Source organism: Cygnus atratus, chromosome 1, assembly GCF_013377495.2.
Source record: "Cygnus atratus isolate AKBS03 ecotype Queensland, Australia chromosome 1, CAtr_DNAZoo_HiC_assembly, whole genome shotgun sequence".
Taxonomy (NCBI): Eukaryota; Metazoa; Chordata; class Aves; order Anseriformes; family Anatidae; genus Cygnus; species Cygnus atratus.
Genome location: NC_066362.1, coordinates 63,088,213 through 63,160,301, shown reverse-complemented (window position 1 = coordinate 63,160,301; position 72,089 = coordinate 63,088,213). Strand labels below are relative to the sequence as shown.

The 72,089-nt window shown below is 40.6% G+C and overlaps 1 protein-coding gene across 1 annotated transcript; it reads right to left on the bottom strand.

Moving 5' to 3' along the window:
• Nucleotides 1–24,661: 24,661 nt before the first annotated feature.
• PKP2 (plakophilin 2) lies at nt 24,662–69,405 on the bottom strand. Its single transcript, XM_035551033.2, has 13 exons — nt 69,070–69,405; nt 61,332–61,444; nt 58,029–58,723; nt 53,171–53,309; nt 49,953–50,160; nt 43,756–43,933; nt 34,570–34,687; nt 32,979–33,140; nt 31,978–32,151; nt 31,233–31,386; nt 28,979–29,168; nt 27,884–27,971; nt 24,662–25,575 (listed from the first exon to the last, which is right to left on the bottom strand). Exons 1-13 carry the CDS (start codon nt 69,281–69,283, stop codon nt 25,507–25,509), a joined length of 2,502 nt encoding a protein of 833 aa, XP_035406926.1. The 5' UTR covers nt 69,284–69,405; the 3' UTR covers nt 24,662–25,506.
• Nucleotides 69,406–72,089: the final 2,684 nt, after the last annotated feature.

Below are 72,089 nucleotides of genomic sequence, written 5' to 3'. Positions count from 1 at the left end.
CCAACCCAGCAGAGACTGACGAGCAGCCAGACATACCAGCTTCTCAGCGGTGAATCACTCCAAGTGATAACGCCTGCCATCAATACCAGGAGTAAACTACAGCAGATGCTGGCTGGGTCAGCCTATGCTCACTCTCGTTATCAGCTAAATATATGGCCTTTGTCCCCTGAGCTGCAGAGTAGTGGGGTTTGTCTGAATTTTCACCTTCCCTTTGCTGTTCCTTAACTATGCAGCTATTGCAAGCTGGGAGACATCCATGGAAATCAAAGCTGCTCCATCATGGTTTGGGTAATGGAGAATTAAAGATGTCCTTAACCTGCTGAAACACACAGGCAACAGGCAGTCCTCCTCATTTGTCTGGGACTACAGTGACATTAACAACGAGGCAGACAATGTCCCTGTATCTCCCCATCTGCTATTACTTAGTTTTCCTTGCAAGTGAGGAGAGAGACTGTTCCTCAGTACAATGTGTATCCTACCAGTATGACTTACTGTAGGGTGCTGTTAGCTGTTATTGCTTAACTTTAATGTCAAACAAGACAAACTGTTTTAGAGTCCAGGATAACTCCTGGCTGCCAAATAGTAGGGAAGAAGTCCAGGTGCAGCTGGGTAAGCACTTTGATTTTTGTGTGAACCTCAAATAACCCCGAGGAATTCATTATTCGGTCTTTACTATGAGCACACAAACAAACATACTTTCTATAAATAGCAGTTTCATTAACAGCGGTAGCTAGAGGAGCCTCTTGCACGTGTGGCTTTGATATTGTGGTTACACACAAGAAGCAGATCCTTTTTAACACCCATTAGTAATAACCATGATTACTATACAACCTTTTAGGTTATATCTGTACATATACTTATGAAAGTGTTTTTACAAAAATATGTATATAAAAATAAGCGGATTCATATACACATATATACATACATAGGTATACAGAACTACAGCCTTCTAGCCCTTTTAAAATACACTGAAGCTCATGTGAGGAGGTAAGAGCGAAGCCTGGGGAGATTAACCCCACTGTTGGAGACTTTCCCAGCTAGCTAACGCCAATGCAGCTGGCTCTTCGCTATCTGTGTTCCAGAGACTTGGACTGTGGCCTATGGCCTGCTGACATTTCTTAGGTCCAACACACTTGAGTAAAGAGGAAGAGCACAAGTAACTTCAGGAGCCAACTTTTAAAAAACCAAAGCAACAAACTCAGGAGGATGCTGCCTGCACATGGCACAGTCAGATTTGGCAGCTGTTAGGACAGTCCCTCAAGCACTATTAAAACCATGGTAATCCAGAGCATCTCTTTGTTGCTTCCAAAACATGCTGAGATGTTTGCTAGGGAGTGACAAATGTTTTAAGCCCACCTTCTCTCTTTCTGTGGTTTGCTGCTTTTGGTTCCTTGACACTCTGCATCCCAGGCCTCTGGTCACAACAGCCTCAGAAAAGCCCTCTGCTCCTACCCTCTCCCAGCTATAAGAAGTGGAGATCTTCAGAGCCACGTGCCCTCAGTAAAGTATTGTTTCAGCTCAAACCAAGGGAAAGTACTGGGTTCAAAAAGGTCAAAGCTGGGGGATGGGAAGAATGTGAAAAAATCAAGTGAGGTGGGAGGAAAATGACAGCTGAGGAAAAGATACTTAAGATAAACTTTCTTTACCTGAGACATTAAGGAAAGGTGGTCTTTGTCCCACTAGGATATCTTCAGCCTTTTGTCACAATTGTTTTTACTTTGTGTGGCTACTGTTCCATGGTAAAAACACTGAAAAAGTGGGAGACCTTTCTTCCTCTGAAGTCCTTGGCTGGCCATCTAGGTATGGTAAAATTTGTGCCTCATACTAAATAGAGATGAGTCTCTGCTTTGTTCCTGGAGCCAAATTTCAGTGGTGTTGTGAATGACAGGTAGCCAAGCAGAAGTGAAGGATACATTGATAAATGATCAGGATAAAAGGGTTTAAAACCAGCCATTCAAAGATAAATAGTAAATCATAAATAGTAAATCCATTAAATGTAATAAGAATTATTAGACTGTAAATCAGTTGCAAAAACTTTAGTGAAACACTAGCTTAAGATATTATGAGGCAATATATGTACTCAGAAATTTTGGCAGTCATTAGCCCAGAATCATTCTTATTTGCCATGTACACTATGCAGAAGTTTTATCATAGTGATATTCCTGTTTTTTCACTTATTTTATTTTATTTGAAGGAGATAAACCCCCATATTTCCCAGACAGCATTTTTCCTCCTCAGACTGCACTTTAACTGTTGAAAGCCTTTCTGCTTTTTGCTCATTTGTATTTGACTTACTCTTCCCAGATGGTTTCCTTGTCAGTACCTTCCTTTCAGGTTATTTATTATTTTTGTTCACTGACCTATACATGCTGTATCTTTTTAATGCTTACCTAAAGGATCATGACAATTATGTGCAAATATAGAGGAAAAGAAGCTGACTTACTAGTCAGCAGTATTTTGGGGTGGAAAAAGACTTACGGTGTGTAGAGTTTTGCTGGTGAAATTAAGGGGTCTGGATAGCCATGATGTGGGAAGAGCAGCAGCAGCAGAGATCTGGGACTCCTGGGGAGACCCCACACTGTGTGTGGGCACTGAGGGAGTGATTGTACCCCAAGAAGGTGGTGCTGGCTCAGCTGAGGTGCTTCAGGGCTTGCTGGAGGCTCCTTCAGCCGGAGATGTGGCCACCCTGCTCCTCTCCCTGTCCTGGTGCTGCTCTTGGCCCTGCTAAGGAGGGTTGGTGGTGGGCTCCAGCCCTCCCTTGCTCCTGCTGTCCCGGGTGTGCATTGGGGGATAAAGGAGTGCTGCCCCAGGGCTTGGTGGCCACCTCTGGCCAAGCTTCAGCCCTTTGCCAGAGGGTGTCTCACTGCACTCAGCCAAGTCTCCCAACACCCAAAAACAACCGTTGCTGTACCAGCTGCTGGTGACAGCAGGCCCTGGAGGGCTTCCAGGGAGACAAGCTCTCTGCTCAGCGCTGATGTTGGACACTTGCATCCATGAGCAGACACGTGGCTGGTGGGCTTCCTCCCCACGCCTCCACCACTTCTCTCTGGTGGCCTTCCAGACCTGCCTTTGGGAACACCAAGCACTGCAGAAGCAGAGGCCTAAATGCATTTTTGATGGTTGTTTTTTCAATTTATTCTCCCTTTGCAGTGGAGTTAAACCAGGAATTAATTCTGCTTTTGCACATACAATTTCCACTGAGTTCATAATGGGTTTCCTTTGTGCTGAGCAGCTTGATTTTTGTTTGGTTATTTAATATTGCCTGATCTGTTGCACTGTGATAGATGATTAATCTTTACCAGTCGTGTTATTGAGTAGTTCCTACAAAGTAGGAATTAAAATGTCTGCACTTCCCATTCTGCCTGGGCACATGTTGCATTTCACTTCTAATTACACACGTTAGGATGAATTATGTGCTATTATTCAAACTAAATTGTTCTTTGATGTAAGTTCAGCATATGAATGGACGGTTATAATTATACCAAGTTGAAACAGAAATTAGTGCTATTGTTCCTAGTCCAGAATAATTCTGTGTGTTTTATAATAGAATCAAATCAGCAATTTTCTATTGTTTCTCAGTTCGACGTGGCCATTGTGAAAGCATTTTTTTTCCCTTTGTATGTTTAAGCTAAAAATGCAAGTGGTAGCTGAATGGCATTGACAGAGGCAGAGGAAAGCTGATCCCTTCTAGTTTGCTGTCTGGTTTCCATATCCCTTCAAAGGCAGCAGCCGCTGCACTGTTGCTTCAGTTCATCGTTCCCTTGGGAACATGCTGATGTCCCCCAAAATACTGTATGTCCTGGCATTTGTTTTAGGAAGACCCTGCTCCCATGCCTTAGCTGCTCTATGGAGTAACATAAAACCGAGTTGTGTACAATGTGGGAAAGAAAAGGAGGAGGACACAAACTCTATTTTCAGGGGTTTAAAGATCCTGTGTATGTTGCTCAGGCTGTTTTGATGATTTACAAAATGATTCCCTGCCATGCTGTGGAGAGTGTCCTCTGGAGCAAATCAAACAGCTGTTTTTAATGCAAACATAGGATTTTATTGTTATTATTATTATTATTAACAAGAGGACTAAACACGTTCTCAGTGTCAGGCCTTAACTTCAAGGCATTTGGTTGTTTTGGTTAATCTGTAGCTAGTACCCACAGTGTGCTGGGTGGAATCTGTTATCAGCCACAGATAGGTGCAGTGCCAAGGCCGCGCTGGGCCATGAGGTTCTTCAGAATTTGCAGTCCTGCTGTTGAGCTGCCTCTTTTACAAAAGCCTGTGTGCATACACATGTTCCACTTTGGCTTTAATTAGTGGTGGTAAATATACTTAAAGAGTGAAATGTGTTTTGTCAGGAGAACTCTGGAAGTGCTTTCTCAGGAGAAAAATAATTAGAAAGGTTAATGCAATCCACTCTGTAAAAGACTTTAAACTGATTTGCTTGGAGATGTGAAGCAGATGCTTTGTTCACAAAACTATATTAAATTAGCCTGGGGCTGGGGGGGAGGAGGACCATTACTGTTTCTCAAGTGTAGCAAAAATGGCAAGTTAAAAATAAATCAATTTTAAATATTGAACATAAAATATGCTTCCATATGCGTATGATACCCCATACAAATCACAGTCATTTTACTGTGTGCTTTGTTTCGCACACACCTTAGGAGAGTGAAAATCAGAATCACAACTTGTCTGTATTGAAATTGTAGATTTCCTTGGATAGGCCATGCAGGAATGTAATTTCAACAGGATGGCAGAACTGAAAAGCCTGACACCTGCAAGTCAGCTCCTGGCAACACACACAGTCCAGCTTTGGGAACAATTTCCTATTGAGGTAAACAGACTGAGTCGATGGGTGTCCCTGGCCAAGAAGGGCTTGCTCCTTTTTGCAGAGAGGCTTTCAGGACAAGGCTGTAAGCGCACACAGATTGTGAAGGGCCTCATCCTGCCCTTCTGGGGCTTCTGAACTACCTGTGCTGGCCCACAAGAAGCTGAGGTGTGCAGGGAGTCTGGCCCAGCAGTCATGGCTCTTGTTTGGCGTGGCAAGGACAGTACTCCAGCTTGTACCAAGTTTGCACAGCGATAGCAATGCTCACCTGATGCCAGCCACGTCCGTGACTCTCACTCAATGCCTGCTAGTGCCTAAGTGGCTAAAATTTGGCTGCGGTTCCAGCACGTGGACTTCCTTCTGGACGTTATAACCCAGATATTTCAACCAGAGTAGACAGAGCCTAGTCCTTAGAGAAAAAGCTAACCAAGAAAACACTTTTCTATTAAATATTTCAAAGCTGGATAAATCTGTGGTTGTGCTGCATATAAAACAGCCTTAATCTCCTGTCAGTGAGAAACATCGGTTGTGCAGATCTTATTTCCTCCTGTAATCCAGAGAGGAAAGAAATGTTAAAGCACAAATAAGCTTGTGCTGTGAGAGAGGTGTAAGCCTCAAATCTGTTGTAGGTGTTAATACAAGATGAATTGCTGGAGTGAGAGATGCACAAAAATGATTCAAATGTGAAATTTTGAGTTTTCTGAACTTCCTCCCTCTGAGGCTAGTAGTTCCATCTGTCATTTCAGTTACAATGGGTTTGTTACCTCTGCAAATAATTTTTCACTGCTGAAAGCATAGCCATCCCTTGGATGGCATTAAGGCAGAAATTTGCAATGAACAAAGGTAACTTAGGGGCTAAAATAAGAGAGACTGTTTCTCAAGAAAGCACTTGAGAGGAATTAATGCTGCTCAATGTGTTTCTTGATCGTTACTTGAGCCATGATCCCATATGTTTTCTAAGGCTGATGGGACAACAATATAAGTGTTCCGCATTTTATTCCCTTGTTCTGTACTCTCAGATTTATTACTTACCCTTTGTCCAGTTAAACCCGAAGATGTATGATATAAGAAAAGCTACTTGGCATAAATACAGAAATGCAGTTGAGTCCGAGGCACAGTGAGAACAACCGCAGAGGCAGATTTCTTAGTGGAAGGTGAATTTTTCATGTTATCACTTCACTTCTTCCCAGATCATCTGCCCAAGTGACCTCGATGAGTAATGTTCTTTAAGCACAATAAAAGCATTCCCTGTAGGTGTGCTGGTGCAGGTCTTAGCCCCATGTGCTCCTCTTACAACTGTGAAGCTCTAATAAGCTGACTACCCGGTAGCTTTCCATTGTTTCCTCTCTGTGTTTTTTTTTTTTTCTTTTTTTCCCCTAGCATTCCTCGCATCTGAAATGCGATTTATCTTTTTGTCTCTATTCAGCTGAAGAAATTATGTTTGTGCTGAGTAGCAATGCTCTTCTCACTAAAGCTCTGTTTGGTGACCCCTGCAGTGTTTGAGACCAAGAAAACTTACTGCAGCTTAGAAAAGAGGAAAACCTGTTCCCCTCACCCTCATCCCCCTCTCTCCCTACTCCCCCAAGCTCTTCCCCTTGGGAGATGGGAATCTTCTTCTATAAACTGGGCATGGGGTACCCAGCCATGGTCTGCCTTGTACCGGGGCTTTCTGCCCAAGTCCTGCTGGCAGTAGTTATTTCTTTACTTTGACTGGCATTTTACTCACCTGAAAATCAAAGGTTATGTAAAATTTAACCAAAACACTCCCAAACTCTGCATAACTAAAATGAAAGTTGGCCTGGGGCTTTCATTTATTTCCTTATTCCCCGAGAAGTCCTGGGGAAGGGACTGTTGCCCTAAAGACTTGCTATCTGCCTGGAGCTCATCAACATGTTTTAGAAGTCGGTTTCTTGCCTTCTGGGACACTGGGCCCCTGGCTTGCTACCAGCAGCCTAAGTCTACATTGCCAAGTGTGCTGAAGTTCAAGTGTGCTTGCAACTGCAACCTGCAGTTGCCATCTTCCTGGTCCTGGAATGTTCCTCATCATCCTGCTCTTATTTCTTGATCTGTCCTAACACCACCATCACCCTCCCCTTTCTACCCCATATTGGTTTACCCGGCCAATGTGGCTATTACAAAACAGTTACAAGGCACTAAAACCATGCTTTTGAAAAGCCTGGTTGCTGGTATGAGGGAGGCAGGTTTTAGTTAAATTATTTTGACTTCCTCAGCAGTAATGTTGCAAATTAAATAAAGTGCTAGGGTCAAAAGTGATTTTATTTTGGCATAATTCTCTTCTCTCCTCATTTGTAACTGTTTGTTTTGTAGGAAACAGGAAAATGTTCCAATAACAATATCAGCTCTGGCCCCACCATTTTTTTCTTGTTCCCCACAGCCTCTCAAATACTCAATGTTATCTGGAAGGACTGTCAAGTTGTCACAGAGGGTTTCTACCTATGAAAGGTGCTGTATAACAGGAAGAAGTAAGAGTATTCAGGTAAAAGTGTGCTTACCCCATTAGGCTGAATGCATTTTTTACTTTTTTCTATTTTTTTAATTAGTTTTCACAATTGGAATAGGGGTAGTTGCACATGAAACTGCAGACGATACTTCTTAACTTCCAGTCATTAAACAAAGAATTTATTATTCTAATTCCTCTTGTTTTACTTTGCCTTTTAATCAGAATCTGAGGCCCTGTGAGGTCCTAAGACAATACTCTTCCTTTGTTATGTGATAGGCTGAAAGTTTTTATTTCCTAAATATGTTTCAAGTTAAATACATACCCTAAATACCTTCAGTAGTTTGATGATGTTATATAAAGCCTACTAACTTAGATGTCAATAGGCTCTTGGGTTCAGATCATATTCACTGAAGTTGCCTTATGTGGCCATATACCCTCTTGCTAAATTCCTGGAAAAGTGATGAATATGTTGGCAACTAGGAATGGACACAAGTCCACTCTCCTGAAGAAAATGGGAACTAGTTCAAGGAAGGGTGGGGTTAGCGGTACTCTGTTAGCCAAAAGTTATCATAAGAAAACTGTTACCTCTGGAAATGTGTTATACTAATGCACATGCATTCTGATAATTGCTCCTGGCCGTATTAGGTTACACCTTCATGAGAAAGACTCTTTAGAAACAAGACCTGGGCTGCCTGTGTCCCTCCTGACAGCTCTTTGGAAGCATTTAGTCTTGTTTTGTTCTGTTACCTTGGGCCTAAATATTTGCAGCACCAATAGTGAAAGAGAGATTGACTTGTCCTGTCATGCTGCATAGTGGCGGGACATGCTGCAATGAGTTATCTGGGCTTGTAGGTCATACAGGCAGAAAAGGCTTAACCGTGGCTCTCCCACACCTGGGGTGTGTTAACTTTGAAATCACTGGGGATTTCTGCACATATCTGGTCCATTTTATTTTATTATTTTATTTTATTAATTTTATTTTGCTGCTCTGCTTCCTTTTGCTTTTGATAATACAAAAAAGAAAGAGCTAAACGTAGAAAAGTATTTTGCTCAGTTGAAAATGTAACACTTTTTTCACCCCCACATGAAAATGTTTTCCTTGTAAATCTTGATTGAAACCTTTTCTGAAATGGCGTTTTTTTTTTTTTTTTTTGTTTTTTGTTTTTTTTTTTTTTTTCACCTGATGTTACTGAGATTTGGGTTTAAAGAGAAATCACTGGATTTCCCTTCCAGGGTAAATGGATTAATATTATTGGGGATCTGTTCTGCAGCAGCAATGTGGACTACACGCCCGGCAAGCAGGGAAAATGAGACAAGGCTGAGGCGAGTGGGGCGCTGGGGCCCTGCCAAGGAGCCCTCCACCAGGCAGGGTGAGTCAGTGGCAACCCAGTGGCTGGCTGCCAGCAGGGCCAGCGGCCTGGCCTGCGGCACTCAAGGGGACTGGCAGGAGTAGGCCATGCTCCCCTGCTGCCACTGGGACCTCCTAGCACAGGGCCATGTGTGCAGGGGGTGCCTTGATTTCCCACCATGTGGCTGCAGAAAAGCCCAGTGAAGACCTTCAGAAAATGAACTGTGAAAGAAAAAACACTGAACACCAGGGTAATCCCATGTAAAGTGAAGCTGAGCATGGGTGCGGCTTTCCTGTCTAGAGTTCATTTGGCCAGCTGTAAATGAAATAGCTGCATCGGCCCTGTAGTCCTACGAGTAATCAGAGATTGCTCATCAAGGGCAGGAACACTGTGGATCACAGTATGACACCCCAGCTCTAGAAAATAACTCTGTGACGTGAAACCCTGAAAGGCACTTTCCCCCTCGGTGCTGGTGTGTAAATAATGGCTGCTCCCCTGTGCTCAGGCAGTCGTGGAGCAAGGAGAGTGCCTTCCTGAGCTGTGGCGCTTGAGTCCTGCACCAAACACGGGTCCTGCACCAAACACAGGCCCTGCACCAAACACAGTTCCCTGTTTCTCCACATAAATTATCCCAGTGAGCCCTGGCAGCAGCTAATGAGGTCCCTCCTTGACAAGGTGAGCTTTTGATTTGGACACCTCCACTTTGCTCAAGCCTTGTTTTAAACACAGAGTTACTCAACTAGCTCCTTCCCTAAATCCTATTGACTCTTGTGGGATGACTGCTCTGACTATGGACCACCGGTGCATGGCCTGCTAGTGGCTGTACCTTCTTGGGGGTCTGATGTGGCAACTTGCCACCACGCAAGTCCTCAGTTAGTCCAAAGGAGGAGCTTGCTTTGTCCAGCACTCCAGAACCAAGGCTTTGAGGTACCAGGTGATATTCAAACAGCTTACATCTGTTGGGCTGCACATAATATATATGGTGATGCAACTCTTCCAAGATAAATGAAATAATAGCCTATGATATGTATCTTTATGGCTTGTTTAGTGGTTGTGTTCCTGACTCAGTGGGCAATTTAAGAGGATGATTCCTGAAATTAATTACTTTTGGGGCAATTAACATCATCCATGATCATGAAACAATGCAAGCAACAAGTCTTCTGGTTTTTCTCATCTCCCTAGGGAGGAAGCACAGGTCTGGGACTTGAGTCAAATAACTTTAAGCAAGGAGAGACTTGAAATGTGTAAGATGACTCCTCTTGTCCTTTTAAGGGAGAGGGAAGGAGAAGCTCTTTCCACACTCCAACATACAAGGTTATGACCCACTTTTATGCTTTACCATGTAAATGGAGCATAATGGCCTGATATGAAATGCACCCATGCAAATATTAAGATAATTCCTTCCTGGAGTGCTTGTCTTCTGAATAGCTATCACTGTGTTTCATGGGACCAGGCTCAACCTGACATTACACAAAAGCCCTGACCTGCAGGTGTGGCACCACAAAACAGGCAGCATTGAGACTGGCTGGAGACCTGTGACAGGATTCAGAGACTTCACTGAAATGCACTGAAATATAATTTGACTGCATAAAACAGCAAGAAAATGATAGCTAGGAGACCCAGTTACTGTCACTGTGGTCTTGATTTCTCTCGAAGTCTGCAGCAAGAGTCTTCCTCTGATGAGTAAGGTGCCCTTCAGGTGGTGCAGGTCCAAGCCGTAGCTAAGGCTGTTGACATGCCAGGCTGAACTGTGCTGGGGTGTCTGTGGGCAAAGCCTCAGCCTACCCTGGCCATGCCTGCCCAATGCCACACTGCCCGGCACCCAGGCATGCTGTCTGCAGAGCTGCACTGGCTGGAAAGGACCACAGCAAAGACTGTGGAAAACAGGTGAAGAGGTGTCAAATAAACACCAGAATTGATGCAAGAGAAAGCAGAAGGAAAGTATAGTCATGAGGGAGGAAGCAGCAACCACTTAGGTTGGTCTGAACTATTGCAAAACTTAACTCTGAGCCAGTGATGACACCCAGATCAAAACACAGGATTTCCCTGTCCTATATGGTGCTATTGTGTCTACTTGCCTTTACATTGTCGTCCACAATAAATTGCCTTTGAAGCAAGCATAGGGCTTTTAAGTGCTCCATAAAACTGCTGAATCATGTTAAATAACCTCAGTCAGGAAGCATTGCAAATGCTTGCTCTTTGCAACTAGTTGAAAACTAGTCAGCAACCAGATCAGACTGAAGAAGTTTTCCTGTACGAAGAGTCAAAGTACAATTAACCGATGTTTTTTAATACCTTCAGGCAATCTTTCTTTGGTTTCATCCATTTGTATTTTTTCTTTCAGTTCAATTCAAAGTCAATTAAATCTCACCTTGAACCACAGGACACCTGTTTGCTTGATGTCAATCTTTTTTTCTTTGAGCTTTTGTGAAGAAACAAAGGTAATGGCAAATTGGGGATTTTATTCCCCTACAGTTTTGTTTCAGCTTAATTTCAATGAAAGAAGCATTTTTCAAATTTGAGTGACAGAATCCATTGTGATATCACCTAGGCAATTCTTATCAGGCAGTATATTGGGCACTCTCAGTCTCTTTCTGTATTCCTTGTCAGAACAGACCTTCATATATCTTGCCAGAGATCAAGATGGTTGTATTGCTCTATGAATTCCCAGCTCCCCTTTTACCCTTCATACAGATAATTGTTGTGTTTACCATTCTGCAGTCCTCTTGAACCTCACCACTTGTGATGGAGATAAGTTTTTATCTTCAGAGATCATTTCAGTTTAAGTATTCCAGGCATATGTTTTACTAGACCTGACAATGATAACATGTATTTTATTAGATCAGTGATTATGGTCTGTTCTGGTCCATGCTTCTGTCTCCTTATTTATCTTAGCAAGATATTGCATGAAGCTCTGTGGTCCTCTTAGAGTACTGCCTGATCTACTTAAAAAGTTGAAAATGAACTTAGGCATTTGACTTGGCCAACTTTAATACTGCACCTAAAGAGACTAAAAAGAAAGCAGTTAGACTACAGCTAACTTAATACAGGTCAAACTTTTTAGGTGGCCACAGAGCTGGACATTCTACAGCTCTTGCTGTAACACCTAAATAGTTTTTTTTTCACTTGCTTCTTTTTAGATGAGAAGAGGAAAGGAAAGGAAAGGAAAGGAAAGGAAAGGAAAGGAAAGGAAAGGAAAGGAAAGGAAAGGAAAGGAAAGGAAAGGAAAGGAAAGGAAAGGAAAGGAAAGGAAAGGAAAGGAAAGGAAAGGCAGGGCAGGGCAGGGCAGGGCAGGGCAGGGCAGGGAAGGTGTTATACAAGTATCAGGATTGATTTTTGTAGGAAAAAAAAACACCAACCAACCAACCAACCAACTAACCAAAAAATACTGTGAGCATTACTTTTGAAATGAAACTTATTTTCCTAGGAAGAAATCTGAGCAGATGTAAGCTTCTGCAAAGCATTTTCTGCAGAGCTAGAAAACTATAGAGCTGAAATACAAAATGTTATGTACTATCTGAAAATCAGGTTGTTTTAATTAAGCCACCTTCTGGCCATGGCAGAAGTATGATTTTCTCAAATGCTTAGAGCATGTTTTCAGTATTGCTGTTAGAGGAGCTAGACTAGCACAAATCCTTCTATGCTCAGAGCATGAACTGGGAGCTGTTTTTTGCTCAGGATCTCGATGGTTCTCAAAAACAGTTGGATCCTGTCTTCAATCCTGTCTTCCCTGGCACACAGGTGCTGCCTGGCTTTGTGCTCCCAGGGGACAGCACATAGCAGCAGCACAGATTGGCTCTTGCCTTGCGGGTAGTGCAGTTCAACACTGATGCTTCAGTGAGAGCCCCCAGCTGGGTTTCCTAGATGAATAATAACTTCTTCAACATTTCACAACATTAAAACAATCCATATTCCTATATTTGTGATTCTGGCAAAAATATGTTGTGGGAGGCTATGCTTTCATGTATGATGTGTATTATCTTTCTCAAAAGAGTATTCTAAAACGCAAAGGGTTTGCTTTTGACAAGGACTTCCTTGCCCAAACCAGGCTAGGAATAACAGCTCTTCTAGTTCACCTGAGCCGTTTGCCCTTCCAACTCTCACTTCCATTTTTCTTTGCACTGTCCAGAGTGAGAAACAGTCTTCTTGGTTTTCTGTGCTTGTATTTTTTTAAGGTGCTGGGTGAGTTTGCAGAAATGCTGGTTGGGTAAGTCACTGCTGCTCTTGTCTGTGCAGAGAAGATTTAGAAGTGATAACATAAATATGCTTCTTTTCTCACTTTTCTACAGTTAACTTTATGGTGGTAAATGCACTGGAGACATGTTGTAATGGCAGCAGTCAACATGTAGAAAAAGGCTGTATCTAAACCTGGCAGTGAATCGCCTCTTTCCAGGATTGTGGAGATGGCCTGCCAAAGTATGTTCTCTTAAGCATTTATCTATGCATCTGGCCTTCACTTGGCATGAGATGGGCCTGTGCAGTGCAAAACGAAGCTACCGCTTCAGCATAATGCTGAAACATAATAAATTAAAGCCTCTAGCCAAATGAAACTTGTAAATGGTATGTCACTTTCAAATGAGAGAACGGTTCAGGCAGGTTCAGAGTTCTGCCTGAATTGCTTAGCCAGCCACAATTATCATGTGTGTTTTTTAATATTGCTGAGCAAAATGAAGCACACTAATTTTTAGAACTGCAGCCTGCTGCTGACACGCAGCTGGCATCCAAGCATTTCAACCACATGAAGCGTCAGTGAGTAGTAAGCCAAGGTCAAATACTGCTATTGCCAATGGAGGTTGGGTTACTTGTCAAGTACTGTGAATTCTTGTGGACACGGACATTAGACTATCATTAAGAGTGTAATTGAATTACGGTTAAACTCTTCCTCTCTGTTCCCACGCAGAGCATATGCTGGAAACATGAGAGGACAGTCTAAAAAATGTAATGTTACTCTTGCTCCTTCCCAGCTTTCATTATTTGACTTTTTTTTTCCTTCAGTCCTGAGGACAGTCTTTTTATAACCAATGTGCAGAAATTTGTAGACACACACATGTGCATATATATGAGAGACACTGGAATTCAGTGCACCCAAATAGATTTCACACCTTGTAAAATCAGCCCAGGTGATATGAATGCTCTCCTGGCAAAAGGGTGCCCCTGAGCTAGCATATTGCATGAGGTAGCTCCTGCAGAGTGTGTGGGAGTTGTTAAACACATATAAGCTACAGTTGCCTGTCAGAAGTAATAAATCTCAACAACAACAACAAAGTAGTTGGTAGTTGTTGTGCCTTGAAGGTGGAGTAAAGCCAGGCAACGCCTGAACCTGCCGTGCTTGCAGCAGTCAGAGCGCTCACGAAGGCAGGTAGTGCTGCTTGCAGCATCAGTGCTCTTATGTAACATGTTTCTTTAACAGCAATTGAAAATGATTCCCCTGCCTGAATGAGGGGAAGAAAGCACTTCATTTGAAGTAAGTACTTTCAATTCATGTCAAAATATACAAAGTTTCTAATAAATAAAGTGTACTGTGTTTCTGCCCGCTGCCACCTTTGAAAGGTGGCACAACACTGCTAAGCTTCATCCTCCTGCAAATACCATCAAGTATTCAGTGGCCAAAGTTAGATCAGGGAGATGAGAGAAATCACTGTGTCCATCCAAACTGTAAGAAAGCAGTAGGTTAAGTGATAGTTTTATCTATATCCTTTCTGGTCTCTTGAAAGGTCTCTGGAAAGGGTTTCTTCAGAATTTTGATCATGTGGCTGAGATACAATTGTGTAACTTTTCTTAATCTTAGTCTGGGCTTGAATCTGGGCTGCAGAACTGTTTGCACCAAGCTGGTTTACATAGCTGAGCACAGGCTTGTTGAGCTGTGGCATGGACTGATGATCTGTACATTCTGAAAACCTATTATTAATTATTATTTTTTTTATAGTAAGCGCAAACTATTTATTTTAAAAATACTATCACAGTACATTTCTATTTTAGCTAATGCATGCTTGTTCTGTAACCATAAGATACACAGACCTTCCCTTTCTTATCTGTTTCAATAAGGATGGGAAGGGGACACATGGACTCACAGCCATATGTGTTTTATACTGAGGAGGGCTCCCCAGTGCACGTTGCTGCTACAGGACATCAGTAAAGAACAGTCCCCTTCCAAAGTGATATATCAACTGAAATCAGAGATGTCTGTTTAAAACAAACAAACAAAAAAATCAATCCAAACCCAGCAGGTTTTCAGGTTAGTATATAGCAATAAAACTGTGAACTTTTTAATGAAAGCCCTCCAGGTCCACAGGGGTAAGTAACCATTGCCAGGAGTGGAGATTGTTTTGCTTCTAAACTGTTATGCTGCTCTGGAACACTGAATTGCTACACGTACTCCCATTGCCTTAAATAACAGTTTTGATAGTATCTTTGACTTTTAAAAAAATTATTGGATTTTTGTCAAATACAGCCCTGTATGTTCATGGCACATGTGTGGGCTCCCAGTGGACACTGGGGAAATTCCACCTGGTGCCAAAATAGTCCTCTTAATAAGCCTTTTCAGAGTATTAAAAAAGCAACTGCAACAACAACAAAGTGTCACTTCAGTACTTTGCCGAGGAAGTGGTGTGGATTATCACCAGAGAGTAACCTGAGGTGAAAATTTTACGGTAGAATGGAGCTATGTTCCTGTGGTGTCTGAGATGGAAAAGGTGAGGTTAATTCAGCCACTGCTCTTCCAGACAATGCCAAAGCAGGGCACAAGGTTCATAACAGGCTTTACTGATTCCAAGAGCCTTTCATTGATCTGACAGGTGAGCAATAATAAATAGATTACCTTTGACTGTGGGAATCCAGCAAGGTCTTCCAGAACAGGTAAAACCTGTTGGTCTTTTCCTGCAGCACATTCTGAACCACAACATTTATACAGATAATGAGATTTGAGCACAGTGTTCTGGTTGTACTTTTGTGTGCTGAGGCTTAGATATGCAGTGCTACAGTGTAGTTCTGTCTCCACATAGCCTTACAGGATATTTTTCTTAAAGGGCCTATCTGCTTGAGGAATAAAATTCAGTTTTATACATGATTTGTGATGGCACCTAGGCTTCTTAGGGCCTCAAACATCTTGAAAGGAAGTCTCCAGCCTCCAGTCTTCCTGAATGGCAAGGTCTCTGGTGATTCCTAAAACACTTATCTCCCTTCACTCAATTGCCTTGTACTTGGACTCTGTGCTTGGGCTCTTCAGGCTTGCATGCCTCTCCGTTTTGTACTGACAGGACTAGCTCCTCTGTTAGTAATTAGTGCTAACTAGTTCATATATTTCCATCTAACTATATCTGAGGTTGATCAATATCAATACCGAGATTGAGCTTTTAGCAGATATTCATTTAGTTTTCCATCATCTAAGAAAGAAGCCTGGGAGTTACCTTGTGAACGTACAACCTCCAATGTCAGTGCTGTTAGAGTGGCAGATAACAGTGGTATTCTGCTTTGGAGACATAACAAATGAATTATTTCAGTATGAAATTCTTTCTTACAATTTCTTAAAACGTGTCTGTTCCCTCCTCAGCTGTGATATCTGTTTCTTCCTTTCACTTAGTTCATCATTTACTAAGTGACAGATGCAGTACAAACTTTGCCCATCTATTAAATGCCCCCCACAAGCCCAGTTCTTTTCCCATTGCCTTTACCTATGTAGGAAATCGGTTCTAAATATGTTTAAAAATGTGGGCTACAGCTCCATGGGCACCTCTTTAACCTATCAGTTTTTTATATCTAGGTTCCCAGGTGAACTAGCATTTCTAACAGATATTGGGTGGGAAAAAGGAGAATAAAACCGATCTGTAAGTTAGCGTTACAATTATAAAAAAGCTCCAAAATTTCAAATGAACCAAACTTCTATGGTCCATTTTTATTTTTTTGCCTTTTCCTCTGATTATAATGTTCTTTTTTTCTTTAAGAAACAACAAACAATAAACAGAATGATGGCCCAGAAACAAATATTAATCTATACATCCAAGTCTTAGTGCTTTACATAATGATAACCTCTAATATCTTTACCTATTGAACGTGGTAATTTGCCTCCACAGTAACTGTATTGAGAAAAATTAGTGCCACATCATACAAATATTTACACTGAGGGCCTAGGATCGTAGTCTGTCTGGAAGCCGTCTATTGACTATAGCTGGTGAAGACAGCTAATGAACAAGGTTAGGTTTCCTCCTTGTCTGAGACCTTTTTCACAATTGACTGCATTGCTCTTTCACCACCTAGGCGAGACTCTAAGTTCTTTAAGAGGTCAAACTGCTTCCTGATGTGGGGCTCGCATATAAGCTCTTGATTAGTGAGTTGATTAAAGGAATTTCCAAAGCTTGCCCAGTCTGACTGATGGTGGCTGTTACAGCTGTAATGTGAGAGTTTTACTGAAAGGAGAAGACAAAAAGATTAAAGTATGGCAAAGGAAGCTGCCAGTGTTGTGAAAAATCAAGGCTTGAGTGCAAGTACAGTAGACTCTGAAAATAGATATGGGGAAGCTCTTTTGTTGCCACGATTTTAAGACTTCAGGAAAGTCTGTAAATCATTTTTTTTTTTTTCTTTTTTCTTCTCAGCATGTACTTTTCCTTTCAAGTAAGAGTTATATGAAATCTAATGGAAGCAGAGCTGTTGGTTTGATTAGAACAACAGGAAACCAAGTTAACATTAACGTCAACTGGAACAAATGTTTCTCCGGTTGGTTCTTCCACCTAGGCAAGGCCACATGGAGCTTGACTCCCCAGCGAGCGGATGGGACTGCCTTCAACTGGAAAAGATTTCCTAGTTTTAAGCTACAGTTAGCACAAGCAATTTCTCTTTCTGTCCTCATGAACCTAAAGTGGTTTGTCAAGTTTTCACTTTATGCATAGAGGCTTTTAAAATATTGTAGAGATAATATGGTATGAGTGGAGAGCAAACACTAAGCACCATTGAAACATCACCTCCTGTCAGCAATTGCCATACACAGAATAGAAACAACTGTGTTGTCCATAGTACAAATTCAGATAAATTAATCTATGTCACACTGGAGCAGAAAGACTCCAACCATAAAGTTACAGAAATGCTGGTTGGAAGGAACTTTTGGTGGTCACTTAGTTTATCCTCCCCCTGAATTTGCCCTGTGGATAACTCACTTGTTTATGTTCTTAGTGTGGTGCAACTGGTGACATCTCCCCTGAGTGTGTGTGTGTGGCTGTCTTGCACTGCTGCTACCTTAATCTGCTCACCAAGGGAGAGCTTGTAGACCCGTGAGCAAATGATGTGTTAACACAGTTGCTGTTGAAACGAAGACAGACCTGAACAGCTGTATCTCACTTTGTTTTGGCAAGACAATCCTCCAGCCACACTTGAAACATTTTTTGTTTTGGGAGTTTCTCTTCCCTCCACCATGTCCTGACTTTCTGTGTCTGGGGACAGGTTTTGGCTTGTATGGGGATAAGCAATATGTTACCCTGACTTCACTGCAAAATTTACAGGGGATGGAACTGACATTCGCAAGGGAGAAGAGATGGGACTGCTGGATTATTTCTGGTCTCACTTTTGTCAGGTGTCAACTTTAGAGACTCTCTGCTAAGCCATAGCAAAAATGATTTGTGGTGGACAGCATGTGTGCAGTATACAGCTAGCCTGTACAAAGATGTGCCCCCAAAACATTAAGTGCTTTCTCTTGAAGGTCTGTGGGGGAAGAATCATGTTTTGTTTATTTTAGGAGGAAAGGCATTGTTATGGCACAAGAAAAGAGAAAAAATATCAGGATGATCTTCTCAGAAACCCCTTTTCTTCTCCTCCTCACCTTCCTCCTCTTACCAAAAAAAGGCTATCGTTAAATGGCACGAATGCAAAAATTAAACTGCTCCCTCTTCCCCCCCCAGTAATGTGATAGATGCCTTTATTTAATGGACAGCAGTGGAAAGGGGCAGCTATGGGCTATTTGTTGTCACTCCTGTGAAGATGGAAGGTCATGTTTTTGCTTTGCTTGCAGCCAGAGCTGGGAACCGACCATGGCTGAAGGAAAGGAGTAATCTTTCCAGTGATGCCCTCAGCACTCAGGAGAATGTCCTCTTGCCCAAACTGTGAGTAATGAGTGTTTAACACAAATTTTGTTGAGAGGTTTCTCTGGCTTGCAATGTTATACTGATTTTTAATTTTTTGGAGCTGCATGTCTATGGAGAAAAAATCCTAGCCAAGGCCATAAAACCAGGCTGCATGAATAGAAACGGAGATAGAGCAACACATGCATCTACTGCAATGGGGGCGGTGTAAGCACACGAGAGATCGGGAACCATTATCCAGGGCTGCACTGTATTTACCTTTGCTTTGTCTCCTGGCTGGGAATCAACCAGCTGCTATTTGCTGACTTTAATGGAGCATCTGAGAGTGGACATGCCTTTTCGAAGTGTTTTGCCAAGCACTGGTAAGACAATTGTTTTATCAGTGCTGCTAAGTGCATTTTCCCCGAGGAATGAGTGCCCACAGGAACAGCAGAAAGCGGCCTCTGTGCTGCTCAAACCTCTTCCAGGTTGCAATGCTGTGACTACCCCAAGCTTTGTTCAAGGAACCATGGAATCCATCCCATGGGCCATGTGTCTGCTTCATGAACCCCCCCACAGGTCTTGCTGCTGCCTAGCATCCTGCCCAGCACTGTTAGAGCAGACGCTGGTGGAGACCCAGCACGACACAAAAATTGCTAGTTGAGAGCATCGCTTCTGCTGCAGCAGTGGGGAAAAATAACGGGTACCTACCTGTGCCTGTGCGCAGGCAGGTAGAGCCTTGCAGGGAGTAAGGATGGGCTGGGGTGGCAGCCACGAGCTGGACTGCTCTCTGGCCCTATGGGGAAGGTGAGCATAAGGGGGAACAGAGTGGGCAGCATGAGTCTGATGTTTTGTGGTTGAAGTCCCCTGGCGGAACTGGCCTGCGGACCAGCTGGGTTTTTCTTTGCTTTCCAAGTCAGAACAGGAGGATGAGAAAGAATTTTTCCATTGTAAAATGCACAGAATGGCAACAGTGGGGAGCAGCTTTTAAACCTGCTTATAAACACCTTCTACCTATGTAGAAGGTGTTTATAACACCTACCGCATGTTCTTATGTTTTTTTCCTTTTCTTATGCCATTTTAACAAATTCACACTTGTACCCACTGCAGTAAACGTAAATAACGTGAGGTTGCCTGCAAACCACAGGTCGTTGTCTTTCAGGTGTACTAAATACCTCTTCTTTTACAGACTGAGCATATTGTAGATTACTGAATTAACTGTGCCGTCTTTACTGTCCACAATTACCCCCACAATAACTTAATTGCAGCCCTAAGCCCAGATAATGGTGAATCTATCTATACTTCCATGTAACAGCAGTAGATATCTGATCTAATGAGGAAAAACCTCCTTGGTGGAGTGGTAGCACACACTGCTTACTCAGCAGGCACAGCCCTGGCCAGGCTGCCAGCTTGCAGATGTGGCTGCGCATTACGCAAGTGTATGAAAACGCTGGTTTCCTCACATGTAGGACCTCACAAACCTGCAAAACAAAACTCTGAGCAACACCCAGTCCTTAAACCTTGGCAATACCAAACCCAGGTGTTCATTCACTCTACGCACAAGCTGGAGAGAGAGCTGCATGCAGCCTGACAGGGTTTGCAGCGAGGGTCTCCTGAGAGATGCCCTCTGTGCTGGAGGTGCAGGAAGCACCTCTGACCTTGATGGCCTTGCTTCCTGCTGAGTGAATTTCAGAGCTTCCAAACTTTCTCCTTTTCCACACCCACTGCTTAGCCCTTCTCACTTTCATGGGTTACCATCTCATTTTTATTTTTTTTTCCGGGGTAGCATTTGCTGCCCAGCCATGTCTGGTAACACTTCTCACTGGAGGTTTGGCACCCCTCCCCTCTTACCAGACAGGAGCCAGCTCCCCTCCCTCCTCCCCACGTTCTGGCTTTTCTGCCTCCTCCTTGATGAACCAACTGCTCTGGCACCCACACCTCTTGCAAGCACCCCTACTTCAGCTTTTTACAACAGGACACATCTTTTCTTCTGTCTGCTTGTGTCATTTATAGCATTTGTGCCAAAACTTCCACAACAACACTTGCAGGAACACTTCTGTTCTTGAAGCATCAGTTATTGACTTTCAGATTTTAAGTATTTTCAAGCAGAGTGGAACTGATTGCAAATATTTCTAGGTTTGCAAATCTAAAATCTTGCATATCTTTGTTGATTCTTCTTTTCATCAGCATATCTATCATCAGGCATAACGTTTCTCATCACAGCCTCCTTTTGTTTTAAAAAGGAATTATAATCATCTTCTGTATGCTTTTAAAACAACAAATATGATTCTATTAATAAGATATTATTTAAAGGCTATATGCATCTTATTAGAGCAGATTTTTTTTCCTAACATCATGAAAGGAGAAACATCTTCAGGATCCTTATTTTATTTAAACAAACAAACAAACAAAAAGACTAAAATTCCTAAAATCCCAGCTTTCTTTTCAGGCTGAAAGCAGGACCCAGGTAACACATTTAATCCGATGTGCTAGCAAAGAGAGTGAGCTGACAGCCCGCATGGCTACCCCGTCTCTCCTCAAGGACAGAAGTTGTCTTTGAAAGCCTCCATTGTTCTCCGTGCAGCATCCTGCATGTTACCTAGCTGTAAGTGCTATGCAAACACAAAGGTAACCACAGCACAAACACACCGTGCAACCCCTCCCTTCCATGCTGCCAAGCAACATTTTTATTACAAAGGAGAAGTTTTATGATGAAAAAAACTATCTCCTTTTCATTTCCTTACTTTTTCTTGTCAGATTTTTTCCACAGGCTTTGTTTTAATCTCAGTTACAGCTCATCTAAGGTTCTCCAGCCTTTAGAGGTTGTACGGGGTTTGAACTCTTCCTCAGTTTTTAATTGGACCATGCCAAGTGTCCAGTGTGGGTTAAGCTAAAGTCTGCCAATGTATCTTGAAGTACAGTGTGCTTTCCAGGCAGAGTTCAGCGCTGACTTTACATTACTGATTTATTTTGTTATTATTCCAAGCCGAACACAGCTATTCTAGCTGGGACCATTATCTTATGACCTTTGTGGGCTTCATTAAGTTTTTGAACTTTCCGAAAGATATTGCCCTCCTAACCATCAGGTGATGCCTTAAGGTCATGTTATCTTGCTCATGATCTGCATCTAGGGTTAGGTCAGGAATGAAAATGGAGGTCTTAATCAGTATCAATAAAAGTGAAAAAGAATGCAAGGACAGCTGCTGGAGTTGAAATAACTTAGGAAACATAAGTCTCATCACTTCGCACAGCTTTTGGGTGATTTGTGCCCTCTGTACTCATTACCTTATCTCATGAACCCCTCACAAAGAGAGCTGCAAAGTGGTACTGTTGGGTGTTTTGGTCCTGAACCTGAAAAGCAGGAAAATTTAAGGCCAGCTGGAGCCCAAGGGCTAAACATGGCAACACGCAAACTGGCAGCCTGAGACACAAGTCCTCAGCTTTAATGAGTTGCCTTTAGAGAACTTACTGCCAGGCTAAGCAGTGGTCAGTGAAGGGCCCGGGATTCTTTTATCATGGTTCATAGCAGTGCCAGTTCATCTCACCTGCGGTTTTGTATGGGCCCAGAAGGGACAGTTAACCTTTATTAATATATACGATGTTCCTATGCAAAATAAGAACCTCACAAACAAACGAAAAAATTAACCTAAACACTGTGCGCATGCACAGTGCAATATTTTATATAGCTTTATTCTATTTGGTAAGGGAAGGAGAAGACAAGGCAATAATATTTAGGAGCAACGATATCAAAAAAAGGTAAGAGGATGAAATGAAGGAAGCAATGACTAGTGTCTTGGCAATGAATTAATCTCGGTTTTCTTTGGTATCTAGTACGATATTATTATTTTATTTGGTTGTGGGTAAGACACTATCTCAACATAGGAGAACCTGGGGTCAGTTCCTGGTTCAGCCAAAGACCTTCTGGATGCCCGTCACTACATTTAAAGTCAAGGTCTCAGCTCTCCTCCCTGTAAGAGCAAGTGGGGAGGTTTTATTTCCAGAATCCAAGACTATGGCGAGGATGATTCAGTGGTGATATGGCCCATGGTAAAGTTTACTAGCAAAGGTTTAGCTCAATTAAAGAGGAACAAAGACAGAAGTTTCCTGGTGCTTTGACAGCTCAGCAATACTGGACAGAGTTGTAACAGACCGTGAAAGTATAAACAAATTATTTGCGAGAGCACTCTGATGCTTTCAGGAGCATTACACAGCTTGCCTTTAGTAACAGGCTCCAGTTGTAAGAGTCTCAGTCGCTGTACCTAGATTTAATTTAAAAATGAATTTGCCCTTTAAAAAGAAGGGGTAAGATTTGAAAATACATTTGCTGCATTCCAGCAAGTAGTTTCGCTAGTAATAACAAAGACCAAGGACAGATTTTTTTTTTTGTTAGAGAGAACACTTTATTATTTCTCTAACATTTGTTGCTTTCTTTGGAATCTTGCTGAAATGTTTTTGATTACACACAAGTAGGAGATCAGTTGTAATAAGGCGTGTCATTGTTTCTCATCCCTGTTTATAGCTTTCAGTTGTTGCCAGGCCTGACATTCCTCTCTGTGACTTTTGAACACCACTGTGATTTTAAAGAGACACTATATGTAGAAACAACTCTAAAAGTTTGCACCCTATTCTTAATTATCTCTTACTGGGAGTTAGACAGACTAACTAAAATGTCTAAAAATGCCTGGCATTGGTGTGTCTTCTTTCTGAGTGTGAGTTTCACAGAAGTAAACCAGTGCTTGACTATTTATAATAGCTCTCTCCCTGATCTTTAGACTGCAATTCTTCATTCCTGCGCTACTCTGTCTGTAGTTTGTTTTCTGTATGTTAACTTTCACTACCACTGTTTTTATGCAGGGAAAGTAAACTTGTTCAAGCTTCTTGCTGTTTATTCATTCATAGCATATGCAGCATTATTTAGGTTAACAAGTTAGAAGATAAAGTTAGGTTTTAATTGTCTGTTTTCTGTCATATTATAAAATATATAAAAATATTTTTCTCAACATGAGGTCCTATAAATTCCCTTCCCCTATGTTGTTTTTGGACCTGGAGTATTTTAAAATGACCTTTTAAAAAACAATAGTATTTTTCAAACCTCCTACTGGAATGCATTTCATTTGTGTTATTCAAAGCAAATGTGAGGGACCAACAGACCTATGAAAATGACCTGTGCTAGGAAAACAGGGTTGTTTGTTTAACTTCCAGGACACATTTTGTTCTGCATGCAGGTGTGTGACTTCCTGGGGACTCTAGGAGAACTATGCATCTACAAGCAGAATTTACCTCCCTGATACCCAGAAATATGTTTGGACACGGTGCAATGTCACAATCTGCTGGCTATAAATTTCCTCTGGGAGCTAAACCTTTGGCCAGAACTGCTGAAATGAACAGGGCTGATGCTCTCCTCTGTGAGGTCCCTGCTCAAAGGATTAGCCATCCTCTTCTGGGCAAGAAGAGCTGCGGTAGCTGCAGTGCCAGCAGTTCAGGGCGGGGGCACAGTACAGATTCCTTTCTTGCAGGAAGGGTTGTGAATGCATATGCCAAAGTCTTGGCTGCCGTAAACGTAGCTTAGCTCCTCTGATTAGCAGAGTAACGCCAGATCATGTCAACTCATAATCCAATACACAGAGCTTTACATATTTACATATTCATGTTCAATTGGCTTAATGGACAATTTAACTGCTGGTTTGTTGAGATAACTCTTGCTCACTAAAGGCATCAGATAGGGTTTTTAATGCTTCTTTTTCCTCTCCTAGGATCACATCATGGGAACAGCCTTCAGGTGTTTAGGAATTTGTCTCCTCCTGTTACCTATTTCCACATGTGCAGACATAGTCCGTCAGTTATCACACTGCAGGTATTTGCTGTAGGGAGGATGATGATTTCAACTAAGAGAATATGAAGCAGGATCAGATGAATTCCTCAAGCAGCAATTATCCTAATCTCATGTATATATATATCTTTTTCTTAAAAAATAAAGACATGACTCCACTCCCTTTACTATATTTAATCAACAGAATCAATTTGAAAATGTGATTTTCTTAAAATAATCATTGAATCACCAGCAACTAACTCTTGCAACAATTAGCAAAGAATGATGGATCTAAGTTCAGCCCAAAGTGTCTGACATATTGCTTCTAGAGAAAACCTCTTCTGGACACTGTTATCAATTCTGACAGCCACGTGAGCAAGGATGAGGAGAGCCAGAAATAAGGAGACATATGTACAATCAATTTTGTTTCTTTTGCTGATAATATCTCAAAGGAAAGAGGTTTAAGAACCAGTGAGCACATGAATACAAGTAATATAAAAATACTCATTTTAACTGCCTTGGTGCTTTTATAATGCAGGTAGTGAAACAGCTTCTTGTGCATACTCACAGTCTGGAAATTCTTATTTTCTAGCATATGTGAAGAAAAAACTGGGTGAAAAATTTCTATGTCCTGAGCAGTGCACTTGATGCTTAGCCACAGTAGAAAACTATTTGTATAAAACAATCTGAATATAATTTGCTGCCAATCAGCATTTCAAACCTCTCTGTATAAATGCCTGTTACACTAAAGGCAATCTGAAACTCTGAAAAATGTTAAACCTAGATGAAACTTCACCTCAGGTATCCTGAAGAATCCATCTTTGGTTATTTATACATTGATATACACAGTGACAATGTGATTAGGATTAAAAATACAAGTCAACTATCACAGGCCACTCAAGTCTACAATCAGCCTCTCTTTTCTGAGATACTTCCTGGTTCATGATGGCAACACCAATCACATGAAGATAGTTACACTAATTGATGTACAGTCTCATTTATCTTCAGTCGTGTTATGATCTGACTCAGTCTTTTAGTGAGTTATAGGCTTTTGTGGTCCGGGTATTGATGAAATCCGTCTTCTTAAAGTCCGCCTTTGGAATGAAAGAAAGAATAATTCATTACCTTCAGTGCCAATTCTGCAAGGGAAAGATGAGTTCACCTGCCTAAAAGCTAGGTATGGAGTCATGGCAGAGGTCTAGGCAGACAGAGACAGAATATGCATCTCCCCAAAGTGAATCAGTTTAGTCTAAGATAAGTGAGAAGGTCTTCGACAGCTTCCTCACGAGGGGAGTGGAGGGGCAGGCGCTGAGTTCTGCTCTCTGGGGACAGCGACAGGACCCAAAGGAACGGCATGGAGCTGGGACAGGGTAGGGTCAGGCTGGGTGTTAGGAAAAGGTTCTGCACCGAGAGGGTGGTCGGACACAAAGACAGGCTACCCAGGGCAGTGGTCACTGGTTTTTGGGTGGTCCTGTGTGGAGCCAGCAGGTGGACTCGATTCTTGTGGGTCCCTTCCAGCTCAGGATATTCTGTGGTTCTATGAATCATTGCTGGGAGTTGCTTAACTCTCCAATGACTGTATGGGGAGCCTATTCCTCTAGTTCAGCTCTACAGACTCATAACTCTTAGGTTGCTAATGTCATCTGAGATTAACTCTATCTGAACAAAGAGTTCAGGACAATGCCAAAATGCCTCAGGATTGTATCAATCTCATTTGATCACATGATTTCCATTGCTTATTATGCTGACTTTTCAAAAATATCCAGACAGGTCGCCTTAAGTTTTCAGTGCTGTACCTGATATCTCTAGGGGCCATGATTCGTACATGAACGGCAAGTAATCAGGATTTTTGAAAATAAGATTGGACATATGTGTCTTATATGTACATCCCAAATACCAAAGACTCCAGAAAATTTGTGCCTTCCAGGATATTGCGTTTTGGTTCCAGGACCCTTATTCTTGAATGCAGATTTCTGGTTTGTGAGGCAGCATACTGCTGAGTATGATGCAAGACTGTAAAAAGATACTGTGCTATGTAAATCTCCTTGAGCAAATTGAAATAAAAAATTTACAGTTCTTACTTTTTTTTTTTTTTTTTTTAAAGCTAGAAGCCTTCAGTTGCATTGTTACTTTGTTAAGAAGCAAACTGGCTAACATATGCTGAAGGCTGGGAAAACGGGATAATTTCAGGTTATTGGGAATTTTAGGTGACAAATTCTAAGCAGCAGGAAAATAGGGAATGAATACAGTTTGAAATGCAAGCTGGAGGTAGGCAGGTTGAAGTCAACCCAGCTGTGCATAGAAAAAGCACTTATAGAGCCTCAAAAGGAAAGAAACAAGTTGCTTTGTTGGCTGGCTGGTCATTTTTTGTTTGATTTTGACTGTGGCAGTAAATGTTTGCCAAACCTTTCCCTGGCTGTACCTTTTTGTTTGGATATAACTAGTACCTGGGCTTACAGAACACGCAGACAATAAGGAGAACAAAACTGCTCTGGGTTTAAAGCAAGAAGCTGCTTTGCCCTTCATTTTCTTTCGCTGGCAGCTCATGCCATCTGTGTCAGGTTGGTTCAGTCAGTGGTGGATGGACACCTACTAAGCATTTCTTCTCACTATCTGATCTGGCAGGCAGCAGCAACATTTTTCATAAACTTTTCTAGTGCATATAAAACCGCAGAGGGAGAGAATACGAACAAAGATGAGTGAAAATTAAGGGCATGCATTGCTTGTGCAAGATTTTCTGTAATCATCCCCTGCCATGGGCAGGGACACCTCCCCCCCAGACCAGGCTGCCCAAAGCCTCATCCAGCCTGGCCTTGAACACTTTCAGGGATGGGGCAGCCAAAGCTTCTCTGTGCAGCCTGTTCCAGTGCCTCTCCACCCTCTGAGTGAAGAATTTCCTCCTAATATCTAATCTAAAGCTCCCCTCTATTAGTTTTTAGCCATTATCCCTTGTCCTGTCACTACACTCCCTGACCAAGAGTCTCTCCCCAGCTTTCCTGCAGGCCCCCTTTAGGCCACTGTAAGGTGCTCCCGGAGCCTTCTTTTCTGCAGGCCGAACCACCCCAACTCCCTCAGCCTGTCTCCATAGAAGAGATGCTCCAGCCCTCTGATCAGCCTCGTGGCCTCTGGACGTGCTCCAACAGGCCCATGTCCTTGTGCTGGGGGCCCAGAACTGAATGCAACACACCAGGTGGGGTCTCATGAGAGCAGAGCAGAGGGGCAAAATCCCCTCCCTTGAGCTGCTGGTCATGTTATACATGAGTAAGAAACACCAAATTCAGAGACCCCTTGAAATCCTATCAAGTAACAGTGCAGAAGTGCTAAGAGCCACAGAGGTCAAACAAGACCTGAAATAGATCTGAAAGGACAGATTAAATGTTTTTGCTACAAGCCAGGTCTTACCTTTTTGTAAGCATTGTGGAGATCAGTATGTGACCACAAGGAGCAGAGGAGGACCGAAGCAGCCTTACTAGCTTTGCTGAACATGTTACTGCAATTTTGTAAAAAGAATGATAAAACACTTTTAAATTCCTACTTCATAATCGCAGTGCATATGCAGACTTCAGAATATGTAACCTTGTAGCATTTGTTCTGTCTCTTTCCTCTTAAATGCTGCTTTCTTGCTCTTTAGGCATTCTAGCACATCTCATGCTGTCCTGACTACTGAAGCAAATGAAACATACCTTCCTGCTTAACTTATTCTTCAAAATTATAAATAAATTAAGTACTCTATAGACTTAATCTTTGAGAAGCTATCATATTAATTCAAATTCAGTTGAGGAAAATACACCTCAGAATAAAAAAGTATTTTAGAGTATCTTCCCAGCAGGTAAAATATCTGGTTAATTAGAGAGGATTAATACTATTCAGGGCCTCATGAGGTCTCCTTTACTGAGATGAATTTTCTCTTTCTTTTTTTAAAAAGAGAGGAAGGCAAACAGAATAATTGTTCACATTCATAAAGCATGAATTATTCTTTTTTGTTTAAATATTGGTTACATGTGATTAAATATTAAAGAATGATTGAAGAACATTCACAATCTATTATCCAAAATAAACTTTATAAATAATTCTTAAGTATGGTTCCATCATTTCTATAAAATGCATTCCTGTGCTAACAATTAAAGATTATTAGGGCTGTGTTACAAAGAACAGGAAATACAGAAACTTTCTGGGGACAGATAAAATCTAATTGTCTCCAACTAAACATATTAGAATATTAGTTAGTATTAGAATATTAGTTAGTATTGTGTCGTCATCTTTGGAGGTGCTATTTAAAATGCTGGAGCACGGCAAATTTACCTGTGGATGAAACAATTGTTACAAGAGATTTCTCTGCATTTTCTAATATGTGTAATCTTACTCACATTGCAGTCATTTTTAAGCTGTCTTGTACCTTAAGAAGCAGTGTTTTCCTCCCAAGCGGCAGAGGTTGTAGTTCTTTTTTTCCCCGGGGGAAAAGAGGAAGGGGACGGGAAGGCTTCTCAACCATCTTACCTGTCATTCATGCTAATGGTAATGATCTTCGGTAGGCCATCAGCATTCAGGAGAAGCCGTGCATTGTGAGAACTGTTCTGTGTCAAATTGTACAAGGTGTAGCAGACGGAAGCTGTGGTTTCACAGGTAATATCAGACCCTGGGACAGACTCAGGAAGTATCGAGACCAAATCAGGCAAAACTTCTCTAGCTAGAAGTTGGAAAACAGACAGACAACTCCATTACTAATGGGTACAGATTTATCTAGGAGTCCTACAAGACCTCAGTCCTCCCATTATCACCTATCATGGTGCTGTATAATCCCCCCAAAAGGTCATGGTTTCATAGCTGCATTATACCCCACAGTTTAGGTTAATGCCTCCACACGAAATTGTACAGGCTGCCACTTCCTGAAGAACCATGTGCATCCTCTAGTTTATCATCGGGTTACAGGTATACAGCAAACTGAGGGAGGATGATTATAGCACGAGTTTTACTGCTGGGGCAATGTGAAGGCCTGTGCCATATGGACTGGTCCATGTCCAGAGCTGGTGGAGAAAATTACAGCGGTCAGCAATTGGTTGTAGCCAGTTGCTCCCCGTGTAAAAAGCAGCACCAGCCAACAGCTGGGGGCATTTTGGAAAAGAAGGTGCTCTTTGTACTCAGCTTGAGGCCATACTGGATATTCTGCCCTCACTATCCAGTGTGCCGCTCGGACTGAGAGCATTTTGTTCACTCTGATTTCTGCTCATTCCTTCAGGTGGATATGTGACAAGGTTTGTTTATATTGAGATAAAATCACATACGATTTAGAAAAGGACCTTTAAAACTGAATGAGCCACCTCCTATGATAAATATCAGTCAAAGCAATTATGTCAGAGATGACAGTCTTTTTTTTCATTGGTAAATCAAGTAAGTTGATTTTCAGAAAGCAGTATCTTGAAAATGTCTGTTCAGAACAGGCTATTTATTTCAGATCAAATAAAAAATTTAATCTCATTTTTCATTCATTTTATTTTCACGTTTCATATGAAATTTAACTCAAATTGGTATCATATATTCATTTTGCTTGCTAAATAGAAACACTTTTAACTAAGAAACATTATGCCCTTCCTTTCAGCCAACATTATTTGGAGAATTTGACCTGAATCCACATATATCAAAAATATGTGGATCCACAGTCAATCAAAAATAACTCCTTTTCATGGAGAAAAGGTTCACCTGAAATTCCCCCAGTTCTCTCTACCATGTGTAAAGCAAGAAAATGACTGTGAAGGGGAAGCACCTTTCTCCAGAGCTTCATGCTATTCTGCCTTTTCCACAATCTTTTATAGATTGTTTTTCCTAAGGAAACCCCAACTTTTTCCTCTCAGGTTAATTCCTACTCTTTCAAGAGGATTTACCACTTGCAATTTTTAACACCGTATGTATTATCCTTTCAAAATCAGCACAACAACATAATTTAATATTTTCATTAATAGGGAATGTTTTCTAAAGATTACACAGTGCCCAGGAGACTGTTCTGCAGAATTCTGGAGGTTAATCTGTCCCATGAACAAGCTGTAGGCCTGTAATTTCCCCTTCCCCCTTCGATGAGAACACAGAAAATGACAACAAATGATGTGAATGCACTTATCCTATCAGTAGGAAAAATATTCAAATATAAATTAAATTGAAATGAAAATACTCAGAATAGAAATGTCTTCTGATGTGAAAATAATTGTAACATTTTAGAAATAAAGCCCTCCATAAAAACCCGATTATTTTCTCTGTAGCATCTTCTAGCTTCATTTTCTGAAAAGTTATACAAGAAAAATGTGCAAGAGACAAGCTTCCAAAGTTTTATGTATAAGAGAAGAAAATATGATCTCTAGAAGAACTACAGACGTTCCATGATTCTTACAAAGGACTACATACCTGTGGCAGTACAGAACTCTGCAGTTACCTTCCTTTACTTCCTTTATTTTAAGCACAAGAAAAACTCCCTGTCCAACTCCCTGTGTAGATTTTATGTCTATTATTTATTTTTTGAAAGTAACATCAATAGAAGTATCTGACGAGGAATACACAATGTACAGAAAACTACAGGTTAGATTCTTCCATAGGCAAATCCCTTATTTTTAACCCTGCATAAGGACTGCAAGTATCTGACCTAAATATTTATCTACTAAACCCACATACCATTTTTTTGAATGTTTCTTTATTAAAGAAGGAAAGATTAAGGTAAGCAGAGCAGAGAAAGAAAGCCCAAGAGACAATATTAGTCTCTGCTCACCTATATCATTTTGCAGAGAGGTGTTGCGAGACAAGTTCCTGAGCAGTGAGACTGCTGTCTTCTTTACTGTCGGGTGGCTTACATGCAGCATAGTTCGAATACTTGGAAGGCCATTTGCTTTCCGAACAACAGTCTGGGCCACTGCAAACGGCATCTGTTATAAGGTACACGGCAATAATATGTCATTATGATGAATGTATAGCCTCATAAATAACAGCAGTAGGTTCTCTGCATCATCTTAAGTATATTTAAATTACTTTAGATCTGATGCTATGTATGAGTTGCAACAGAAGAGGAAGGTGATATAAACAAAGTTTCAAGCCCTCTGTCTCCCACATGCTCTTTGGCCAGTTCCTAAGCCAAAACATGACAGAGGTCATCAGTTTCTTCACCGTGAAAGTGATGTGTGGCTGTGTCAGAGACTTCCTCTCCCCATGGGACTGACTACGATCCACAAAACCCCTCTTTCACATTTTTAGCATCCCTTGCTGCGCAACGAATTAGCAAATTCCATACACAGACAGAGTGAAAAGAAGTAATCCCTGTATTTGCCAAGCAGGAAATATCTGCAGTGCCGGTTATGACTTTCTCTTCAATGTTCTTTGATTTCATTGACAGTGTTTGGGAATCAGCGGCTTGTCAGTGGTTATCTGAGCTTGGTGCTGTGAGCGTTGCATTGCAACCCTATACTCTATACATTTACATTAAGAAAGGAGTGACAGGAAAAAGAAAAAAGCTGACTTACTGGTCCAGTGCCAGCTGTGAGGTTCTGAAGAGCTCCCAGGGATGCTTCCTGGGTATAGTTTCTGGTACTCTTTGCTATTAAAGAGAGATATATCCTAATCAGTGTCGAATGCCAGAGTGATTCCACACCTCTGGGATTGCTCCTTTCCTCAGGTAGTGGGGTGTCCTGCTGCTTCTAAACATGTAAACAGATCAAGCTGTTAGAACCAGTGACTTTATATGACATAAAGCATCACAATCTAAACTAGCAATTTTGTAACTCCATGACCACATGATTTTGCAGAACTTACTATGGACTACTTTTGTCATGAGAATGAAAGTGAACATTAATGTAACATAGATATTTATTGGCAACTTGTACAACTTCAATATTTAACTGTACTGACTATTCCATCCAAAAAGAGGAGATAGATAGAGAAGTTGTGTTGCATGTCTAGCTGTTGACATTGGTGACTGAGCTGAAGGAGAAAGAGAAATAGCATGCTACAGCTCTACTGTGGATGGAACAGGGGAAGGAGGAATACGATCTAGCAAAAATAATGGATGGGGGAGGGTCATCAGTCCTTTTCTTTCCCTTTCTCCCTCCCCAATACCTATTTTTCTCTCCAATAATTCCCAGCTACCAGAATATTTGAGATCTGTAACACAAGTCACCTTGTGCTGGTTTCACTGCTGAAACTGCCACAATGCCCAGCCATTGGTAGGACACTTGCACAGTTCCTGTAATTGGTACAGATACCATTTAGATCCATCAGAAGGGATGAAACTGACTGACAGTATCCCTTAACTAAGGAAACTGTGAATTGCTTTGTCACTTGTACCATTAGCAACTGAACATGATAATGGGTGTTAGGAAAGGCTATTGATAAATTTACATTTTTGGGGTGAGTCACACTACCGGACACATCACCAACAGAGAAGCAACCTAAGTAGATCACAGCCTTATTCTCCAGTTGTTACAACTGATTAACCAAATGAGATGTAATGAAACATGTGCTTTACCTCTTTCACTTTTCTGCTCCGTGTTCCAAAACAGCCTGGTGTTCTGTCATGGGTAGGGATATTTCTTCTTTGCATATAGATGCTCTGGGCATAGTTTTCAGGGAGCTCTACCTCTAGTTGGTAGGAAAGATTGTGAAGAATGCACACACAATTCTCTGTGGCCTAAAATAGCAAAAGAATAGGGATCTTGAAAGCTTTGGCATGTATTGAAAGGGCATGTGTAGACATGGGGAGAACTTTCATTTTTGGATCTTAAACAATTAGCTGCAGATCTTCTAATGGCTTACAGAAGAGCTCGTCTTCATGCCAGTGATCCACAAGACTGTATTTACACCAAGAAATTAAACATGTCCTGGGATGTTCCTGAGCGCTGAGGCCAACTGGCACACAGGGCTTGTGATCAGAGCAGGGTGCATGCCTGCTGGAAATGGTCCTGACACATTATAATTCTTGAATGTACCTGGGAATTGTTAGGACGTGCTATTTGGCACAGACCAGAAGTGTACCAAGGAACGTATAGGAACTTAAGAGCAAAGATGATCACGTACACACCCAGCCACGCTGTTAGCAAAAGGAAAACTTTGTGTCTTACCCAAGGATACAGCACTTTTCTGTGTTAGATTTTTTTTTTTTCCCCAAATTAGATGAGCCTTTCTGGGCGTAGCTAAGGTCAAGCTGACAATTTCTGAGTGATGAGTTTAGTGGCAAATAGTTTTATTACCATTTCCTCCTTTTTTGAAAGTGAAAAGGGAATGAGTGGTTTTAAGACAAAATGCAGCAGGGAGCTATTGGCACAAGGATTATGTGCTGGATTCTCCCTGGAGCTAATGGCACTGAATACAGGGAGATGGAGAAGCTCAAGTAACTAATCCTAGGAAAGAGCTGTAAATATACAGTAATTAACACGGTATAGCACAAGTTATAGCAGGCATGCCTGAAGTGCCTCACAGGCTACGGTTAACCTCCTCAGCGACTGATGGTCTTTTCACCTAACGTCACCCAGCTAAAAGACAAACATTTAGTCTAAGTGATGTTCAGGGCTCAGCTGCAGTCAGTGGTGGGAGAAAGAGAACGAGAGGAACTGGCTTCTGGAGGTGTCCCTGTCCTTGCAGTTACTGGCTTAGGCAGAATGAATAACTTCTAAAAAAAGTAGGAAAATGAACCCCATTCTAAATGATGCAAGCTCCTAAATTACACTACCAGTCAGAGTTAGGTTCTTCATTTCCTAAGGGGTATGTAGCACTAAATATACAGGAAAGTGCCCAGATTAATTTTTTAAAACTTCTAGCTAGCTAGCTCCCTTAGACAACTAAAAAGGTAATATCTAAATCTTTAAAAGTTTCTAGTTCTCTGTGGTGATTCTGAAAACTGTTTTCCCACAGCTAAGCTATGTTATTCTTTTACACGGCAGGATAAAAAACACTTTTAAAAGCTTCTTTCTGAACCTTCATCTTTGGTAGTTCTAAAAGCTTTGGAAATAAGTGCAAGCTTGGCAGCTACATCACAGCTGTTTCTGAATACCGGTTTCTGAACAAAAAATTGCTCTCTCTGTGATTTCCCCCAGGAAAAGACCTTCCATCTTGAAGAATACCTTGTCATTAGGCTCGTGGTCTGCAATAGCTCCTTGAATGTAATACACAAGAGAATCAATCAAGCCGTCACAGTCTCTCATCCTTTGCCTTCCTTCCGGGCCAGCAGAGCTCATGTTTCTGTGCAGGAAGGAATACATCGGTAAGAAGAGATTTAGGCAAAGATATTTCCTTGTGCCCCTCTGATTAACTATTCCAGATAAATCTTAAAATACTGAAGTTAAGGATGACTGCTTTTTTCTTCTGCAGAACTGTGAAATAGTATGAGCCTCTAAGTAAAACTTCTACTTTAGTGGATTCCCAGATGATAACAAATAACTAAGAAAAACAAGCTGTTTCGATGGATAAGGTACAACCGGACTCAAATCTCCTTCTTGTTGAACTGATCTTTTTAAGCAACCTAGTTCAGTGGGAGGTGTCCCTGCCCACAGCAGGGGGCTTGGAAATAGGCGATCTTTAAGGTCCCTTCCAACCCAAACCATTCTATGATTTTCTAAACAAATTGGACTTTTTTTTTTCTTTTTTTTCCCATTATTCCATTTTTAGGTATTTATATGTATATGTGGGACATCAGCTATGTCAAACTATCAGAGGAAATGTACCTATAAAAAATGTCCATGCATACAAACGTCTTTTAGCATTTACCTAAACCCAACCAACTCTTGAACACCCCTCAACAGACACATGTTCTCAGTGTTTTAGCAACATCCACACATTAACTGTAAAAGCTCTGGAAAACAGAGAACAGACGTTTCTTTGTATCCTAAACTCACACTTGTGCCTGTAAATGAACCACAGAATAAAGGCACCTTTTCTCGACTTAAAGATAACTGATTTCAGTTAAGGACCAGGTTCACACAACAACCCATGTGCTCTTAGAGGGGAGGGGAAGGCAGCCGAGCCTGCAGGGAGAGCTCTGGGCGAGTGCCTGCGCAATGCATCCCAAGAGAGCTGCAATTGCTGCCAGCTGGGCAGCGTGGGAATACCAACGCTTCTGCTCCAGCTGGTGGGAGATTCCCTTCTCTGCTTCCCCCTGATCGTCAGAGGCACTGAAGAGCAGCCGAGCACCTTTCCTTTTGCCGTGCTGCCTTGTGTCCTTCTGGTGCACAGCAGACCCATTACCACATGGCTAGCAGTATGTGTTTCCCCTCGCCTGCAGAAAAAGACATATGGGAAGGATGGGGAAGGGCATGTCTTCTGGAGAGTTTCTCAGGGCATATTGTCTGACTCTCTGCCAAATGCTTGCTTGCCCACCTCTGTGGAGATACCAAGGTCCTCAAGGTCCAGTTAATAGTTTCTCTGTCCCACTAAAACACTCTCAGTGCAATGCCTCCACTGCCCCTGCACCACTCTCTGTGCTCCTGCACAGCTTTCAGAAGAGCAAATGTGCAGGGGCAAGGAAGAGTTAAAAACACACCGCACTCTGCTGCTTCCCAGCTTTCCAGAGCATCCTTCTGCCTGCTGGCACCTCAGCAGACGAAGCTGAAGCCTCCAGAAACTGCTCGGCCCGAGCGAGGGAAATGCCAGATGCCTTCTGCAGATGCCTTCTGCTGTTGCACCGCAGTGGCTCGAGCATGCCTGCGCACACTTTCTGCCTCCTCCAGGCTCACAGAAAACCGTTGCTTGCCCTGCTTTCTGCTGAATTTTCCTGTGCTTTGTGGTAACCCGAGTGCAGCTTGAAAATGAATGATGAAAGTGATTTAAAAACCCTTGAAAAGCCCAAGGACATGCTTCCTGTATGAAGTTTGGCTCTAAATAAGCTTCTGATTTTCGGGGAAGTAGCAACACTTACAGTTTTGAGGTATAATTATTTTTACAACTGAACGCCCTCTGAATTATGGAATGCTGCAATTGTAAATCTAAGCCTCATTATTTTGGACTCCTGCTGCTCTGCTGGCCAAAAGGCTGCACACTGTATCACATTCCTGCTTCTTTGTTTGAAATAACATTAAATACGGCCCAGTGTTAGCATCTATCACAAACAAGAGGGTCATGTACTTTAAATATTTGCAGGGAGTTTATTTTACACACTTACTTTAACCACTGGAAATTACAACAGTTTAAAATGTTATTAATGACAAAGCCAGGAAGGCACAGCTTTAAATTTTCCTGTGGCTTACTACTGTAAAATGCATGTGATTTTAAATACTGCCAATGCAGTTCTGTCCCCCCAGACCCTGGGAGGTACATCTTTAGGTTAAATGTAAATGCGTTTTAATTTTAGTTTTACTTTAGGTCATGCTGTTAATAATGTCCCTATTTATAAGTTCATTCATGTTCTCATGGAATTATATATCACAGAATTAATATTCAGGTTCCTCTATAAGGCATCACTTTGGAATTTAATTTTACCTATATATGTCACATTTGAGACATGTCATGCTTCAGTGAGTTTATGGTTATGCTGACAGAAATGTACATGCTACAGCCCTTCTAGTGCATAGCAAAAATAGTTTCTGAGGTACACGGACTAAAAATACCATTAAAAGATAAGTGTGGAATTTCCCACACCAAAGACACTTCTGCTGATACAGCACTTCATCTTGTCACGGTACGTTATTCTAGAAATCACTTAAGTTTACACAGCTGTGATCACACTGAATGGCTGTAAAAGGAAGAGCCATCACTCGGCCTTGTTTCTAGCGTGACTGTGATGTGGCACACAGCTTCATAGACCAGGAAGCAGAGAAGAGTATGAAGCTGAGGCACTGTCCTGCTCTGCAAAGGAAATGCATTCCTGAACCGTTTCCTTAAGTAGCTGATCCTCAACTGTTTATCCAGCCAGAGACAACACTATGTGTACCTGTGTGTGCACACATATATGGCCACTCCATTCTCCATCTCCTTTTCTCTCCTTATTACCACAACGTGGATTGGGAAGGGAAGACCTCTTACTCTACCACTTGTCCAACTACAGCTGGAACCATTTTACTCTGAATAAGGTCAGATTTGGTTCTCAAGGCAAAGGGTTGGCAACTAAAGTGTTTTTTTTTTTTTTCCTAATGAAATGCTGGGAAATTCCAGGAAGAAAATGTTATTAGACGGGGGGGGGGGGGGAAGAATGTTTCTGAGAAGCATCACATAAGAATCAATTGCCAATATAAAAAAAAATCATTTTGAAACAATGGCAGCATTTTGCTTAGCAAATTGCAAAACTGACTTTATCCTGCCTTCCCAAGATTTGTGTCTCCTGACAACTGTAGCACCACTCTCTGAGCTCAGGAGTTGGACTTTCTTGTAGTGGAGCTCCTGAAGGCCTTGAAATGTCCATCACTTGGGCAATTGACATGGTTGAACTGGCCCAGAATTGCAGCTCCTGGCAACCTTATGGTGAGACTCCAGGGCTACCTAGAATCTTCAAGCCTGTTATGCAAGTTTGTTTTACTTGCATGTCATCAGAATTATACTGAAACAAATACATCTGTGGAAAAAAGAATCAGCTGGAGTCAAGATCAACAGTCTTGTAGAAAACCTCTTCTGCTACACAATTCCTGATACTTCTGCCCTGCATCAGTACTGAACGGTTGGGAAGATGCAGCATTAGACAGATTGCTGCTTGCAGGGACGCTCTCCTTTGAGACATTTAGAGCTTAAGCTTTGATATCGTCTAGCCATTACAAATATCTGACTTCTGGCATGCTCATATATGCTAATCCTGGTGACATGCCCAAACAATACTGCATGCTAAAGTGGATGCATGTCACTACCTACATGCCTCGTTCATCTCACACTGAATTTGCTGCTTCTATTTTCTCCTGCACATGTGTATGGTAGAACTATATCTGTGTCTGAAGTAGGCATTAACCCTTATTCCAGTGACATTTATGGAGGATCAGCTAATTCCATGTCAGGGAAAATTTTATGATCCAAGTGAGGTAAGTACAAAGAATTGTAACATAGTAAAATCAAGCATGATTTTGATAGAAGCTGAATGATTATATATGTTCAGTTACACTGCAAATTTAACCAAATGAAAGGGATGCTTCCTTTAAGCTAGCACTGAGTCACATTCTGGCAGACAATGTTGGAAAAGGTTTTTGCACTGCTGTGAATGATCCATACTACTGATAAGAAGAAGGCTTTTGCTCCTGGGACTCATTCTGCCAAAACTGGTAATTTGAATTTAACTCAATTATGTGACAACAATTTCCTGAAATAGTTCAGGAAATTGTGTTCACTTCATGCCTTATACAATTCAAAAATGCAACGGGGAGGGAAAGGAATTCAGGGATCTACACAGTAATGCTAGGCTGCAAGCTGCTGGCTGGAAATAACAAAATTCCTTTCAGGAATGGGGGGAGCAGACAGACCAAAGAGTAGACAAGAGAAGATAAGAACAGATGGAAATAAACCTAAAGGAATGGCTATGCTATGCAAAAAGCATAGGTTCAAAGACTTGTTATCATTAGTCACTTGTTTTACAACCTCGGTTAGAAGCTCCCATTATAAACTTGATCTGCCATTACACTTTTCAACCAACATTATGAGCTTTTGCCTTACTTATCTCCAGATAAAATGGAACTAGATGGTTATGCAGCCTTCTTGTCTGAAGTGCAATGATACTACTTCCTCAGACAACAGCTTTCCACTGTCTTTAAGAGTCCCTGTGTAATATAAAATAAAGCTGGGACAGACAACAGATGAAAAGCAGTGATGCAAAACAAACTGTAGTTGTGATCGTTAGCTCTTAAAAAAAATGTTTTGCAGGAATAATTGTGACCAGCAAACATAACTTTTGGAAAGATCAGCCCTCCAAGGCAACACCCAGGACAATGCTCCCTTTAGCTGTTTCAGCAGAACAATCACGTTCTGTCCCTGAGTAACACAAACATCTTACATTCCCAAATTTTGGGAACAGGTATTTCAAGGTAAAAGTGTAACAAGATCATTATCAGCATTCACAGTAAAATAGACAGCCTTCTGCTAAGCCTTCCTTTTAATTCACAGGAAAAGTCACGCCAGAAATTCAGTTACGTAAAAATAATATTTAAACCCATATATTCTGCATCTTACTTTTCAGACTTGAGGAGGAGTATGGAGGAGGAGGCTAAGTATCTCCAGAATACATGGCCAATCCATTTCTAGTAGAACTGGAGACAGAACTGTTATGCATACTACTTTCAGGCCAAAAAAGAGTGACTTTCTCTTTAAAATCCAACAAGAGTTGTCTTGTCTGCAAAAAGTCCACACTACCCCCCTCCATAGTTTAATATGCCTGTTTTATTTATTTGGCTTTTTGTCAGGCAACCAGTGAAGTCTTTTGATTTGGTTTACTCTGCCTGCTCAGGGCACAGTGCTTTTCTAATCGCATTTCAGAACTGAACAATACTGTTATTTATTCTAACTGCTAATGCAAAACTGTGTGGTGTACACTGCTACATTTTGGTCTTTAAAGTTTTGTGCCCTGCAGTTTCCTTAAAACTGTCAGAAGCAAAACTTTAGGACAAATAGCAGATCTTAGAGAATGGGATTAACAAATCCTTCCAACATTGGACTGCCTTATCAGTGAGTGCATGCACAGACCCAGGCAGCTGACGTTCAGAATTCAACAATATTTCTTGCAGTTACTGGTTAGCAGAACGGGGAGTGTTCTGGTTGTTCGCTCGTTCCAGCAGTAGTATCTGCAATATCATCTGCTAGATGGGGATTCACTTTCCCTCTTGACACTATGTTAAAGAGAGCTTTATTTTACTAGCTGTTAATTGTGTGGCACAGTGCCTACACCCATGTTAGATGACAGTGTTGGATTTGTACTGTGGCTGTCTCTGTCAGTCAATGGTTATATGCAAATTTTTTAAAAGAAGTTTTGGCATCCTTCTATACCTAAGCACTGTACAATGCATAATATATCGTACTTCAAAGTACTATTTTTATTCTGTAATAGAAGCTGCAGGCTATAGACCTTATCAACATGCACAACAAACATGTTAGTATTACAAAAAGCAGGACTAATTACAGATTTATATTCTGGCACATATCTACGCTTAAAACATCTTTATTACTAGCATCATTCCTTCAATGCACAGGTTTTTTTTTTATTTTGTGGTGTGCTGTTCTTAGTTTTCAGAGCTTCTTTGTGCAAAGATTTTTTTTAAGCAGCACATAAGTTAGGAATATAGTTGGTGATACTTTGGGAGGTGTGTTAATTTCCATTAAAGAGAAGCAAACTGATTCATGCTAAAAATCTTGTATTTTTGGTCTGTGCAAAAACGATAAACCTCATTAAAAACTATTCTCTGCTAGGAAGTATGTTGGCAATCCGACAGATCAACTTTAACTGTGAATTTTCAAGACCTTGTTCTCCTCTCAGTTATCATTTTCAGTGCTCAAGCATTTAAAGATGACAAGGACAAGCATATGGACATCATATTTTTTAAATAGGCAATGTATCTTTGGGAAAAGGTCAGTTTGAGAGACTTTTCAATTAAGGCTGCAGAACCAACTGCAGCTTTGAATTAGCCCCACTCACTTTCTGTACACAGTAAGGTACGTTCAGAATCCACTTTTATTTGATTTAAAACAACCCAGCTACTGCTACTCCTTATTTGTCACATACCAAATCATATCACGTTGCTTCAATAAGCTCAGAAAGAGTAATAACATCCTCAAATTATGAATAACTCTGTGCCCCCATGCACTGGCTTGCTGAGAAGAGATGGTTCCTGAATCCAAATGCAGGAGCAAGTAGCACCATCACGAGTGGTACATCTGACAGCCAGACTGTTCTCTGTACATATGCAGCTCAGATTAATTCATATGAAAAAAGATGATCCGCTTCATTTCAGAGACAACACCACTAGTCAGAAAGATTTTATTATGGCTAGTTAATGTTTCTCTGTATTTGTTTTTGAGCTATCAGAATAAATAAAAGTTAATTATTACTTAGAGCTGAAGTTAATTAGTAGTTGGTGGGCTGTCAGGGGTTACTGCAGAAGATGCTTTATTGTTGAGTGTTTTGTATAGCTAACAACCCTTTTGTCCTTTGAAACCACATGAGTCAGACAAAGGACTGTTTACACAGTACAAATTCATCTAATACAGCTAGACCTACTCTGCTGTAGGACATGTTAGCAAAACAGATAGATATGTGTAAGGCAAAATTAGGCAGCTTCCCAGCCTCTAAATTCCAAACGTAATTCCTTTTACATTTCTCAGAAAAGTTTAAAACTTAGGCCTTGCCTTGACTCTCATATTATTACTCATTACTTTATTCAGACTATGGCCTTGCCTTGACTCTCATATTATTACTCATTACTTTATTCAAACTATGGCCTTTCAGGTAATCAAAAGACACATGTCTCTGATACTCACATTTGTATTTATGTAACGTACAATCACTTTGAACTCACAAAAAAGACAAAGGGCCACAGTTTAATAGATTGTTATTTTAAAAGGCGTATCCTGTTTTAAAGATGTGACTTTTATACTGCAGTAATTTAGGGGTGGGTCTACTGAGGCCTTTTGTACTCTGTTTCTCTGTAGTAGCTGTAGTGTTCATGAGGCTGTTACCTGGTTGCAGCAGTAGATGCACACCTGTAAATCTATTCATCAACACACGGCAGCCTGGCCTTCATTTAGTTAAAGTTGTGAAAAAAGCTAAACGTGACTTATTTTGATTCAAAAATGACTAAATCCTAATTTAGCCATTTTCCAATCAGCATAACCACAGGCTGTGATACATTGAAGTATGCGTCTTTGGCAATAGTTGAAAACCGAACACTCCTCTGTACTTCTTTGTTCCATGTCCTGTATGTCCTTTCCAACTCCTGTATTTAGATAAGAAACAATTATGGCTAGAGATTAACTCTTACTGTGTACTTAGCCAAAGGATCTTTGAAGATGGTACTGAATATAACTGTTAGGTGTGGTTTATATGCCACATATGAAAAAAAAGAGTGACTTGGCTGCTGCTGAGCATGTTCTGCTTACTACCCAAAGGACTGCTCCCATTCCTCGTAAAGCAGGTAAGACTCAGCAGGCATTACAGCAGGTCTCAGAGGTGAGCAGAACTTACCCAGCATAAATGGCATAATCACTGTTGTCCCATTAATATCTAATGTTGCTGTAGACGAAAATGACTTGCTCAGTCTCTGGAAAGAAAATTCCAGGTACACAAGCAATTCAGTTGTCCCACTGATGGTCCAATGACAGCACAATTAATCCTCCATGTATGTTAGTCTTACAGTAGCCCAAAAGGAAGCGATAGGGCTATTCAACACTGAAGTGTAACAGGGAAAAATTGTAAGAGAAAGCTGCAAGCCCTCTTTGTGGTTTTTATAGAAAATACTAATGCTCCTGGCTGTCCACAGTTAGTAACCCACTGTAAATGACGTTACCCACTGCTTGAATAAAACACATGACTGCAAATTTCTCTCGAGGCTTTAAAAGTCACCATTAGGGGCTTTAAAAGTTATCCACCAGAGCAATGGTCTCTAAAGTGCAGTGCAAAAAGAAAATATTTTTTAGACCATTAATAATTAAAATAATATTAAAAAATAGCATTAATTCTGTCTTTATTTTTTAGTTTTTTACTTTCTATTGTTGAGTACATTTTATAATGTACATAATATATTAGCACAGTAGTAAGCGTATATAATTTATAAATAAATATACATATACTGGGGAGTGTGCTCAGCAGTTTTTTTACTGATATGGATATGTAATCAAAAAAATTTGGAGACCAGTTCATTAAAGTCCTAAAATAACTTTAAATGGTTCCCAGAGGCTTAAAGTTTCTTTTAAGTTACTGTTAGGTTTTCTCAAATGCTAATTTGCAGTACCATTCCTACAACTTTTTAAAAAAGCTTTTTTATTACTACTATCATCATCAGCCAGGAGCTGATTTCATACATCATGTCAACAACTGTTATTCAGGAAAGATCTCTCTGACTTCAATGCAGCTATGCACTGCAACTAGGGCTCTGATTACTATCTTCTGTTATGGGTATAACTAGCCTGCAGAGTACCCATCAGATCAATACAGAGGAACCTCACAAAGAAAGTTGTTTTTACTGTAGCAAGCAGTAATTCTTCTGGTTTGACACAAAGTACATGAGGCATTTCAAAATATGATCTGTATGCAAACCCTTTTCTTGGTGCCATCACAGTTCAAAGTAAGCAAGCAAGAAAATGTGTAGGCCTGTTTTAGCACCAGTATTATTTTGGGTACTTGTAGACTGAGTGCTCACCTCAGGCATCCTGTGGCATTGTAGAAGATATCAGGGTCAGACAGAACACTTGACTTTGGGTAATCTCGATCTGGCCAGCCAGAGCAAGGGATGAGAACAGCTTCCGTCAAGGTCTGAAGGGCTTCTTTAACCAACAGATGCTTCAGCTGGTCATTGGAGGACAAATTCCACAATAAACCTGCAATATCCAAAATAAAATCAGAGTGGCAAAAGACTCCCCCGAAGTTTGCAAGATGTAATCTCAAACTTCTTTAAGTTAATTAGTGAAGGAGCCTGTCTGGCTCTCGACATCCTCAAGAGGAGCAGAAGAGGGTGATAAGAGCTCACCAGCCACCACGACACAACACCACACAACACCCTACCACGTGTGATTGCACACTGCTCAGTCTCTAGAGTCACCAGTGAGAGTTGAGAGGCTTTTTTCTTATTTTCTCTCATGAGATAAGCACTTTGGCACTCAGCCATACATGGACTAAATGAACATACTCTTCCTTTATCTTCAACTAGTACAATTAGCCATACTATGTCAAACAATCACTAAAGTGACAAACAAAAGAATCTGAACTACACTGTGGAGTTTCTCTGTCCAAAAAAAAAAAAAGCTGAACTTTTTGGATTGAACATTGTTAAAGTCTGAAATTGGTGCCTATTGGTTCATGTCTTCTTTCTAGGATTATGGAAAAAGGAGGCAAAAAATAGTGAATGTACAACGAATTTGATTTTCTGTGTCCTCTCATTGAGCAGGTAAATGACAGAGCTTTTAGGCATATGTACATGACTGGAGAGCACAGCAAAAGTTGTACCTTAACACTGAAGAAAGAAATAAGTAGCTCTGAATGTTCACTATTGCATTATTTACTGTAATTTTGACCACCTCCTCCAGCTGTGTCAGTTTCACAAAGAAAACACTTCCTAACATAAAACTCTCCTTTCTGAGGACGCAGGTAGTTGTTTGACACAGGGAAAAGTGTTTATACCTTCATGGCAGTGTACTACAACTCTAAGAGTGAACCTGTGTGACAGGACTTTGATCTGAGGATGTGGAAATGGCACCAAAACAAAGGGTGCACTTATCTGTGTAATTAAAGTCAGTTATCTATATAGTCCTTCCAATGCCTGACCAAGAAGTGCAGTTTTCCATGGCTCTGCATGCCCATTGCCAATTCGCAGCTATCATCTTAGTCATTAAGCAACACAAGTAAAACAGAGCTAACACCCAACGCCTGTGATCATTTACACATCTCCAGGGAGGAAATCGTCCCATCTAGATGCCTGGCAGGACTAGTTGTGCTTCCAAGTACCAACAACACACTGGAGAATAAACTTGCAGAGGGGGGTAGACGGGAGGCACAGTAAGTGAGTTTACAGGTCTTTGGAAACCTGCTGGAAGATGGGAGATGCCCATTACCAAGTTTCTCTAACACTTGAAGGCAAAATTCCTCATAAGAGGGAAAAGTGTTAACCACTGGTTGGCTGTCACTGTCTAGACAATTGTCACTAAACAAATTGTTAAGTAACACTACATACCTTGTCTACTTACATGTACAAACACTGAAACAAATCTCAAATATGGTATTGTGAAATTGGTTAGCTCTGCTTCTGTTCTATACCAATAGACGAAAAATCTTTTTAAAGAAGTCTCCCCTAGACATGTATTTTCACTACAAAGGCATTCATTGTTTCCCCCACTTGCTGCTCTAAGTTTCATAGACCTCCTCCTCCAAACACTGGCAGGGTATTAGCGAATGTTCCTTTCATCAGTTCACAACAGAAAAAAATGTTTCTTTTGTATCTCCTTACACTTTGAATTTAATTACAGCTATTGTGAGCAATAATAAAATCAAAATAAAAGCCAGCCAGAAGCAGCCCATTCCTTCTTCTTGGATCAGCTCTTCAACCTCTGAATTAGGGGATAAAAGGAAGAATGTACTTTCCTGAGGGGTAAGTAAGGCTTACAGGAAATCAGACAAGCAGTCCAAAGGGCATTGGTAATGGAAGCATGTTAAGACAGAACTGCATAAATGCATGGGCACAAGGACAGAATACCATATTAAAAGGCACAAGTGCATTTTGAATTACAGACAGATACCTAGAATAGAGGTCAGAATTGTCAGAACAGGATTTGAATGCCGTTCATGTTGTAAATTTTTTGACATAAATCCTACCTATACCCACAGGCTCTATCTCATTGGGGTCAGAAGAATTCTCTCGGTGTCATTCTGTATTTGAATGGATTTGTTCAATTTAGAAAATGTCTTTAAGAGTGGGCCCTTTCCTTGCAGCTATATGCTATAATGTATTCATAGTGGCATATTTTCCCCTTAAATGGTTATTTGGGAAAATGGGTGGGGTCTCCTTAAAATTTATATTTCTTTCTATGACAGTTCTGTTTGTGCAGTAATCTTCCCTGCAGAAAGAATTTTCTTTTATTTCTTTGATTTACGCTGCATGATAACAAGATCAAGAGGTTAGATACTCTCTAGAAGCTCATCTGGCTTACCTTCAAAAGCTAATCTTTTTTTAATCTTTTTTTTTTCCTTTTTTTTTTTTTCATGCCACAACCATTTTCCTTTCTGTTCCTCAGTGTGCTCACTAAACACTACAAAACATCACTCCTGTCTTGGCTCCTGCACTGTCTCAAAGTGACATCCTCTCCCACTGTTCAGGAGTATCCACATTCCTTTCCTAAAACACATACAAGAAGTTTTTATGTCAAATAAAGGACAAAGCCTATGGCTCCTTCATTTTAGTCTCATTAACCCTATAAGCACGGACATTGCACAGAGAAACCTAGCAGCCATTTTCTGCATGTGGGCATTAGGTAAACAGGTCCATGGTAGTTTTCAGACCACTGTCATAAGCACACAGCCACTTTGGTGGGGACACTGGTTTCATGCTTTTTGTGCATTCTTCTGGAAGGCACAGACTGTGTGGCAGGACACAGCACTTGCTACAATCAGCATTTACCTCTGTACATTTCATTGCTTTCAGTCTTTTCACAGGACGATACAAGCCTCACTGCATGACTATGGTCAGTCTGTTCTCCTCGGCCTAAGTGCTGGCTTGCAATTGCATTTCTGGTGTTCAAACTGGAGCATACACAAAGGGAAGAGCAGCTGCAGGTTCTTATTTGTGGTGGAGTCAACACAAGGGAGTCACATTTTTGATATTGAGAGAGCTTTCCCCTACTTTCCTGTTATTCCTGTGGGCTTCTTAGCTCCTCTCTTCACCGTGGGAAAGAAAAGGGAGAGCCAGGCCGGAAGAAAACACAGACCTTCAAAATACTCTGTGAGATATACAACATATGATATGGCTTAATATTAGGCATGGTTCATCGGTACTAACTGTGCTGCTGCTAATTAGCCACTGACCTTAAAGATAAGCTTCTAAGGCTCAGATATACTTTTCTCACATGCACAAGTACTAGGATCGTGTTTCTGAGAGGTAATGAAGAACTGTTTAAGAACACAAACATCTTCTCTCCAAAAACGTCTTAATCATCACGTATTTTTGTCAGGTGGAATGCTTTGGTACAAGGCTTCCTGCACAGCAGCAGAAACAAAAAGCTTTCCTCTGTTGAGCTTAGACATCTTTATTGATGAGTGTCACATGCTTTCAGTTCTGGGACAGGAGTCTCTCACAGGAGTGCAGCGTGTTATTACCAGGTACCGATCTCTTATGGGGGAAGACATGCAGCTAGCTATCTTACCACACTTTTGGAAGTCTCTAATTTACAGGCAACTAACAAGTATGATGTGGAAAGACAGGCACCCTTCTCATGCTGAAGAGGTGGAATTCCTGATTCTGCATTAACCTTTTCCTGGAAGTATGTTGTTACAACACTCCATTGCGATTGCATGCATAGCTATGGTATTCCTCTAGGCCTCAAGGAAGCCAAAGGCAATGAAAAAGGAGGAACAAAATCCTAGGTGAGACACCAATCATTCAGGGAAACTTGCTCCGTGGGGTTTAACCATTTTGGTAGAAAGGCATTCAGAGGTTTGCACTGCACTTGGAAAAGCCTTATGACACAGCTCCTACAGGACAGTAATTCCACTGTTTCCTAGATATCATTGTACGTGCCAAGAGCATCTGGAAGTACCAACCTCAGTAAGCACACACTAACAGTGATTGCCTGCTTTCTGCCTGCAGCCTGCTCCTTGCCTGCCTTGTGTGGGCTGGGAAAGAAATGTGGCTGGAAGCACGGTTAATACTCTCAGAGAAAATCAATCAACAAAGCGGTCCTTTGCCCTGTGGGCTCCTCACAACTTGCTAGTGAGCAAGAAGAATTCCTCAAGTGATAGCAGAAAATCTGCTGTAGAGACATTTTCACCAAGGAACCCAGTGTTCTTCCTCCTGACTGCACATTTGGTCTTGAAATTATGCAATACTCCTTTTGTCCTTAATTTTTAAAGCCATCACCTGCAGCTGATAGACATGAAATAACATCAGAATATTTTGCCTTATGCTAACTACAACAACTTGCTCAATATTGCCTAGATATTTTCTCAGTGTCTTGTATACTTCATAAATAAATGTTCAGTGACAGCAGTAATTCCAGAAAAAAGGTGACCCTTCATCGGTTTTCGCACTACTGAAGGGGAAGACAATATTCACAGTACCCATATCTGTACATGTCCTCCTGCATAAACAGTCAAATCTCGTATCACAATTGCTAGCAAAAAAATGAACAAAATTTTCTGGCCACTGTGCCACCATTTCCACTGCTTGCCTCACTGGTGTGTAAATGCACCAAAAGACAACACACTATGCAATAATTTATTTAATGATTATTAAATTAATGCAGATCCAGTTCTGCATCTGATGAATGCGAAAAACTTCAAGACATTTTAATGTTGCAGAGTCGTAGAACTGAGCCAAAAGAGCCAACAATACAAAGCTTTGTTCTCCAGCTTAGGGAGCACAGTATTTTAAATACTTAAAAGAATGCAGAAGTACAGAAGGTCTCAACATGCCTTTGCTTCAAGGCAGGGCTGCTTGACACCTTCTGTATCTTTGTAAGCACTGCTATTTTAATAGCTTCTGTTGCTGATGTCTTTAAAGAACACTTGAAATAAATCTCCATTCATTTATTCATAATGTTTTCTTCCATTTGTAAAATATAAACCTGTTCTTCCTTTGCATGCTAACTAAAATGAATGTGGGTGACCAGCAACTGACTTCCTAGAGATACGCTATGATCAGACAGCATTGCAGGGACGCAGTGGTGGGCTTTTGTTAACTGGCTGCCTCAAAGCCAATGGAGCAGTAATCACAGGTTTCTTGTGAGAAATGGTGGCCTTTTACTCCCAGCATTCCTTCCATTACCCTGATATATGACAAAACATGTAATATGGAGGTTTTGATCCAAAGGGCTCTTCCTCCAAGATCACAATGGGCCACACTCATTTTTAGAAGTTCGTCAAGGAAGTGGAACAAAAAGGATGAGAACCTAATCCCCGCAAAAACTGAATCAAGAAAGCAGGTCACTCCACTGACTGTGTCATATCATCTTTACAAAAAAATGGATGTTCTCCATGAATTCTCTCCCTTGCACACAGAAAGGATGCACAGTGTTTCTGTGGCAGGGTTTTCTGCTTTTCACTCATCTGAGAAGATGGGCTCTGGGGTGTAAATTGCTAGCAGTGAGTGAGCTCAAAGTAGAAATGTGTGGCTGTAGGGTTTGTGGGAAGCAGGGCACCTGCATTCTATACCTGGCACCTGACAGTTCTGGGGGACAGACCCATCACAGTCTCCAACAAGGAGCTTGCAGCAGCACGGTGAGGGCTGAGCTGCAGTGGAAGTAGTGGGCAATAATTATGGTCCCTTGCACCTCTGGGACTGCTCAGAGCAGCGTTCATCAATATGGTTTGGAAGAATTTGCTATTTAGAGGTTTACTTTCTTTTCTGGAATATCAAGACCTTTAAGGTTCCCGTACACATACAGATCTATGTCATTTCTAAAGAAGCTTTAAGAGGGAAAGTTGCAGTTCCTACTCTCTTCCTGCTGTCTTACACACAGACTGGTATTGGGTCTGAGGACCTTGGAATTTCACTGTAAAAGAAGAGTTTAAAAAAGGTAACAATGCTCTTTTATTTAGTCACTAAACACTGGAGTAAGCAAACAATCAGGTACCTCACACGGAAAGCCTGTGCACTACTTAAAGCACTTCATGCTTGAAGGCACAGAAGGCTACCTGTTATTTGCTTTTTAGTTTCCACATCCTTGGTGTATTGAAGTAAACGGAGCAAGACTGGGACCCCTTTCTGCTCTGACACTTCCAGTTTGTTGTCGTTGTCCTCAAACACCAAGTTTCTCAAAGCACTGCATGCTGCCCGCTGAATGTCCTCGTTCTGAATGTCAAGAAGCTGTAAAAGTCTGGGGATACCACCAAGTGAGAAAACCTGTGAGGAAGAGAAAATGCAGCAGAGAAAGAATAGTTAGATACTGAAAATGACAAAATCCACTCCCTCTTCCCCTTGCCAAAACTTTATTGTTGTAGGGCCTTTTTCATTTGCTCGTTTGAAACACTTGAAGTACAGATCATTAATCATTTGGACATGACTGTTAACTTCTGGGCTTTCATATGAGTCATAGTTCAAATCCACACCTAAGGGAGGCATCATGTTGTAGTAATTAATGCAAGAGAATGAAACTAGCTGTCTTCCAGCTCTGCCACAGATTTGTACTCGCTGACGAGACATTTGATTGCTCTGTATTTTAGCTTCTACGTTGGTGAGATGTATATTTGAGATTTAACTCTGGAACATTCATTAACTGCTTTGAGATTTCTGGATGTAACATGTTCCTGATGTGCCAGATTGTATTTTTTTCTCGAGAGCCAGGCTGGTGGAAAAGATAATACTTTTCCCTGTTAACTTCTGTGCATGTGCTGACTATATGTTAAGTAAGAATGCAGTTTACTTGGTACTTATCTGTGGCATACTGAGAAAAAAATAGAGAACTTCAAAATATAAACCATTAAACATTGTAAACTAGTCAACTACTGAACCACCCACGTTTAACAAAGACTACTCTTCAGTGTCTATTTTTTAGAAAATGAAATTCTGGCCCCAAATGAATGAAGAATTAAGAAGATGTTATTTTACAACAGCTGTATGGAAACAAATAGTTTCCAAGTTTTACGTGTTGTGACAAATGATGAATGCAAGATGAGCTGCGACGTGGTATAATCAAGTCTTGGCTCATTTAGGAGTGAGATTACAATAGAAAATATCTTACATTCATGTACAATTGAGGATGGTTTCCTCCAGCATCTAAAAATGCCATATGGTTTTGAAGACAAACTCATCCTTGTGTAGAAGTGACAGCACATGAAAGACTTAGACATCTGATATAACTGTTTTGAGCACTCCAGAGCCCAATGATAAAAAGAATTTGATATGACCAACAGTTGTTGGGAACCAGAAGAAATGAGCTGCAACAAAGCCTTTTGCCCTTTGTACCCCAGCAAACTACACTGCATGTCTGCCTGTCCTCTGATTCCGCTGTACAAAAGGCAGCTTCTTGCTGCTGTTGCCCCGTTGACCTGATCTCCCCTGCATTCATTCAAAAACACCACCTAGATTCTCACAAAGGAAATACAGAAATCTATATCTGAAGGTAAGCAGAGATTAGAACCCTCTGAAGGCAAAGGCACATTTTATTACAGTAGATAAGCCTGTTTGACACCAATACCTTACGGTTCTTTTATTTGTTTCTTTGTTTTTAATTCAAACATTTATGCAGACTTACTGTCAGTAATTTTAAGTGACTTGTAGCTCTTGTAAAACGGGTGTTGTTAGTTGGACCCCACGTGCAGAGGAGCTTTACAAAAGCTATTGATTGGTCTGTCTAAATTTTCATTGGTAGACAAAATCCACCAAAATACTGAAAGACCACATGTTCAAAAGAAAAAAGAAAAGCCACTAGACTTACAAACTATCACGTAACAGGGAACAAAGCATTAGGAGACAGAGAAAAGGAATGCACACTGAATGGCTAAAAATGGCAAATAAGACAACGCAAACAAAGAAAGGTCTGATGGGCACCAAATAGAGAGGCTCAGCTAGGATACGTGGGATAGACAGGAAAACAGAAGAAGGCTTCAGGCTGACTGGTTCAGTTTGAACATCTTTACTCCTCTGCCTGTTTTTCAGGGAAGCTGCCTGAGACAGGTTTGAATAATAAACCACCTTCACACATTCAATTCTGAAGCTCTGTCCTCAAACTAAAGTTAAAGCTGCTAATTATGCAGGTGTTCTTTCCAAAACAGAGTTTGACCTACAGTGAAGTACGCTAAAACTACTAAAGGACTGAGTGATGTCTGGTTGTCACCGAACTGGACTGCATATACATGAATACAGAGTTCAGACTGAAATTACATATAAGTAATACTGAGCAAATCATGAAATAAAGCAAGTGTAAGATATTTTTTAAATGGTTAAAGTAAAATAAACAACTGCTGTACACATGAATATACAGAACTATCAGTCAAATGAACCATGATTCTGTTTAACAGTGAAATTTAAAGAAAAATGAAGAAGAGAATATTTTTAATATGCCCTTTCAAAAAACTTTTAAGAGTTTGACCTGTTTGATCAATCTATACAATATATAAATGTATTAGTACAGTCCTAGCAAGCCCCTATCAGTTTGCCTCATCCATATCCTGTTCTAACACATTTGTGTGGTCCTAGCAAACCCTGAAGCTTGGATAATTTTGTAGGGTACTCCCAGACTTCCCATTTCTGGGATATTTCTGCACCAATAGTGTAAGCATGCCAGTCAAAAATGAGAGATGAGAGCAATTATATTGATAAAAGTTCAGACTCTACAACTTATAAAGGCTGAAAGAATTATGTTCATTTAGCCTGCAAAAGAGCAGGCTTGAGCGGGTATACACTTAGCAGCCTCAACACACATGAAAAATCATTATAAAAGGGACTGAAAAATTGACATTTTTTTCCATATCCATCAAGACAAAATAGAAACTAATGAACTTAGTTTACAAAAGGAAGATTTAATTATACTTTAAGACTAACTGAGTAGTAAAGTTCCTTGATTGTCTGAGGAAGCTTGTGGGTTTTTTTTTTTTTTTTTTTTTTAAAAAAAGGTCAGAAACGTCTGCAATTACAAATAGTTTGGGTGAATTCTTGATGTCCTTTCTTACTCTACATTTCCATGTTTCCTATCACAAAATGCTAAAACCCAAACTTCGGCTAGCATAGACCAGTGCTACTCTACAGACCTAAATAATCTGCAGCAAAAGGCATCAGCATATTTTAGGGAAAATATTCAACATCAGTATCCTACACAGTTTCCTGGAATGCATTTTTTCATGTTGGTAAACAGTGCCATATAGTATAGTTATTTGCTCTACCTGATGGAAACTTGTATAAAAAAATCACCTACTTTTCTTCTGGCTTCTGCTTTCTGGAAACACTCATGCTGTATGAAAGTCACTGCAGCAAGAATCCTAGGTATTGACTGTGTATTTTCACTCTTCAATATGCTCACTGCATGCTCCAGAGTCATCTCCCCTTCTGGGCTCCTTAAAAGTATAATTGAAGAAAATATAGTGAAGAAAGACTGTAGAAAATCATCATTTATCCTGTGAATTTTCTTGTAATACCACACTGTTCATATTTTTCAGTTAGCTTTACTTAGAAAATTATTCTCTTACTAGTAGAAGAAAATATTATAAAACCTTTAAGAGAAGTTAATATTCTGGGGGAAGAGAAAATCATAAATTGAATTGTTGCAGCAATAAGAGGTTGTGGACAAAGCAAGACATTCTTGAAATTATAAAAACAACATGGAAACATTAGCAGCTGAAGGGCTGCAATCACCTTGAGTAAATTGAGTAAGTACATCGCCTGTGGTAGGATTAAAAATATGCATGGCCATTTTCTTTCTAACTCCCTGCATGTTTGCTTGAATAATGATTGTGCTAGACCATATCAAAAGCTGGAAAGAAAGATCACCACACCCATTTTTTTTTCCTAGTAGAGGGAATGAAACAATTCATGGCACAATCAGGTGCATTAACTCTGGGATAACCTGGGTGGTTATGTTCCCCAGCCTTTTTACTTACTGTTGGTTTCAAACACTCCCCACCCTGGGGAGGGAGGAAAAAGAAAAGGAAAGGAAAAAAAAAAAGTGTGTGTGGGGACACAAAACCACACCTATTCTATTTATTTTTTTAACTAAATAAATTTGTACAACCAGATCACAGTCTGGCCAGACAGGGAATAGAGGGCAGTTTGTGAACCACAGTGAGGGTAGTCATCTTCATATCCTGATTCACTTGAATCAGAATGGTTTTCATGAGAATCATTTCAGCAAGTACATCTAAAATTTGAAATTTTGATACAATTACTTTCTTTGGTAAACAGGTGGTTGGGAAACACATTTGCTTAAATTGAATTTTTTTTTCTTTTAATTAAGATGGAATGTTAAATAATACATGATGTTCAGATTAGTGAAGTTCAAATAAGAAATGTTTTAATATTGAGAAAAGAACCACATGTAAAGCATGTGTTTGTGCACTGTACCAGGAGCCACTAGGTTCTTCAGCTCTCAGGCCATCTCAGTAATGGACTGGCAAGAACAAAAGAGCCTGGAAGCACAGGCTTGCCCAGAACAGGCTGTGGAGAGGCAAGGTAGAGACAAGCTGGCAGAAATCAGGCAGATCTCTCACAGAGAATCCCGGTACAAATGCACTGAAATCAGACCAAAATATCTGTGATGAACTCATGACCTCTGAGACAAAAAAGGATGTTCTTAGTTTTGTTTTTTTTTTCTTCTAGCTATCCTGTAAATCACAAGGCAAAAGACAATTAGTATGGCTGTAAGGAGAGTAAAGAGATGAAGATGCACCTGCTCCAAATTAAGTTCTGCTCCAGTACCCTGAGGTTGCCACCTGACTTTACTTTTCCATTTGGTGTAAATCATTTTATTTCCTGTCTTCTCCCCTCCCCTGAATTGGCGTTTTGAGCAAATATGCTGCATATATGGATGCTGAAGCATACTTGTGCAAGACAAAGATGAAATGAAGTGGACAGTGCGCTGAGGATGTCAATGGAGAAGTTAAGTCAAAGTGCAATTAGACAGAACAACAGTTGGTATTTGTAGCGCCCTGGGCTCTGTTCTGGCAGTGCTTAGGGCTTTCAGATTTTGAGTTTACTTTAGCCCTGATTTAAAACAAAGTAGCTACTAAGTTACTTTCATTGCAAGTGGGATGTACTGATCAGAAACTTAAAGATCTTGAACAATGAGTATGGAAAAAAACAGATCATATTTCTTGTTCTTAGTCTCTCTTAAGGGGAACAGAAAAACAGGCTTTTCCAGCATGGGTTTTAGCCAGGTTTCTTAAATCAACAAGGTTTTTGTGAGCATGTTATGTATGTGTGCACGCCTTCTGCCTGCAAGTTAGTGTAGTAACTTTGGAGACCTTTTAGCAATTTTGGCCACCTTCTATGGAGTGGCAGACACCTCTTATGTGCTAAGTTGTGAGTCATTTCACCAGGCAAATAAAGACTCTATCCATGCACTTTCTACGGTCAAGAGAGCTGCATGAGCTGATCCCTGATGGGATATCAGAGAATACGTGGGAACTCAGCCTCATGCCAGGATGCCAGGGATGTACTAGAGTAGTAGAGGCCCATCAGCAGTCACCAGCCTGCCAGACTGAGAAAAATGCATCTATGGCTAGAGACCAAACTTCTAAGTGCTGGATGTGCAGAACTGCACAGAGACTGACAGCAGCCCAAAATCCACCAGTATCATCCCTTCAAGGCTGATACTCCTTCATGAGTAGTAACCAAAATCTTTCCCTCATGTTGTACACTGCTGTACTAGGGCTGCTCTTGTTGGATGAAAAACAACATCTGCTCTCACTGAAGTTTTATCAGACAGTAAATGAGGATGCAATATAATCTTTGACCCTCAATGGTATTCAACAAGTTACAGCACTCCAACTTCAGTCGAAATAGAATTTGATGTATTTACTCCATTCTATCCTCAAAATATTTACAGGCAAACCTAAAAGCCATATGGCTAATGAGCATGTGTATTGATGACAAAGGGATATTCAAGCAATGATTGTTAAAAATAATGATTTGACCAGTTGTAGCTTCATCTTAATTTCCAGAATATAACCTTTTCAAAATATACTGTGTTTTCTGATCATTTTGTGACAGTCCTCAGCCCATTTAGAGGTCTGGTGTTGTAAGCTGTTTCTCAGATAGCTTCAGGTGGTATCCCTCTCTTTCCTTTGATATATGGATGCTTTTAACTGTTTCACTCTACCAGAAGATGCAGAAATAGCATCTCTATATTGTTTTTTTTTTCTCTACTTTGATTTCATAGCATGAATTATTCTTCTACAGAAACTTTGCAAATACATTTATATAATTTTAAATTCTATACAGAACTAGTCCAATATTTCTCTTTAACCTTACTAAACTATTTAGCATGCTCTTAAATTATTAAAACTTAACCTTGAAAAGTCCTAAACTGTGACTTGTATTAAAAGTACAAATTTCTGGAAAAATCAAATTACTTTGAAAATGGGCTTATCTTTATTGTCCCTTCCATTATTGAGGGAGCAACAAATAAGGGAGCAATCTATCACATAGTACAATGCTGAAATCAAAGAGAATGGGAAATGATAAGAAATGCGAAAGTCTTTACTAACAGATGGAGAAGTCTTGCTGGAAGAAACTGTATGTCTGGTGATATGATGGACTTAAGTGAAATAGCTCTAATTTGACAGCTGTGTGTACGCCAAAGCAAAATTTGGTTTATTACATTTTAAACACTTAATTCAACATTAAATTGTGCAGTAGTGAGATGTGGATGAACTGGAATGTACTGTAACCAAAATAGGACTTCTACATCAAGCCCTTCCAGTGATGAGAATTACGAGGGGACTTACTAAATGTGTATTTTAGACATCAGAAAAGAGTAATAATCTATGTGGATATCATGAACAATTATATAAGCAAATGTAACAAATACTGATTTCAGTCAGCTAAAATAACTATAGTCTCTTCCTCATCATTTAAGAATCTAGTGGTCCAAATCACTTGGGGAATTATCTCACATGTCAATTTTCACCAGCCTCTCACTAAAATAAACTGGTATATTTTAAAGAAACTTTTTAAAACTTTGGGTAGACCAATGAGCTCCTTGCTCCCCCCTCAAAAAAATATAGCTATGAATCCAAAGTAGAACCTAGTTTATTTGAAAATCTAAAGATATCTACAAGTAAATTAAATGGTCAGAAGTACTGAGATAAATGAAATGTGTTAACATTTGCAAAAGGAACTTTAGAAGCTTTCATAGCACTTCCAATCATTTTCTTTTGTAACTTCAAGCAAAAGCTGAACTGAAAAACTGTCACTTAAGGAGTTACACTGCCAAAGAGATTTCCAATAGGTTACAAATCTTTCACCTGGAGTTCAGCACTTTCCCAAGCAAGCCACCTGCACAATGACTGAAGATAAGATGTTTACATCTGAAGGTGTGAAAAACACTTTGGTTGACATTTGTGCAGGCAGACAACTAGATGCCAATGACTGCACCTGCAGAAGAACCAAAATTGCTTCTACACGTGATCGAATATCAAAATAGCTGTCTGTGGCTCAGAAACACACTAAGGAATCCGCTGGAGCCTCTACCACTGGGGCTAACAAAACCTCAAAATATGGTTCCCTTGTTCGCAAGAGGCTTTGGGGTCCTGAAATTCAGAGCAATTTATATTTGTTCTAAGGACGAATGTTCTAAGGAAGAAATTTCTGCTTATGTTTTAATGAAGTTTGTCAAAACAAAAAAGTTTCCTTGGAACCATGAAAGTTTCAACTGAAGGTTGTCAATCTGCCAAAAGCCGAATTGCAAAATATGCATTGGCGTATTTTTGATGTACTCTAGTGAGAAGCAGTGATAAAATCATTTGGTTTCTTACAAGCAAAAAATTTGCCAATATATTACTGTGTAACATCATTTAAGTTGTAAATTGCTCAGCATTTACTTTGTGTCTCCTTAAACATACGATCAACTGTTGGAAAAAGGTGGTCCTGAACATGAGCAAGAGGTGTGGACCCTGCAGGATGTGCATACACGTGCATTTTTTCTCTCTCTCCTTTGCTGCACTGGAAGTGAATTTTCACACTATGTTGGCTGTATAGTTTACTTTCCATTCTTAAACAAATATGTTCCTTTCAGCTGTGATACCCCATAACCTAGACAGGTCCTACATTATGCTTACCCTAGCTGAGATCCATTGATGGTGACTTGTTCGTTCTGCAGGAAACCATTTCTCCCTGCTGCTGCCATAGCAGCTGTCAATGACATCCTCTTCCCATCTGTTTCTGCAGCAACACCGGTTACTGAAGCTGGCTGGGAAGCATCCCTCCTGGTCTGTGTGTTTCTGAACGTAGTTTGGTGCCAGCTGGACCTAAAAGATTGCCTGTTCTGAGACCCAAAATGGGAAGCAGTTGGTGATCTTACTTGTCCCATCGCACTGCCTGATGTGAGGTAGTTCTCCTTCTCTAAAAGGTTGGTCATACTGCGACTGTTGCCTGCTTGATGGTACAGAAGTGCAGAAGGGCTAGGGGGGACACCATCAGGGATGGTGTCATTAACAACCACCATCTGGGGGTGTCTTTTAAAAGAGCGTCCCCTGTTCACTGAATCACGAAGAGTGTAACCAACAATCTCAGACCGAGCATATCTTGGTGGGACAGTCCCGCTGGGTCTCCTATTATCTCCATGCCTTGGAGAGAATCCAGTTGAAAACCATCTGTCATAGTGAAAATCATTGGACACATATGACAATCTTTCAGGACCCCGCTGGGGTGAAACCTCTAATCTCTTCAGGGGTTGTCTTTGACCTCTCTCTTCCATTGTCTTGTAAGTAACTCTTGTCCCCCAGCCATTTGTGTAAGAGGATGGTGAGGCCACCTGTTAAGGGTGCATAAAAGAAAAGTCAGATCACGGCATTTAGGATTAATACCAAAGAAATCAAACCAGTAATGTAAAGATAAAAACTATAAGGTCTGCTATGAGAATAAGAAAATAAAATGTGAACATCACCAAAACTGGTTATTAAATGGGATTCTGCAATACTTCTTTGTATCTGCCTAACAAAGGTAAGAACAAGTACGATCTAAACTTCAGGAGACAAAGTCTAAGGAACTAGTCTTCTGTCACTACCTCAAAATAGGTGCGCAAGTCAATTATACCTGATAGTGAGCAGTATTTGTAAACAGAGATTTTAGTTTCAGCTTGAAAGTCCGTGAGGATTAACACTCACATCAATTATTGAAATTAAATTCAAGGCTGCCCAACAGAAGATAATTAGTCAGTCAGATATTAAAATATACTAAAACACTTGTATATTGTTATGATGTACATCTTGACAGGACATTGAGAGGTTATTTTGTTCTCCTGTTCACACTGTGGGAGGATCTAGTAAAGAGAGATATTCCCTTTCCTGTTTGCTTAACTTCCTACTGAAAATGAATGAGACATTGCAAGGAAATCAAAATAACCATTTCACCTTCTCAATGGTTTCCCTTAATCTACAACTACAATTTAAGATGATTTTTATTTTCCTGTCCCCAGTGGGCAAGGACAGTAATTGATCATATTCTTGTTTTCCAATTTTCTCTTTTCTAAACTCAATAAATCCACTTCCTTCAACCTTTCTTTGTAGGATGTGTCTTCCAAACTTTTTACTGTACGGGTATTGTTTGGGTTCTCTCCAATTTTTCTACCTTTTTGTTGAACTGTTATGTTCTAAATTGGATCATATTCAACACTTTCCAGAACTAAATCAACTTGGGAGACTATCTGCTTTACATAGAGGAGCAATGGCCAATTATTATTATTATTATTATTATTATTATTAGTAGTAGTAGTAGTAGTAGTGAGCACAGTAGCATCCAGCCATAAACCTAAGTCCCACATATTTTCATGTTGTATTAAAGTATTGTAATATTACAGACATTTTTAAAGGTAAACAGTGAAGTTACACTGATGTTATTCATTGAAGGGATAGGGCTTAGCAGATAGTGACTGAAATCCCTTTCTTTAACTGCTGAGGACTTATTGAGGGTGATAACTGACTCACAAAAGGAGCAAAGGTTGCTGAATCTATTAGGCTGAGGCTAGGATCATTGGTTCTATCTGTTTATTCTACAGGAGTTATGCAAGGATATCTTTTCTTTATCTTTTGTCTGGCGGTAAAGAAAAGAATGCTTTTGTGAAATACTAGACCTTGTGGCTTTTTCTGACTTTTATGGCAGCATGGGAGGACAGTATGTCCTATTTCCTTTTTTTTTTTTTTTTTTTCCTTCTCCTGTCAGGAAAGCTGTACTATTTTCTTGTTGTTCCTATGTCACATCTAGTTTTCCTCTTTTTGCTCTCTTCTAAAAAGAACAGATTCACATCAAATGCTAGGGACTGTGTGACAGGTGAGAACAAAGGATAGGAGGACAAATGTAGTCAAGTAAATGGTTCTAACTCTTGCCATAGAGTGCTAGAGCTGATTAATTAATTTGCCAGCTGCCAGGTTATTTCACTCCATGAAAATATGCCATTCTTGTGTCATCTGAAATTAAGAAAGAATTTGCCCCCTAAACTATTTATAAAACAAATATTCCTATTCCCAAGCTGAACTGATTTGTTTACTGATGTTGATCATGCAGCAGCACTGCTACTGAGTGATTTCCAAGCTATATGTTAATTGAGCTATGTGTTGACTACCAAATTATATGGTTGCTCCCTCAACCATATAATAACTGGTTCATAGTAGTTATGAGCTGAGTCATGAACCCTGAAGAAAATCAGCTATTTATCTTAGCATTTAGGCCATGAACCCAAGTGAAGTGGGTCAAAATAAAAAGTGAAGCTGTAATTAGCTTAGAAATACTATTGTATTACGAAGACTCACATTCTTGTAATGCTAAAACAGATTACAGCAGATTATTTAAAATGATAAGGAACACTCTACCTGTCATTGTGAAACTAGTGCAATCTGTTTTCCTGTGGTTTTGGGTGCTTAATTCCCTAACCTCTTTCACCATATTCCCAGGTCCAACCCCTGTCATTCTTTACCCTGCAGGACTGCTGAACTCCCTCCAGCAACCTCTAAATGTTTACCTGGGTACATGCCAGCATGGCCTCTGGCTACTTTGGGCTAAGTATGTGCTGACTGACCTGCTGGCTGCTGGGATGGATAAAGGTCTGACTTGCAACAGCCTCTGCCTAAATGGCATTTAATACGTTTTTTCATTTTCTACCCGCATGCCAATTCTCACAAAACCAATAGGACTGCAAAAAGCCCATCTGTCATACCATGTTGAGTTTAGCCACTGGGCTCAGAAGTCACCAGAAGGAGAGAAAAACATTAATGGATCTCAGTCATGAAAACCTCTTTTTCTAGAAATCAGGCGTCAAAAAGTGAACAAATAAACCTTGAAATATCATCTACATACTGTTATCTGTGGTTTCAAAATAAATAAACTATGCATTTGGTAACACACTTATTCCCATTCATTTTCCTCACCTGGTCTGACTGGTAGTAAGAGACACCATACTGAGATCTAGATGCAAAATCATTTTCAGTAATCCCCATGTTATAAACACGTTCTGGAACACTGGAAGCACGGTGTAAACTGCCTATAAATAAAAATAAGTAAGATTTTAACAAAACATAATATTACTACAAAGGATGGTTTTGGGCACTAGGGAAATGACTCATACACTGCTGAATACATATATATTAGCTGAAAATCAGAGAGGGGAAAGACAGAAAGATGTTTTCATTCAGTGCATAGCATTCAAAATATGGCTAAGAAAAGATTTCTGAAGGCACAGGCCTCAGATAATTCTCATTTATTTTACTTAAGACATATTTAACTTTTAGAAGTCTTATTGTTCAACACAGCTATTTCATGGAAGATATTTAAACACAGCAAGCTGATATTTTAAATATCCCAGATAATGACAGATAATTAAGTGCTACCAAGAACTTATTTTTCATTGTGACCGCTTTGAATGTGTACATATAGTTTACCTAAGAGTCTGACTCTAACACACCCAGTACACAAACTAGTTAAAATACTGCAACTGTAGATTGCAACTGAGCAAACTGGGCTTAAGTGTATGCCTCTGTTACTGCCTAGTTAAACCCTAGAGATGCAATTTTCACTGTCACTAAAGAAATACCACACACTCAACATAGACTATTTACTTCATAGCTGTCTACCTCAACTGCTGATGTTTCTTCTCCCTTACGCACTAGTTTAATGATAATATATTGGAACAAGTAATGCTTCACTAATCTTCTTAGTGCTTCATCCAAAGAACCTGAGTCCACAAACACAATCTTTGGCTTGTGGAGGCACGTGGTGTACAATGCTGAAAAAGTATTGGTGTTTAATTACATTTCAAATCTGTACCTATAAGGTTCACTAATCTGCCAAACAAGGTAGAAGATCCACAGCATATCTACTTTGATAGTTTCTTTCCACAACCTAGCTTTGAAAATGGAACAGTGCCTGGTGATTACTTCTTTTATTAGGACCTCACTATCCTTTAAATTAAAAATAAAGAAACAAACAAAAAAAAAGAAAACACAAGCACATAAAAAAAAAAAAAAACGAGAACCAAAAGAGCCTCAGGCTGTTTCTCTTCCACTGGTACAATGCATTTTGAAAGAAAAGTCCTTCTACTAACAAAAAATAAGTCAAGCTTTGTAACAGATACAGCTGAAATGACTGTTCATGAGATTCGCAAGTTACTATGAGAATCTGCATACAGGAATATAAAAAACACAGGTTTGAAGAGGTGACACAGAAATCAAAAGCAGAAGGCAAGATATTCCTCAAATCTGTCAAAAACGGGGCCACTGTTGGTTGCAGATGGTTAGGCTGAACACATAATACCAGTTAATAAAGAAGTTGGCCATGAATTTTCAAAATAGCTGATATTGTCTGAGAAAGAATACAGGAAATGGCAGAAGCAAAACATTAACTTGGTCAAACTGATGAAGTCTTCACTTCTAAAAATATTAGGAGTCATATGCAGAAGGGAATTCAGGTGCTAAAAACATGCAGGCTAAAGCCTGATGGGATTTTTGAAAGCACCTAGCATCTGTTCCAAAGAGCTGAGGTTTTCAGTTTGTGCAGTTCAACTCCTGGCGACATCAGGTGCATGTGGGTATGGAACTACCCTAGGACTTCAGTACTCTTGTGTCTTTAACACCTTAGTGCATGTAGTTCGTAAAGGCTCGACAAGGGTGAAAAGAAACAAGAGACTCATGTAACAGCAATAATTTGTGAATGATTCCCACTAGCACAGACCTACCTGGATAAGTCCAAATTTGTGTATAATACAGAAGTTGAGTGCAAGAATTTGAAGTCCAATTTATTCATACTTTTCAGTTACTTTTACTTATTTAATCATCCCAATTCTTGTACTTTGACTATGCAAGACAGATTTGAACACGCATTAGGTGATTTGTTAAGACACATTCATGCTAGCTTGGCATCAATGAGAGTAGAATGATCCAGCCTGGTCTAACTCATGATTTGGATTGTAGTAATTCCTTCAAGACACATTACAAGGTTGTCACAGCCCAAAGGTTACCCAAGTACATGACAAAGCAGTAACAGAAGACTGGTTTTTTTCATACTGCAAATATTTTCCTGCCAATACACACTGAAATCCAAAATCTGAAAATTCATCTAAGTCTCTCATTTCTGTGATATAATTCCAATGTACAACCTCAGGTGCCCAGTAAGACCACATCTTAGCCTATTGTCTATGCCTGCTTTTTAAAGATTAGCTTTATTCTTTGCTACCTATCAAAGTACTTTTATATAATTAATGTTTAAGTACATACTCACAGATGATTGTTTCTCTATACCTAGTATTTTTGTCTAGTCTACTTAGCGAGAAATTATCTCCTTAGAACATAAAGAACCCTTGAGTAAGTAATTTTGGCATGTTTTCGTTAACTCTGAACTCTGTGTCTTTACTAAACAAAATAATCAGAATAAAATAAAAATAATAAGGCCATGAAGCAGTCGAGTGTAAACTACATATCTAACAGTTGCCCTATTTGTAATAGCAAAACATACTCAGTCAGAAATTGCAACACTCATTTATCTCTGGTTGAACAGTGGCTTTAAGCAGTATTCTGTTTTTAACCTTCAGTCTCCCTGTGAAACTATCCATCAGTAAACAAAACATTTTTCTCTTTCAGAGATAAACTGTATATGTTAGCTTACGGAATTTCACTTTGCATCTTTGTATCTCGTGCTTTCTCTTACCGTACCAGTATTTTTTTTTTTGTCAGCATTTTACCTACGATTTATTAGGTAGGCATAAACTGTAGGTTGCAAGATGGGCCCTTTACTTGTGCCAAAAGCCAGTGTGATAAAAGTGGTAACTAAAATGCTGGTCCTTTCTGTTAAGTTATGAGAAGCAGAATGGGTGATCTGATCAAAACTTGCCTCTGTCAGTGAGGCTTCCTCCAGGTAGGTTTTCACCATGCTACAAAAACCTACACATTTTTCACCTCTCAGATTTGCTCAGTTTTACATGTATTCAAAAATCATTAGGTAGTTCTTATATATCAGTGCACTGGTTAGGAGAAGAGAAAATAATATATGTATAAATTTAAAGTATTATGTCTATAAATATATGTCTTTATATTTAAAGTATTATGTCTAACATTTGCTGTTAGAATTAATATTTTCTAACTGTGAGAATTAGTGTTTTAAATCTCACTGAAACTCTCTCTTCAGAAAATATGAATTCAGTTACTCATCCATAGGGGTCCATTGGATACCACACTTGGTTTCCAGCAGCCAGTCAAAGAAAGGATGGATTTCCTACAGGCCCTGTGTCACATCTGTCAACCAACATGAATATTTTGGAAAACTCAGGCTTCTCAAAGAGCAACAGCCACCCATGTGTGGACAATTGAACACAACCTGTTATCACAGTCTCCCCTTTCTCCTGTCAGTCTGAACTGAAGGAGTTCAGGAATGCTGGCTCTTTGGACATGGACAGTGGAGGAGGAACACTACACCTCTTTACTATTCCTCAAGCCTAAAATAAAAGCTGTACAAAAATCACCTAATATCTCAACAGCTATGTCAAAATTTTGAGACCTGACATAATAATTACACTATCAGGAAGGAAACTGAATAGATGACTGAGAAAAAAAAAAATCCAGCCAGCCTTGTGGTGGTTCTTCTCAAGACCTCTTAGGTGTGATAAACCCAATGTTTCTAAAGGCCTTGAAAGTTCCTCCCTAACAATTGCTGGCTATAGCTGCAGACAAATCAATCTCTTATGTGCTTGGCCTTTGAAAATAACAATGACAAGTGACATCTCCACGATATATGAGACATGAAAAAGACAATTATCCTCTATTAAGGAGGTAGGTCTACCAGATTCCTCTCAAATCATGTGCATTGTTACCTCTCAGATGTGTATCTTTTTCAGCATTTTTGTATCTGAATGGATACCGTGAAAGCCAAAATTTTGGCTTTAAACCTCCCACAGCAGGAATTAATGTTGCTGTACCCTGTACGCAGAAGTCTACTACAGACTATGATATTTTCATGCATGCTGAGTGCCTGCCTGCTGAGTATCTATTTTCCATTCCTGCTCAGGGTAAGTGGGTGGTTATATCCCCAACAGAAACTCATAAGTATTCCTGGTTTGTCATCTTTTAATCCCTCTGTATACCTCACCACTCACAATGGACTGGGCTGGTGCCATTTAGGAATGGCATATCAAAAACTTCACTGGATCACCTCATCTAGAGATGAAAGGGCCTTCTTTTTGATCATTCCCCTTCATCACACTACCAGAGCATGACTGGTCCCTAAGGACATTCCAGCATTTACTTTGCACTGGTCAGTATATTTACACAAATGCTCAAATTATTATTTTTTTCTTCTGGCTCAGAAACCAGAGGTGAGGTATTTAATGAAGCCAACAAAAAGCAGAAGTCACCACCCCATCTTTTTTGTATTTCTTTTTTCCATGAAGATATAAAATCACTATGAAACTTGATAAGATTTCTGCAAAATAGAAAGCTGAGGACAAAAAACTCCTACAAATTCCTAAAACCAAGTTTAAGAAAATTACTATTAAGAATTTTAGACGTTAAGAAATATAAAGAAAAAAGTAAGGCTCCAATTGTAATCATTTAATGGTACTGATCTGGAAAGCATGTAAGTTTTAATCTTAAAAAAATCTTTAATCTTTAAATTTGTTTTTTTGTAAATATTCTGTGATTATAACACCCTGTGTTTGAGAAAGCATCTCTACATAGACCATTGGTCCATTTGGTTTTGTGTGATATATTACTAAATTCTGCCCTCATCTTTTACAGCAGACCTGGTACAGGTCTGGATGTACAGGAAGGAAGACTTTGGTCCAGCGATTACACTAGAGAAACATGAATATCATAGATGAATTTAAAAGTCAATCAAAATCCAAGCCAAACAAGATCAGAGAGAAGTGGAATCATATACTGAAGTATACAAGGAAAAATCAATATTGTTGCATCATGTGAGACGAAGAACACTAGTCATTAATGTATATGGCCCTGAATGCCATTTTTCTTTGAAAAGGCTGAACTATCTATCATTCCATTTCCATCTTTAAATAGCATTCAGAAATTTTATGTGGCTGCTTTAGTTCAAAAATTTTCAGGGCAGGGCAACAATGTTTAATTTCCAAAGGTTCAGAAACTGATGAACTGAAAAAGTTATAGCTGTTGTCAAACTGATGCTTGAAAAACTATAAACAATGCTTTACAATGTCTTCAAAAAGAGTTGAGGCAGATTGTAATTTTAATCATTTAGCAGCTGAAAGAATCCTCAAATCTGATGATGACCTGAATATCTGTCATAAAAAAACAAAAAGGAAAGACACCCTAAAAAGGGGAAGGGCATAAACTGGGGAGCAATATGAAGATAGGAGGTAAAAAAAAACAACAAAAAAAAACTTTTTTCCGTTCATTTTTCTATTTAAAAGTAATGTTGAAGGCTAAGCAGGCACCTTTGGTCTAAAACTTTAAGGAGAAATGCTGCCCGGTGGGGTACTTCTTGCAGCTTAAAAGCCTCCACTACAGTTAGTGGAGAACGGGTGTGTGCAAACAATGCTGGGTAAGGCTTCTACTAACACTGATTTTCCATACCCAGTGGTTATGTGCCCAACTAATTTTAGACATGTATGTGAATGCGCTGGTTAGGTATGTGCTAAGCACCTTGCTGAACAGGGTCTGAAATACTCCTACAGATAGGACAGTTATAGCACAGGGACCTGCTTTTGCCCCTTTTAAATCTCTGTATTATCTTCCTTGCAACTTCAAACAACACAAAACCTTTGCTGAATTTATCTAGAAAACTGTTACAACTTAGTCAAGTGGGTATTTTTTTTTTGTATATAAAATAGTGTATAATTTTACGATGTAGCTTACATATAAAAATTAAAATGTTTTTTAAAGCCTAGTCAATCTTTGTGCAAGTCTTCTATGAAAAAAAAGCACAGTGGGACATAAACACACATATACATTTATTTTTTTCAGGAAAGTTAGCATGTTAAATATATTATAGACATTTGATATACAAATATTTCAGATATATATACATAGATGGACAGCCATATGCATATATTTTTAATATACATATATGCATGTATAAATGCATGGAATATATGGAATACATTTTAGTTCCATTTATTTTTTTTCTGAGCTTTGCAGTGGGACTAAAAAATGCATGGTAAGTTGGGCACCAGAATATGTCTTAAAGAAGAGAAGTTCATGTTACGCACGAACAATACATCTAACGGACATGACATTTGCCACTCCTCATCTAGAAGCCTGAGAGTTTTGCTCTCAGAAATGCAAAGTATTCAAATACTTGACCTTTAGAAAAAACAAGGCACACCATGACAACTATCCTTAAATCTGTCAGGTCTGTTAATGTACTGCAGAGAAGTTAAGATGAGCTAGAAAGATGGGAACTTTGTCTTCATATTTTTATTACAGTTTAGAGACATGATCTCAGGTTCATGACACCATTTCATTTGTTAACAATTGCTTTAGAAAGTCTTTTCCAGGCTGCTCTTCTCTACTGACAGAAAAAGAAATGGTTACTCCAAAAACTGTTTAGAAACCTTATTTAAATGAGAGCTGCCAAGTTAAGGACTTGCACACGTAGCTGCACACCACACAGCCATGTATGCCTGTTTATGTGATTTGTGTGCCTAATTTTTCAGAATATGTCTGCACCTGCATTGTACTCTTTTTCATAGAACGGCTTGGTTGGAAGGGACCTTAAAGATCACCTAGTTCCAACCCCCGACTTTTTCAGTTTTTCACGTTCTTCATCACTTTTTCAGCCATTAGGTGTATTTTAGATGGAAGCCAGAAGTACGAAGAAACATTCTTCTGCCTGACAAGATAGGTGAGTGAAATATAGTCATAAATTTGAAGCCCCTTTGCTCATAGCTTTTTGCAAATGAAAGGTGACGGCTTCTATAATGACACCGCTAGCAACAGGGCATATAACTTGTAAGTCTGCCATATCTTTGTATGTAAAAACAAGATTACATTTTTTTAAGTTTACTGTATAAACAATGATTTTCTTGCCTATTAGCAGTTAAGACTACACCCTCGGGCAGCTGGCCTGAAACCCTGAGCGCTGACGAAGTCACCCTGCTGGGGCCTGATGCTGCAGATCCTGGATGTGTCTGACCGTGTGGCGACTTCCATTTGCACTGTGCACGTCCAAGAGCAGCGTAAATACCCCTCTGGTAGCATTGCTGCCCAACGTTTCCCATCCACGCCTTTCCTAGAGTTATTTTGCCAAACCTCCCTTTAGTTCACTTCGAGGTGAAACAATTAAAACCATTTCCGACGTTTCTTCCCGTTTCATTTCGCAGACAGGGCCAGTGGGCAGAGACGGAGTTACTCAAGCAAGCGCAAGAGGCGGTTGTTGCGGTCGGAGGACCCAGTCTCCACTCATCCATCCATCCATCCATCCACCCACCCACCCATCCACCCATCCCCCGGGCAGCCGTGCAGGGCGAGCAGCTGCAGCGCTGGGGAGGCACAAACTCCTCACCCGGGCCAAAAGCACGAAGAGTCGCGACAGAGCCGCGCATCTCGCGAGTCGCGCAGCGGTACCGGCTGCTCGCAGCGACCCGACCCGAGCCGACCCGGCTCCCCAGTCCCCCGGGGGCCAGGCAGGGCGCGGGGCTCCGGCACTCACCGTTGTGCAGCGAGCCTCGGCTCCTCCTGGCCAGCGTCTGCTGGACCTGCCGCTGGATCCGCAGCGCCTTCTCCTCCCCGCCTCGGCCGCCCGAAAGCTTGAGCCCGGCCTCGGAGGGCAGCGCCAGGCTGGAGCTGTCCAGCTCCCCTAGGATCTGCTGGCCCAGCACGGTGCGGATGTAGCCCTGCTCGCCGCCGGCGCCGCGGCCGGCCATGAGCTCGGACGGGCGGGCGGGCTGGGCGCCGCTGGGCTCCGCTAGCCTGTTGCGCCGCCGCCGCTCGGCCGCCGACGGAGGGCAGGGGCCGGGCCGCGCCCCGCGCTCAGCACGGCCCCGGGGCCTGCCCCGCCCGCCGCGCAGGTGCCAGGCACGGCCCGCGCCCCCACCACCTCCCCGCCCGCCGCCGGGGCCGGGCCGCCTCCTCCCGTGCCTCCGCCACCGCCTCTCCCCTCCCGGCCCCGCTCGTCCCCTCCCCTCCTGCCTTCTTTCTTCCCTGACGGGGACAAAGACGCGGCGGCCCGGTCTGGCCCTAGGCGGCGGGGCGCGGTCACTGCCACGCCGCCCCAGGCAGCCGCCGCCCGGTCCCGGCGTCAGCTCCGGCCCCGGCCCCGGCTTTAGCCCCGGCTGCCCCGCAGGGGTCAGAGGGGGCTCCCGGAGGGAAGCCGCTGGACGTGAACGCTGTTGTAAACACGTACACCCCGCACACGCCTTGCACTGTAGTTATTTGGCATTACGCTGGCTGGTTTAGGCACTTCTACGTCTTACACTAAGATACGAAACTGCTTTACGTACAGCGGGCCCGCGCTGTAAAGATAAAAACTTTCGGGCGGGGCTGTGTTGGAGTAGGCGCAGGGCTGCTGGTGGAGGAGTTTTGCTGCTCTCCGACGTTTCCAGGCTGCCCCGAGGATTTGCAGAGGGGTGAACTGAAGCCGTCTTCTCTCAGTGCCATTGTAAAAAGGTGGCAAGGGAATTTCGCAACTGAAGACCGGGGAAAACCAAACCAAACCAAACCAAACAACTACCAAAACGCCCGACAGGCTGTTCTGCAAACATCTGTGCTGGTGTTTACTGTCCTAAGTGTCTTCTTACTTGCTGAAATAGGGCTCAGTGAAGGGGAGCAGGATGGAGGCTCAAGCTCCCCCACTGTCTCGGGCACGACGTGGAGTTACTGTCTAAACGAGCCCTGGGATCGGGTTGGTTTGAGAGGTGGTTGGAAAAGGGAACATGCAAAGTCTTCTGGATAGGAAAGTGTAGACTTGCACATTCCGTTTAGAAAAATAAATAGATGAGCCAGGGTTTCTCAATTTAAAAAACAAACGAACAAAAACAACAAAACAAACAAAAACACCAACAAACTGAATGTAGGCATTTTCATTGAAAATCTGTTATTTCTTAAAATCTGATATTTCTTAAAAGCAAATGAAAGGTGAATATGTCTTTTAACTTCATTTGTTGCTATATTTCTGAGGGCCACTGGCACTCAAAATGAGCTGGGTGTGGCCTTTATTTTTTTAACCAGTACTTCAGACATCGTGATGAGGGCACAGGGTGGCTGGGAGTGGGATGATCCTTGTTTTAGGGTACATCGTAATGTAGGAGCAGTTTCCTGCTTATTCTCTGAAGACTGAGGAGTGGGGGAGGAACTGGCTCTGTGTGTAGGAGTTCTGCTTGCTGACACACATTGCAGCAGCACAATCCTTTTGCCTTTGATTTACTCTTTGTCTCCCTCCCATTTTTCTTTAAGAGGAGGAGGCAGTTCTGTCCTGTCCTGTCACTCGGTCTGGCTCACATTATCCCCTTTTGTTCTCATGCGCCTTATCGCAGGAGAGGTCATATTAATGGCTGCATATGATATGCAAAAATAGTTTCACTGGTTAAGAAAGATGGAGCGGCACACTCCTTCATAATGAACAAGGAATGGTTATGCATGGAAGCAGAAAGGCTGGCGATAAGCTGTGGGGTACCAGGTGGGAAAGAACAGGGATTTGTGAAGAGGAGGAAGCTGGAGCTATGTGGCATAACTATGACGGGCAGGCCGAAAATGTTACCGAGAAGTGGAAGGATAAAAAATGGAAAAACAGGCAGGATAAAGCAGGAAAAACAAATGGGAAGACACATCACAACTCAGAAAGAATGTAAACTATGTTAGATCCTTTTAGTAAAATACAGGCAGTCACAAAAGCATTTGCAGTAAACAATAGATACTATGTTCTTGTTGGGTGTCAAGAACTGGCAGGCACAGATGAGTGGGGACTACTGAGGAGATTAAAAAACATTTTAAAAAATGTGAAACATTTCCTCCCCTTCTCCCTTTTTCTGCCCTCTTCTCCATTCCTGAACTTCAGCACAAACATAAATTCTGTATAGTTTCTATAGTTTGGTTTTATGCATACAATACACCTGAAATGGATTCAAGATTTAGAAAATACTCTTGTAGAGGGTGTCTTCAGATGCCACTGACACCACGTAGGGTTTTGCAAGCTCTTAGCACATTGGCATTACTTCTCTTGGAATTATTGAATTCATTAATTAACTGAATTATTTAATTATTAAGTTATTGATATTTTATTTCTTAATTATTTATTGAATTATTATTATTAACTTCATCGTGCAAGTATGTATGTTTGTGTTTGTGAAATCTGTGGCAACAGAAGTGGCTGTTTTCTCTGGACTTTAAAATTTTTAATGAGATTTCTGGGACAGATTGCTTTCCTTGTAACTATAACTGCTAACTAGAAAGCTGTGGTGGTGGAATAATTTTGACTGCACAGCCATTCAAACAATGCTTAGTCAAGAAAATAATAAAACAAAAATGAATTAGGACACTTTCTTACCCAAGGAAAATAGCAAGATACCATGTAAATGATTGTCCCATCAATACAAAATTATTCAAAGTTGACTCATGTTATGTGAGAAGGAAATATGTGTCATTTGTAGATTCAAAGCAATGGGATAATTGAGGGATTATCCTTGAATGGATGGTGACTTGTGATGGATGATTGATCATCATTTTTTTGAAAAA

Coding starts and splice junctions, on each gene's coding strand:
- PKP2 (XM_035551033.2), bottom strand. CDS start 69,283: ATGGCCGGCCGCGGCGCCGGCGGCGAGCAGGGCTACATCCGCACCGTG. Junction 34,688..43,755: donor AATGCCACAGGATGCCTGAG/GTGAGCACTCAG, acceptor CTTCCTGCACAG/AAACATGAGCTCTGCTGGCC. Junction 33,141..34,569: donor ACCACGAGCCTAATGACAAG/GTATTCTTCAAG, acceptor TTGCTATTTTAG/GCCACAGAGAATTGTGTGTG.